Here is a 72,089-nt window from a genome sequence, read left to right as displayed (position 1 = left end):
TCGGATTCAGGAGGAGCTATTAGCCTACTTCTTAAATCTTTTTGTTGTCTGTCAAAAAGGGAGAGACTTGGATGGTTTAAGTTAGATATCATTTATGCTTCATGTTATATACTTCATGGATATTATCATGCCTTATGGTATATGTTGTATGCTTATGCCTCATTTATGCTTCGTGTTATATGCTTCATGTCATATGCTTCATGCTTCATGGATATTATCATGCCTTATAGTTATGGTACATTTGAAGACCTAACTTAAACGAATTTTGCCAAACATCAAAAAGGGGAAGATTGTTGGAGCAATCTTGCTCAAGACATTACTCATTGTTGATGTTTGATTAAATTAGTTTAAGTTAGGCATTAATTGTGATCTAACATAAGTATTGAGTAAGCAGATATGAAGAGAAGACCAAGTATAAAGACTTGGCAAGGAAAGTTCCGGAGGTACGATCTATTGGCAAAATAGAGACTTAGCATGACAAAGCCAACGGTAGCCCTTGAAGGCAAGCGCAAGGATGAGGAGTCATGGAGACGAAAGCATCCTAAAGGCGCAAGGCTGAGGGAAGGTGCTTGGAGGCATGAAGTCTAAGCTAAGGAAGTATTTCAGATGTGTAAAATAAATGTACATCTTAGATTGAATGTTTGCTGTAAACTTCAATGATATAAGGTATCAGTCGACTGGTACCCACACCAGTCGACTGATACCAAGATACAGAATGGACAGAAGGTCGGCAGACAGGTTGGAGACGAGCACCAGTCGACTGATGCTAGTACCAGTCGACTGGTAGACGACCGTTACAAAATGGCGGCTCAAAATCTTATCAAATCTTTAGTGTCGTTGAAGCCCATCAGTCGACTGACAGGTATACCAGTCGACTGATGTCGGGAAAACTATAAAAGCTACTGTAAGAGCTTGAAGACCAACAACTGTTCCAAAACTGAAAAAAGTGCTCATTAAGTGATCTTCAAGTCTACAGATATTCACTCTCTTCCTCTTAATTCTACTCTCCATTCTTGTAAAGAGGAAGAGAAAATTATGCAAGGGTTTCTCCACCTTCGATTGTGATTCGTGAAGGAGAAGTTTATAGTGAAGCTTGATTGTGTGGGTGTGTGTCTTGGATTAGTCACCTCAAGGAGGTGGAGACCAAGTAAACTAAGGAGTTAGCATTGTTCTCTTGTTTTTGTGCATTTTCTTTATTTCTATTTGCTTCCGCTAACAAGATTGTAGGAAAAATCGAAGAAAGACTATTCACCCCCCTCTAGCCAATAGTAAAGGTCCTATCACAATCTACTTGCGATTTATTCTCGTAATAGATGAAAATATGTTGCGGGTTAGGGCTCTTCCCAATCCCCTCAGCCACCTACAGATTCACAATTTCCCAATGCATCATTACAACACAAATTTCACACCCAAAAGTTCAAGCTTATTTCTTCTCGCTCCATAGATCAGAAGTTCTTTCATGATCATTGCTCCAATGTAGTGAGCGTTCTATGCCACTATTAATTGGAAAAAATTAGTATATCTTGAGAGTGAGATCCATGAGGATTATGTATCCCAATTTTATAATAACCTCCATCCTCATGGTGATGAATACCACTATCGAACTCGTGTTGCTAAACGCACTCTATACTTTTCTCCTTCTATATTACGGTCATTCTTAAAGTGTCGGCCATCCACTGATACATTTATTTTCTACCCTACAGTGCCAGAGCTTCTACCTCCACAATTTGATCACATTTCTCTTGATAGCATGCATCAGCATTTTTATGGACGGTCACGTCCTGATGGACCCCTAGCTTCCATCACCACATACTCTACTATAGAGCTCTCTCCCGTTGACTATGCCTTGTTTAAGGTCATAGTCAACTGCATTTTACCCATTGTCACTTGGGCCCTTACATCTATCAAACCTATGCACATGTTCATGTTATATGCTCTTAGTTAGTCTCTTAATGTCAACATTGCATTGAACATGTTCCAATGCATCATCCATTTCACTCGGCCAGCACATGGGAAGATACACATGCTGTTTAGCCATGTCATTATTGAGTGGCTGGAGTCTGGGGGGGGGGGGTTGATGTGACACGTGGTCGTTAGCTTCTAATGTCACGGAAGTATTCGCGGATCTCTGCACGCTCCTTCTCCTTGGCTCACATTATGCCCGAGGGTGATTATCTCCATTGGGACACGCAAAGGACGAGGTGGCAGGTGGCCGAGGCAGTAGGAGCTGATGCTGAGGCAGAGGCTAGATTTGACACATCTGAGTCTGAGGAGGACGTCCGAGCTTATCTTCTTTGGTTTGAGGAGACCATGGACACTAGATTTGAGGAGTTACGGTTGGAGTGCTATCTGGAGATGGTGCATCTGTGGGCAGGTCACTAGTCTTGCACTGGGGTCTGACAAACATTCGATCTGATATTGCCTCACTCCATGAGTTGGTCTGTTCCTGGACTGTCGGGCCATCATTTCCACCTCCTCCTTTAGCTGATGGTGGCACTACTGATGTTGGCACCTCCGGAGTGGTCGTTCCTCCTGCAGCTAGCGGTGATGCTACTGGTGCTGATGACATGATGGAGTTTTATATATCCTTCCCCAGGGACTAGAGGATATCTACAGTGCACTTAGCTATTCTCTTTTGAGTCATGACTATTTGTATGAACCTTTTAACTTATCTATGAATTTTTGGAAAGGGGTGTCCCTATTCTATCTATCTATTTATATGTTTATATTTTTCGTATATTGCATATGTTAGGGGGAGTGTCGCTACTATGTTTATATTCCTTATATTTATTTAAATGGAGCACACATGCTTTTGTGATATGAATTATATGCATAGCTTAGGGGGGAGTTTTGCTTCCTTCTTTAGTTTCTACTCTTGTGTATCATTCTTTTTGATATTTGACAAGGGGGAGAAAATATTGTATTTAAATTTCATGTTATTGCATAACATCTTTTGCTAGTTTGCAAATATAGTTTACATAGTTGTATGCTATTGCAAAAGCTTATTATCCTACATGGTATTGTTTGTGCTTATGTTATGCTATAAATTACTCTAAACTTAAATACATTATCAAACATCAAAAAGGAGGAGATTGTTAATGCAATCATGTCCTAAGGAAGAAATTTTGATGATTGACAATTATTTAAATTTAGGATAATACATTGGATCTAATATGAGTTTGAGTTTATAGGACCAAGAAGGTTGAAGGTCAGATTCCTGGCAAGAGAAGCCCTTGCAAGTTGGAAGATCAGATGCAAGGCAAAAGATGTCCAAGGAGGTCAGGGGACCAAATCTTTGGCACAAGAGAAGTTCTTGCTAGTTGAAAGATCGGATGTAAGGCAAAAGAAGTCCAGGGAGGTCGAGAACAAGATTCTTGGCAAGACAATTGATAATCAGCTGAAGCAAAGTGTGTTAATCGATTAAGAGAAACACTTAATCGATTAAGAAGATGTTAAGCAATTGAGTCAATCTCTTAACAGACATTTTGTTTGAAACAGAAGGTTTCCTAATCGATTATAGTAATCAATTAGGAAATTGTAAGCGATTGAATTAATCGCTTACAGTGTCATTTTGCTTCGAACAGAATGCTTCTGTTCGAAGCTTAAGAGACTAGCTTAGTCAATTAAGAGAGACTCTGTTTAAAGGCAGAATAATTCCTAATCGCTTAAGCTAGTCGATTACCCTAATCTTAATCGATTAGGGTAAGCAATTTGGAGGAGTCGTGTAAATGAAACACACACTAAATCGACTACTTTAATCGATTAACGCCTGGTAATCAACTAAGATCACTTCTTAATCGATTAAGACTCACAAAATGACAAGAAAAATGGCTCATTCTCTACAGTTTAAGAAGATCTGAAGTCGCCTGTTTGAATGCAACTATTCCATTGCGATCAAGTGTTCTCCATTGCTCTCCAGTGCTCAAGCTTAATCTCCAGTTCAATCTCAAGTGCTCAAGCTCTCACTAGTGCTACAATCTTAAGCCACTCAAAGAAGAAGTAGGTGTACTCAAAACCCTAATCTCTTAACTTCTTCTTCCTTGTGAGGTATTCTATTGAGAGGGAGAGTTGTAGATCATTGTGTAAGGTTTCTCCACCTTCAGTGTTGATTCGAGAATGAGAAGTTTCATAGTGCAAAGTGTAACTGTGGTGTGGAACCTTGGATTAGTTACCTCAAGGAGGTGGATACCAAGTAAATACAAGGAGTTAGCATTGCTTTCAAGTTTCTGTTGTGCAAAGTCAAGTTAATCAAGAAATCGAAGTGAGTCATTCACCCCCCCCCCCCTTCTAGTTCAACTCGACCTAACAAGTGGTATCAGAGCGAGGTTGGCTTTTGAGAATTCACCTCCAAGGAAGCACAAGTTTAGAGCTACAGGATGTTGTTGAAAGAGGGACACATCACTTCATGACCACCATTCAATGAAGGCAACAACTTTGCTTACTAGAAGAGTCGTATGGAGCACTATCTCATGACTGAAATTAACATGTTGTTCTCAATCATGGAGGGATTTATGACACCAACCGAGGATGGAAAAGTGTTTGGATCATCAAATTGAACAAAAGATGAAGGCTCAAGCAAATGCTAAGACAATTGTGACTCTTCAATGTGGGTTGAGCTTGGAATAACTCAACAAGATTAGACCCTTCAAGAGTGCCAAGGATTTGTGGGATAACCTCATTGAGCTAAACGAAGGCACCAAGGATTCGAGAATTGCAAAGAGAGATCTCATAATAAATTAACTTCAGAATTTCACAATGAAGGACGGAGAAACGATAAGTCACTACATGGGAGATTTAAGGACCTCCTAAACAGTCTCCATTTAGTTGGAGAAAGTGTGGAGAATTGGGATCTCATAAGGTATGCACTAAAATCCTTCCCAAAAAATTCATTGTGGTCATCCATGGTAGATGTCTATAAGGTGTCAAGGGATTTGTCAATAATGACGTTGGATGAATTATTTTGTGAACTTGAATTGCATGAACAAGCTAACACAAGTCATAAACAGAAAGGTATAGCATTGGTTGTAGGTAAAAAGAGTAAGACGAAGCATAAAGAAAAGAAGGAGGAGTCGTCTTCAGAATTAGAGAAAGATAGTGATAGTGATAGTAATGAAGAGCTATCATCAAGTGAAATGGTAAATTTTGTTCGAAGAATGATGAGACGCTCAAGGAAGTTTGACAAGAAGGATGTCAAAAAGATCTTCAATGATGATAGAAGAAAAGGTAAATCTTTTATGGATTCAAAGTCTAAAACTGATATAATTTGCTATGAATACAAGAAAAAGGAGTACTACAAAATGGAGTATCCAAAATTGAAGAAGCAAGAAGAAAAGATTAAGAAGAAGAAGAAGGTCTTAAAAGCCACATGGGATGAATCATTTTCATGCTCTCAGAAGAAGATGAAAGGAAGAGTTCAAGGCACGTGACACTCATGAGCTTAGGTCATGTGGAAGATAGTAGAGGTGAAGAGAGTCATGGGGAGAATAAGGAATCTTCAAGTGAGTCATCATCTAGTGATGACGAGATAATTTCTCCCAAGCTTGATAAGATGTATGCTATCATTGCATGTTTAACTAATGCTCTAGCAAAATCAAAAGATAACGTAAAAAAGTTACAAAATGAATTAAGATCATTTAAAGATAAATTGTGTCATGTGAAGGTTGCATGTATCATGAAAATGACATGATTGAATTAGATGACCTTAGGAATGAGAATGCATCTTTGAAATTTCAAGTTGATGATCTTAGAGGTGCTTTAGAAAAGTTTACTTCAAGTTCTAAATATTTGGACATGATTCTAAGAGCTCAAATGAGTGTTTACAACAAAGTGGGTTTATGTTTTAAATCACAACATAAAGAAATCAAATTCATGCCTTTAGTTAGTAGAATTCATGTTTCAAGGGTTAAGATTGTGCAAGTTTGGGTACCCAAGCACTTTATTGTTGATACTACCGGACCTAAAATTTCGGTATCAAACCATTTGGTTTATCGTGTTTGAATAAGCATGCGCCGAGGGAGAGCATCCAACAACATGGTTTATAAATAGTGGATGCTCTAGACATATGATAAGAGACTCATCAAAATTCTCATCATTTAGGCACAAAAGTAAAGGTACCATTTCTTTTAGAAATAGTGGTGAATTAAAAATAATAGGAATTGGAGATATTATAATTTCTAAAAAATTTGTGATAAAAAATATTTTATTAGTGAAAGGCATGACTTTTAATCTTCCAAGTGTTAGTCAACTATGTGATTCAGATTATAGAGTTGAGTTTACCTCATCTCAATGCCTAATCAAGTATAGTGGACTAAACACCATTATGCTCATAGGCCAAAGAAAAGAAAATATTGATCAAGTTGAATTATTTAGTGCTACTAATGGGTTTGCTAAGTGTCTTATGTCTAAAGAAGAAGAGACTTGCTCACACCAACATGAGGAACATCTAAAGGCTCTTAAAGAAAGAGTTGGTGCAAGGATTGCTAAAGTTGAAGTTTTAAAAGGACAAAATATGTGACGCATGTCAAATAGGTAAGCAAATCAAAGCCACCCATAAAGGTAAAAATGTTGCAAGTACTTCAAATGCATTAGAACTCATTCACATGGATTTGTTTGATAGTAGTAGATATGTTTCTTTAAATGGTAGTAGGTATTACTTTGTGATTATAGATGATTGCACTAGATATACATGGGTATTTTTCTTGAAACATAAGGATCAAACTTTAGATACCTTGATAGATTTTTTGTAAAAGGGTAGAAAATGAAAAGAATCACAAGATAAACAAAATAAGAAGTGATCATAGAGGTAATTTATATTACATTGAATGCTTCAAGTGCAAACAGATGAGTCTCTACAAAAGTCAATGCCTAAAAAAAAGACCCAAGAATTCAGGGGGAGAAATCAATGTTAATAATTTTATATTACATGAAAATTTAATTTTTGCAACACATGTCGATAACCTAGCTAATCATTGTTGCTCTTGTTTAGATTTCCCTCAAAAACTAGATATGCATGCTAATAATAATATAATCAATAAAGATGATTCAAATATGAATAGGAATAACTCAAAATTATTTAATAAAAATAAGAAAATAATTTTTTGAAAATTATAAAAATAAAATATTTTAAAAAATAAAATTTATAAATTAGAAAAGATTATTAATAATTTAACCAAATCATAAAATCAAGACTTAGGTTACAAGTCTAAGGTAAATATAAATAAAAAACTTAAACTCTACAAATCAAGTTATAATCCAGTTCCTTTTAATTATGAATCTAATCAATAGCTTAAAACTTAAAACTCAAATTAAAATTTAACTTAAACTTATAACTCAAATTAAAATTTAACTTAAACTTAAAAATTAAAACTCAAATTACTTAAAACTCAACTCAAAAAGTTAACTTAGACTTGAAATCTAATCTTAAAATTAACTATAAGATACCTTATAAGTATGGAACAAATTAATTAATAATTGCTTGACTTGGTTGATCCATACATAATTGCCATAAACATGCATATGCTTAATTAATCTAAATTGATAAATGTCATGTCATTCATGTTTACTAATTGCTTAATCTAGCATGGTTAGATAAGGACCTAGGCTTGATTGAGACTTGTTCAGCCTAATACTAGGGTGGGGCAAGGTGATAGTACATTAGAAAAGCTTGATCTAGGGAATCAAGTTGGGTAAGGTGTACCTTGCTTGATCTACTTAGTTAAGTGGAACTAATTGAAGTTACTCTACCACATCCTAGACTAATTTGACTAGGCTTTTTCATTAAAAAGGTTAAATATATAATTTCATAAAAAGACTTTGTCTAGAAGTGATCGTTACTCCAATACCTAAGAAGATTTTTGTGCCTTGTCATAGCCAGGAAGCTAATTTTTAAAATAGATATTTAACTAACTAAAAGTTGTCAATCAATCCTTAGATTACAAATTAACTTAATCAAGATTAAATTGATAACTATCTCACATATCCTATAAGGTTTCATGTTTGAAAATCCAGAAAAAAGTGAGATGATTTATGTCAAACTCAACTTGTTATCAAACTAAATTAATCAGTCAAACTCAACCCAATTAATTAATTCATTTAATTAATACTTAATTAATTCAAACATAATTATGAAATCTAATTTAATTAATTAATTCAATTAAACTTAATTAACTAAATTCAATTAATTACTAATTAATTTATCTACTTAATTAAATCAAACTTAATCAAAATTAAATTAATTTCAAAACCACAAATAATTTTTCAAAACGTTAATTAATTTCTAAATATTATTTGATTTTAAAATTTTAATTAATTTTAAAATCATAATTAATTTCAAAATCTTAACTAACTTTCAAAACTTAATTGATTTTTAAACTTAATTTAATTTCAAAATCTTGATTAATTTCAAAATCTTAATTAAGTTTTAAATCTTAATCAATTTTAAAATTTAATATTTTTCAAACTTAAATTAATTTAAAAATCTTAATTAATTTCAAAATTTTAAGTAATTTTTAAATCTTAATTATTTTTCAAACTTAACACTTTTAAATTCATTATTTAAACTTAAATATATTTCAACCAAATTAATTGATTTTTCCATACTTAGACACTAGGGTCATAAATTGAAAACTTTTACTGTAGTTAACTTTCTCCTTAAAATTAAGACAATTCCTTAGAATAATTACTTGCTCAAATCATTAAAGTAATTACTTAATATTTTTTTGGCATTATTAATAAGGGGGAGAAAAGAGGTAGAAAAAGAGGGTTAAAAATTAAGTATTTTTTAAAAGTTAAGTATTTTCAAAAGTATTGATCTTTCAAAAGTATTATATTTTTTTTATAAAAACATTATTTCAAAATTAAGTGTTATTTTTAAAAAGTGAAGTATTTCAAAATCAAGTTCTTTTTCAAAAATTCAAAAGGTAAGTATTTCGCTAAGTTTTTTTAACTACTAAATATTTAGCTAATTAATTTTTCAAAAGTATAATTCCCTTTTAAAGCTAAGTGTTGTTTAAAATTTTTTTTTGAAAGCTCAAGTCTACAAATCTTTAGTTGTCAGTAACTTTTACACATTCACACTTACATTGTAATCAAGATATATTGTGTAATATTTTGAATTGATAGTAAATTGTCCAACAAAAATAATCAACAATCGTAAGCCTTGAAGTAAGAGTCATCACAAGATTCAAACCAAATAAAATCAACTTGTTAGCGATTCTTTATTTTTCGTCTCTTTCTTTCTGCTGCGTTTATTCTGATCGATTATTTTTAAAAAAAAATATGAAAAAGTCATGAACGTTATTCACCCCCTTCTAGCGCTTTCGATCCAACAGTTTAGTGCATGTTTTGAGGGGGAGATCTTCCTTAAAGACATGATTTTGATTTTTTTGGATAAGGAGATAATGAAATGTTGGGAACCTTCATAGTTATGGATAAAAGCTCAAGGTGAACATATGATAAATGCTCAAGGGTGAGTATATGATACAATGAAAAGTATAGGACTTTCATTGGGTTCCTTTAAACAAATTGACTCTTATTTAAGATGAAGAGTTTTTGATGTGTGTCAAAAGGGAAGAAAATGTAGGGTTTTAGTTAGAAACCCACGTTCATACTTTGACACAGGATGAAGAATGCATTTGGGCTAATATGGGTTAGCCTAACTTAAACATATTGTCAAATATCAAAAATGGGGAGATTGTTGGTGCAAGTGTCCTTGAGTCAATGTTGACTAGTTTGATTAAGCTCGAGTGGGTCCGAGCTTAAGTTTCGATGTTTGGACAATATATTTGAAAAATATCTGAAAGAGGTCAAGTAGGTTAAGGTTAACTAGATACTTGACGATATGTGAGAGGAAAGTTAAATAGGTCATGAAGGACCAGATACTTGACTAGGAAAGTCTTAACTCGAGGGTTAGGTAAGGATAAAGTCCAAATTGAAGGTTAGGCAAGACAAAGTCCTAACTTGAAGGTTAGACAAGGGTATAGTCCTAATTGGAGGTTAGGCAAGGTAAATCCAAGTGGGTCAAGGAGGACCGCACGCTGGCAAAGAAAAGTCCTAACTCGAAGGTTAGATAAAGGAAAGTCCAAGTGAGTCAAGGATGATTGTACATTGGCAAAAGGAAGTCTTAACTACGGTTAGAGAAAAGGAAAGTCAAGTGGGTCAAGGAGGACTGTACTTAGTGATCGAAAGTCCAACAGGAAGTTGGCAAAGTCCAAGTGGATCAAAAGTTGATCAGACACTTGATGAGAAAGTCTCAACATGTCATGATTGACTGGATGTTGGATAAGGAAATCCTAAACTCAGATTAAGTGAATTAAGGTTGAAGTAATCAATTAAATAATCGATTGACCCGAGTTTCAATCGATTAGTGGATTGATTGGGAGTGCTGCCACGAGGAGGCATGGTGAATTAATTAGGTAATCGATTCAGCCAAAAGTCAATCAATTGGGTAATTGATTGAGGTGAATTTCACGAAGAATAGAGAAGCACTGAATTGATTGATTAATTGGTTCAACCCTCTTCAATCGATTAAAGTGGGATTTTTTGTGAAGCACAGTTTTACTATGCTGAATCAATTAGGAAAATGCCCAATCAATTGGGAGAAGTTCACGACAAACAATGGGCTTCTAAATCAATCAGGTGATTGATTGAGCCACATGAATTAATCAGATGATCGATTGAGAGAAGTTTGCGAGTGAACAGAGGGCTTCTAAACCAATTAGGTGATCGATTAAGAAGCATCGTAATTGATTGACTAATGGATTGAGAGAAGAAGAAAAAAGTCCTTATGAGGTTTGGACGGCTAGATTTGCTCAGATTTAATGTGACAATTGTTGGGGGTAAGACCAATCAATTGGGAACCCTAATCCGTGAGATATAAGACATTTAAAGGATTCAAATCAACATCTCTTGTTCTCCACTCTTCACCGTCTGTTCTTGGAAGATTCAAGAGAAGTGTTGTTGTATTTTCGAGTCTACATAAGGTGTTTTCAAGCAAGAAGAAAACAACTTGGTTCTCATTGTATTTGTGTATTCATTTCCTTATTCTTGTTCTTGCTGTGAGCTTGTACGAGGTTTCTCCACCTTCAGATTATTTCCGAGAAGGAGTAATTTTTATAGTGGAGTGTATCCACTGTGTGGATCCTTGGATTAGTCACCTCAAAGAGGTGGATACTATTTAAATCCGAATGTTAGCATTGCTTCAAATTTTTTCACTACAACAAATCATCATCAACGAAGTGATTGGAGCTAATCACCCCTAGCTCCCAGAGTACCTAACAGAGGAGACGAGCGGACATTGGGAGATCGAGGCGATCACAAGCTCGAAAAAGATGAGGGAAGCGACTTGACGGGCTGTGAGTAGTGAGCTTAGGGCGAGCAAGGGCCGAGTTGGGTGGGATAGGATAGTGGAAGCATTTGGGGTCGAGGTGTCGGTGAGTACTGCGGGCTCGAGGTCTAGTTGGAGGAGAGAAAACGACCATAACTAGCACGGTAAATAAATCGAATGTTTGTGAATAAATTTATTATTCGGCTTGGTAAGAGATTTTTTTATGTTCATTTAATATATATAAGATCAATTAAATGAACAAACTTGAATAATTCATTTAACTAACGAACAAGTTTGAATACATATGTGTTTGACTTGTTAATGTTCTTCGTGAGCATGTTCATGAACAATGTTCAAAAATAATGTTCGTGAATAATATTCACTCATAAATAACGTTCATGAATAATATTCATTTGTGAATAATATTTATGAACAACGTTCATGAATAATATTCATGAACTATATTACTCAATAAAACTCTTATTAGCTAATTAAATAAATAAATTAATTAAAATAAATAAATAAATTTATATTATTAAACTTAATAATTAATTAAATAAGTTTAAAATATAAAAAAATTAAATAATTAAATAAACTTTAATTGAGAGCTGATATTTAAACAAATCAAGTTTAATTAAATTCAAATTCATAAAAAAATCAAGTTAAGATTAACAATCATTTTAATGATTTAATTTATTTTAGACTTGATTTAATTATTTTAAATAAGTTTGAATATTACAAAACTTATCTTGACTTAACTTGTTTCCAACCCTAGTTGCAATCGAGGTTGAGGATGTGACGGGTATTTTTATAATTTTTATAAAATTCATTATTTTTACTTTTTTAATAAAAGTTATAATATAGTTTTTAATGATAATTTTTAATATTATATTACAGTGTTGAAAAATGGATGACAAAATAAATATTTTATCGAATAAAAAATCAAATTAAAAGCTGAAAGAAAATATTAGACGACACACCGGCCAATGCTTTCTGACGACAGATGCCAATGGACTTCAGATCACGAGACCAAATATATATATATTTTTTATAAAAATAACATATTTTTGTCATGTTCATTTACAATGATTCGAAGCACATGAATGAAATAACGAAGTGACATAGCACCGACCATTTATTAAATTAGTGATGGACTCATTTATGTATTAAATTATGCGGTGATAGAGAAACGCCCACTCCGCGCATTATAGAAAATTTTCTCGCACGGAAAAAGCGGCCTACCGTGGTAAAAAATAGATTCACTCTTTCCAGCATCCCAGTTAAGTATCTAACTATACTTAGACGTCCTGAATTTCTATCCCAACATGTCATGTCATATAAGAATATCTCATACCTTAAGTATCTTATCATTCTAACAGAACCACGAAACAAATACTCTAAAAATAATAATAATTTCAATTAAGCTTATTGATTATTTCTGAAATGACTGACCTAATTTCATAAAATTTTTTTTTATTGATTATCAAGGTAAATCAAAAAACGTACGCGATGATCAACTTAGAAGTTCTGCATCCTTTGATTATGCCCCCTATTTGAAGAAAAAATTCCTATAAACACGTTACAGTTAAGGATCGAACTACGAATATCTGAATAACAATATGAATATTCTACCACAGTACCATAACTTCAAGACAGAAAAAAGTGATCTTAATAATCGATAGGAAATTTTATAGTATTAAATTAATCATCTTCCAAATTAATTGATAATAATAATAATAATATAATTTAATTTACCTTAAATTTTATTTTTTTTGTTAGAAAAAATCTTTACATTAGCTATTCTAATAATTTTGTAAATTAATTTAAATTTTATAAATAATATTTTTCTAAATTTAAGAAATAAAATTCATTACCTAAATATTAAAATATTATTTAATTTAGAAGAGAAAAAAATAGATTGGATTATGAAAAATAAATATTATATAGGGAGATAAAAAATAATAAAAATTAAAATAGAATAAATCATAGGGAAATTGACGTATTATATAGTGAAAAATGGATATTTAAATTTATAAAATAATTTCTCTATCTTAAATTTTAAATTTTGGATAGAGAATTTGATGAGAATGCTCTAAGAAATTTTAATTTATTATTTTTATAAAAAAAATGAATTTAGGATAAGTTACAAATGACTAATCAAAGAGAATGTAAATTATTTTTTTAGATTAAATTGCCCAATGAGCTTTTATGAGAGTGAGAACATTGTTAGAAGTGTAAATAGAAAATAAGTAGAAAAAAAATATTATGAATGAAATTTTACTTTCACATTGAAAATTTTAAGATAGTTTAGTTGTTTTATATTGATTTATAAATATGTATATTGTGAATAAATGTATACAGAACGATTTTTTTCCTATGTGTGGTCCACAAGAAATGTAAATTTGATGTTTAGATTGTATCGAACTACTTATATCAAAGTATGATCTGTGCACATCAAATTTCAGATCGGTCAAGATAATATTTATCAAATTAGATCAACTAACATTTTACCACATATTAGGTGTTCAATACAGATGAGAGGATGGTGTTTCTGTAAGGATTATTTCTCTAGTACTCGACAACTCTCTCTCGACTCGAGGACTTGGGAAGAGTATTCGGCTTAGCTTCCTTTCGAAGCACTCGACAAGTGTACTTGGCTTGACTCCTGCTCGAGGGCACTCTGCGACTCAAACTCGATTGACTCGGCTGACTTAGTAACTTGACTAATCGATCATACAAGACAATTTAATCTTTCAGACAGCCCGGTCTTTTCCTGTTAAACAACTCGAAGTTATCGAGTTAAGTTCTCATTCTAAAATTAATTTGGAGTAATTTTAATTCAGTAAAAGTAACATAACTTGGGACAAAATGAATTAACAACGCAACGAAGATGATGCCTCTTAATTGATGGCGATGGTCCATACAAAGCGAGTCGTCCGCACCGACTTGGCATCCTGTTCTTATCCTCGCAATTTTTAAAGAAACATGAAACATGCGTAATCACAACTCAACCAAACCACCGGTGATTGGCCGGGTCGTCTAACTCAACCGCATTAATGTAGATTTATCTGGAAAAAACACAATAAAAAAACACGTGAAAAAATAATTTTCTTGACGTGACGTCTCAGCAATTAATGAAATTCTGCTGGGCAGAGGTTTTGAAAAATTATCAAAGAGGCACACCGCCTTTTTGGTATTTACTTAAACCACACTCTTCTTTTCTAACGTATTTTTTATTAAAAAAATATTTTAAAAACCTCCTTAGTGTTATTAAGACCATCTCCACCCACAAAATCTATTTTAATGTTATTTCAACATCAATTTAATGTCACTTTAATACCAAATAATTTTCAACTCCAATCAATACATACCATTTTCTACACTAAAAAGAAATATTACTTAGAATATTCTATTTTTCCATCTTATAATTTATTATTCAATATACATATTAATTTATTAAATATTCTATTACTTATTTAAGTTAATAACTAATATAAATTTATAATATAAAAAATTTACATAATGAATTCAAATTAAATAATATTAATTTATAATATTTAAGAATATTTTAATATAAATTTAATATTATAATATATTATATTAAAAAAAACACTTTGCATCATCCTTGGTGTTGCACTGTTCACTTGCACTAAAATGATACAAATTTTAATATTGCATTGGAGAGTATTTGAGATTGTTTTTACATTAAAATGGTGTAAAAAGATATACGTTGGAGTTGGTCTAACGGCTGTAGCTGGTGATCGGCCTGGTTGCAACCTAGCTGCATGGCAAGGTCTGTCACAACCAATGTGACAACCAACTAGGTCGGTCGTTGTAGCGATCAGCAGAATTATTTTACCTTCCTCTGGATTCGAACTCTAGACCTCCAACCTAAGTACTAGAGTTTATGAATCCTGATAGCTAAGTGAGTGGCTCACTTGACTATTAGGATTTATAAACTCTAGTACTTCAGCTGGGCCGTCCAAAAGATCGAGAGATCGGGTCGTTATAGTTTTAAGATGGGCTCTTTGATAATTATCAAGATTTATGTGTGCCCTTATGAAAAGCTGAATTTTTTTTATAAATTAATTATTAAAAAAAACTGTATTAATTATTCGATGGGAAATTAATTATTTGTTATTATTATTATTTTTTTCACAATTCCTCCACTTCCACGAACACGCTTGGTGGAGTCCTTGTCACCGGTCTTATCCAATCGCGACCTCCCACACTCGATTTCACCGCATCCCACGGCCGGTGACAAATCAGAATCTTCTTCCATGGCCAAAAAGCAACGGCGGCGACACGTCTACTTGGAGTGGGGCCCACCGACCTGTCGAGATTTATTTAAAATAGTGGGGGGCGGCGATGGATGCCCCTTGGATCCTATTGGGCCACGTAGCGTCGTAGTTTGTGGGGGCGGAGATGTTTGGAAAATTATTGGCGTGACTGCGCCGTCAGTTTTGTCGCCGGTCGGTGTGCGTTGGCAGGGGCGTAGGCTTTTTGTCGGGTTGGGAATTATGAATTAGCGAACCGGTAGGTTCGCTTGTTTTTTCAAAAGAATTCGGCCAAAAAGAGAAGATTTTCAAGCTGGGGGCGGAAGTGATTCGGTTGGACGAGAAGGAACCAGCATCGTGAGGCTGGCCCGACCGTCCCTTATGCTATTTTAGTGTCGGAGAAAAAAATCTTACATGTATTTCATATGTTGTGAATTACTAAATTGAGAGGTTAAAATCCTTCTTTAACCTTGGATGTTGGTAAATGATATAGACTATCCCATCTGGTCTAGATTAGAAAGACTTGTCTATGTGGTCTCGCCCTGAGCTAATCCAGTCATCTTACTAAATCATTATTATCTGGATCACACTTGACTTTGATCTCGAACTAGTTGGAGCTGGTCCGTGTTAATGAGTTATCGAGGTTTGTATTTTTTTTTCCTTTTAGTTCATTCATTTTATCTATCTTTATTTAATGTATTTATTCAATTCATTTTCTCAATACAATTTTTTTTTATGAATATTATATATATTATTTTTGCCATAATTATCTATGAATATTATATATATTATTTTTTTTATGGCGAAACAAAATAAAACTTGAATGGAGTATAGGAAGAGTAGAACATCCCCAAAAGTTTTAAACAACCACGCTGACAAGCAACCAAAGTCAATGAAGCTAAATCTCTACGTCGGAACAAAAATAAAATCAAATAAAATAATTGGAGCCGTTCTAGAATTACAAATATTAAGAATTAAGTTACTTTATTGCTTGCATTTTTAAATATTTTTTTTCAAAAATCTTATACTTTCGTTTTTATCTATCTAAGGGGGTTTATTTTGCCTGGTTATTCTCCCTAAAATATTCTCTTCCTCAACTCCTATTAAATAAATAATTTATTTTTTTAAAATTAAGTGTTAAAAAATTTCTAAAACTATATAATAGATTTCGATACTTAACAATAATATAAGGCAAAAAGTTAATACTAAAATTACAAAAGCAATGTAATTTATTTATTAAAAGGTGAGTTTCTCTTAATTTCTGAAGAATGATTCATCTGTAAACTAATTTTATTTATTTATTTATTTATTTATTTATTATTTACTAATTTAATATGCAATAATAATAATAAATTAATTCCTCCCACCTCGCTTCTCTTTTTGGTTCGATTAATGATGTCACAGGTAGAGACAAAAAATACAGCTAATTTCGATGTGGACAGCCACAGACTTTAGACTGAAGCAATTAAACTCGTATTTTTTTTTAAAATTTTATAAGAAACAAATTATATTTATGTATATTTATTTATATTTATTAATTTTTTATTTATCTCTCATCCTCCTTTCCTTTACTTTTCTCTTCCTTTCCTCTCTTTCCATGGAAATCGCCTCAGAATAATACACAAATAGAGAAGACAAAGCTTCTCGATGGCCGCACTCCTTTTCCTCCCCTGGATTATGAAGACAAAGCCTCAATTGCTCGCCTTCTCCTGTCATCTGACTCTATAATTTCCAACTTTAACGTCCTCAGCGTCCTGATCTCGTCCGAGGTCTCGCCTTTCATCGCCGTCGGAGCCAGGTATCGGTCTTTGTATCCTGTCTTGCTGCTGAAGTTTAAGTTCTGTTTTTTTTTCTTGTTTGTTGACACAGTTCTGCAATTTTTGTTTGTTGATAAGGTAAAATATTGTTTCGACCCAAAGGCGACAGCTTTCTACCATGAGGTCTGATCCACTCGAAGCGTCGGCTTGGGTGGCCGAGTCGAAGCCCCAGAAGAGATTCTCCAATCTGCGGAGCGTCCGGTGGCGAATCGATCTTCGGGTGCTGCCAAGTTCGTCGTTGGCCACTATTGATGATCTCCGGCGGGCCGCCGCGGATGCCCGAAGGAGGTGAGATTAGATCCGATAGTAAATGCTAGGTTAAGATTATTGCCTGTAACACTAGGTAATTCATTCATTTTGCTTCTCTTCTATACGTTCTAATTTAATATACTATTTGTAGTATTATTTGCATTCTCAGTGGAAAAGGTGTATTTTTTTGTTGTTGTCTTTTGATCATGAAGAATTGATTTTTATTATTTGGTTCTTTGATTGATAATATCTTCAAAGAATTTCGGATCTTGCCATCTGAGTGCTGGATTGATAATTTGCCTTTTCTAGTAACATAACGATAGTTTATTATTTGGACTATCTTGAATCGTCTATATTCCTTCTTGTTTGTTCATCTTATCAGTTAATAGTTTAACTGAATGTGTGACGGTGCAATTGATGATTCACAGCAATAATTCTGTATTTGTTTAGCAATCCCTCTTTGATTTTTCCAAAATCTAACCTTTTTTTTTTCTCATGTACTCAATTTATTGATGCTGTTGGATCTAGTTCTAGGCTTTAGTTATGTTCAGGTAGCTATAGGAAGATTTGATTGTCACATTTTAAATTGTAAGTTTGCATGTCTATGACTTTAATCTAGCTGTTTTCTTTGCTCACAGATATGTAAATCTGAGACGCCGTCTTATGATAGGCCATCATGCCCAAAAAGATGGCAATGCATCTGCTAATCGTATCATCGATAATCCTCTTTCACAAAATCCAGGTATGCCTACGATTCAGGTTTTCCTAAAAATAACTTGAAAATTTTTGTTGCTAGAAACCTCGGGTAACATGGTTGTAGTAAATTTTGCTATATAGTTAAATATACCAATTGATTTATATAGTTGATTTTTGAATTTCAAATGGAATAGTTTCTATTTGTTAATCTGAAGTTATATGCAACTTGTTGCTTCATATGCTTTCTTTTCTTCACATGTTAGCTTCCATAGTCATGATATTATCAGACAATAACCCAACAAGAATGAACTTTTAGTAAGATCTTGTAGACGAATTATCTTCTAAATTTGTGACTATTAATGCACCATCATAATGGTTTCTTGGTCAAAATTGTTGGATCTTATGTGACTTGATTTTTTAGTCACTATGCTTGCTACTTTCTGAATGAAATCAAGAAAGTATATGATCAGTGAAGGCCATGGTTGAGAATCTTCGGTTTGATCCTAATGAACTATTGACTTGTATAACATCTTAATAATTTACTGCATACAGATAGCACATGGGGCCGCTTCTTCAGTTATGCAGAGTTAGGGAAGATGGTTGACCAAGATTTATGCAGGTTGTACCCTGAGAATGGCGACTACTTTCACTCGCCCAATTGCCAGGCTACACTAAGGAAAGTATTGGTATTATGGTGTCTGCAACACCCAGAGTATGGTTATAGACAAGGCAAGTTTATGTTTTTTTTGTGTTTCCTTTCTTTTGGAAAACATAGGGCAAGAGCAACAAAGCAAGTTTATGCTGTTCTTATGTCAGTTACAGCTTAATATCTGGACATGAAGGCAAATTATTCATTAGTATTTGCCGTTCTAAAAAGTTTATGGAAAACAACTATCACCTATTTTAGGTGGCAATTTATCATGTTTTTGTTCCTTTGGCATGCCATGAATACTGCAGATTGTACCTTTAAATTCTTAATGAGTAGAATTGAATTGAAGTATTTTCTTTTCTGGAATTGCTGAACTACTATGTAAGATTATGAAAAAGAATCAGAAGCTAACTTCGTAGTTTGTTCTTTTACTTTCTCAATATTTGTTGTTGCTTCTGCCTTTTTGTTGCAGGAATGCATGAGTTATTGGCTCCCCTCTTATACGTGCTTCATGTTGACTTGGAAAATTTGTCTCGAATAAAAAAACTCAATGAAGATTGCTTTAATGATGAATTCAATGGGATCTCACTGCCAGAAAGTGACTTGCTCTCTAATGACAGGATTCGAAGAGTCAGAAATTGGGACTCTGGTATTGAGGTAGAAAGTAATCTTCGCAAAAAGGTTACTGACAATACTTTGGATGCACTAGATCCCGATACAAAAGAAATGCTTTCACTGAGTGATTCTTATGGAGCAGAAGGGGAGTTGGGTGCTATCTTGTCTGAAAGATTTATGGAACATGATGCATATTGCATGTTTGATAATTTGATGGATGGAGCCCAAGGTGTGGTTGCCATCGCAAGTTTTTACTCGACTGTAGTAGGATCAAACACAACCATCTCTCCCACCATTGAAGCTTCGTTGGCATTATATCATTTGCTATCCATTGTGGATTCATCCCTCCATAGTCACCTTCTTGAGCTTGGGGTTGAACCACAATACTTTGCTCTCCGATGGTTGCGTGTTCTTTTTGGGAGAGAGTTTTGCCTCAATAATCTTCTGATCATTTGGGATGAACTATTCTCTTCTTCAAATGATAGTTGCGTAGAAAATGTTGATGAATGCAGATTTTATATTCTATGCTCCGCTCGGGGGGCATTTATTGCCGCTTTTGCAGTGTCAATGCTTCTTTATCTGAGATCTTCGCTTCTATCTGCAGAAATCACAACATCTTGCTTGCAACGGTTACTGAACTTTCCTGCACATCCTGACATGAAGAAGATCATAGAGAAGGCCAAATCGTTGCAGGTGCTTGCCCTTGAATCTACTTCAACTTTGTCTAAGACGTCGCCGTATCTGAGGCCAGATAATTATTGGGAAGAGCAGTGGAGAGTGTTGAATAAGGATGAAGAACTTAGTCGAAAAAATGGCATCTCAAGTGCAAGTGGAAGTATAAAGAAGATATTGACCGGCAAATTGAGTTTATCTAGAACAAAGTCTGAAGCATCTGCGAATGCCCATGCCGATGCCAAGTTTTCTGTTAGGCGGAGACTTTTTGATGACATGCCTAAATCCACTGAAGATGAAAAACATCAGGATATCTCCAACAGTTGCGAGGCTTCTACGATTTCATCTGACACAAACAGCGGGATGTCTTCTCTGGCAATTCTGGCAGACAATTGCATGGCTGAAGAAACACTTTCAAATGGGGATAGCTCTTTGGTTCTTTCTATATCTACTAATCCTCATGAAATGGATAACGACCATGAAAATGAATCGGTGAAGAGCAGTGTGACTTCAAATTCATTTTGCGGCGACAACAGCGAAGAAGCAATTTCCACAGAGGAGCCTTGTTATCCGAATAGCGAAGATGGGCAGGCAAATAATATGGAAGAACCTTGCAGCCAAAATCTTAATGAGCAGTTGACTCAAGGTTCTGAAGCCAATTCATCTGGTGTTATTGATGCTTCCTCGGAACAAATAGCCGCTGCAAAGGACCGGAAACCATCTCCTGGTAAGTTCAAGTGGCTTTGGAGCTTTGGTAGAGGCGGCCATCCCGAAGGAAATCAAGAGTCACAACACTCTTCCAGTCCTGAGCATATCGAAAAGGATAGCTCTGACATGTCTACTTGTGATGAAACCAGTACATACTGCGGGGCAACTAAGAGGCCTGAAGCCAGAGATAAAAAAGTAATAGACAGTTTGCGAAATCTTGGTCAGTCCATGCTCGACAATATTCAGGTAAGATACGTTTACTCCAACTTTCTGAATGAAAAAGTCTGTAATTTGCACTAAGACAATGATCGAAATACAGACATTGGATATCTCTCGGTTGTTCTAGGAATATCATCATCACAAAAGCTTGAATTTACTCATGCAGGTGATCGAGACAGTCTTTCAGCAAGACAAAGGCAAACTCGATTCGTTGGATAACTTGTCGAGCAACATTGTTAAAGGTCAGGGAAGAGCTATAGTAGCTTTAAAAGAACTGCGGAAAATTAGTAACTTGCTCCAAGAGATGTAAGAAAATTTTGTAATTAATATCCATTGTAATTACATTCTTCATTCTTCTATGCAAGTTATAGAAGTGTATGTATATTTAGTGTTTCGATTACTTGTAGCACAACTCTTGATGCTCGATCAGCCTATAATAGATTCGAATCAATTGAGGATTCAAAGCGGTTTACTATGCTTTTGCTATGTTTTTGGGCTCTTGGAGAATCGATTGAAATGCCATAGTATCAAATTGTCCTCCTATTCAAAGTGGTTTATAGTAGAGATTTGTCCTCGAGGTTACGGTGGCATAGTAGAATATTCAAATTGTCATCTAAGTATCTATAATTCGATCCTCCTATTTATAGGAATTTTTTTGCTAAATAGAACGCGTAACTAAAGGAAAGGGTTGTTGATGTGGCAGGGGTTAGGGGTGATGACGTGGTAGTAGGGGGTCAATCCCTGACAATATGAGGGGGTGTGCAACAAAACAACCTGTTTCATAGTAATATCAATTTTAGCAAATGACTAAAAGGATAATTCTATGAAATTTTCGTCAATGTAAGATCTTAAAAAAAGGTCGTACACAATTATATCCTATTTTATAAGAAATTATTTCTGAAACTCAAATCCATAACCAACAACGTCAATGCTCCATTGTCAAATGACATCTATCAATATTAATTAATAATGATAAATATTAATTAGATGATATTTTAAGAAGTCGTGATCAACATCTTTGTTATTTCATCCAAGTATTTTATTTATTTAAAAGTATTTTTTATAAATATTTTAGAAATTTCTTTCCATCTTTTTATCTAAGTAGGAAAATTTTCAAAATATTCAAATCACGTAGCTTAATTTTAAAATTATCGGGTAAAAATCGATTAATTTTTCCGCTTTAAAAAAATAATGACCGATTCATATTCAAAATAGAACTGACTTGATGTTATTCCGGATATTAATTCTTATGAATGATTTTTTAAAAAACGAATTAGTCATTTTTTTCAGGAGCTAAATATTTTGAGGCTTTGTGTTTATTGACTATGGTCATTTTCTCAAACATTTTGCCGTCTTTACCTCCGCGTATACTATTGTTTCCTCTCTCTCTCTCCCACTCTCTCCCCTGTTCCTACTTCGTTCCTAAATCCCATCAGCAGGCACGGCACCTTTAGATTCCCTTCAAGACGCGATTTTCTCAGCGGCGACGAGAGATCGTGATCGCACGGGGAAAGAATTTGCGGCGTCTTTCGAGTCTTTGAGCTAGAAGGGAGAAGTCCCAAGAAATTTCATTTGCTGAGATCGTTTTCTTGGAAGTTTAAAAGGAAGGATATGAGGGGATGATGCAGTGGCGGATAGAGAGGGGCTGCTCGGTCGGGTCTCCTAGAGGTACGAAGCCGCCTCCTTTGCAATCTAAACACGAATGATCGGCGTCCAATGTGCGTTCTTTGATTAAGACTAATTCGATCGGTTTTCTTCTCGTGTTGGACAATGACGAAGTTTTATCGGATTCCTGGATCCCGTGCTTTACTATTGATTAGAAAACGGATCTTTGTGTACGAATTAGGATGGTTTGATTTATTGGAAACTTGGTTCGGATATTTGTGCTCTGAAGTAGTATTTTGGGGCCATCTTGTTCTTACACCAAACTTTTCGTGCTTTTCTTCATTAAATCGTCTTTTGATAAATTCCATTTTCGGAGCGATTGCTCATGTTTTATGGTCTTTTTAACATGCTTGAGAATGTTCTATAATTTTTCTTATTGTCTGAACTGCTACAATGATGTATCGGGATTACGGCTTGCAATTATGAAGCATAGCAAAGACAGATTATTGAAATTATTACTTTATATTCACAATTGTTTTTATAGATTGAACATTGCTTTGAGAAACAAGATCCCATTGCTGTTCAGTCCGCTACTCAGATTCTGATCTTTCTTGTATTTTTATATGTATAGGGCTTTAATCAAGAGGATTTAGGGGAAGAAATGAAGACTCCTGAAAAGAAGCTGATTTGCTATCAATCTAGGAAGTCTGCCGTCCTTGAGAAGGAGGCCTATTCTAAGATGGACTCAGAATCCATAAAGACATTTTTTCACAGAGTTATCTACAATAAAAGATGCAGAACTAAGCCGAATATGATTTCTAAGCAAAGAAGAATAAGGAGGAAACAGTTGACCTGCAAATACCCAAAAACTATGCAGAGAATCACTCATCATATCTCTGGTTCCGACCAAGGTACCTCAAAACTGTCAACAGATGAATCTTTTTGTGCTCATAATAAAGGGAATCTGGAGGTTGCAGCTAACAAAGGAACAATTAAATTATGTAAAAGGAAGAGGCGTAAACGGAAGAGAAAAAATGTAGACCATGATGAAGCCTCTCGGCTCCAAAGAAGGACAAAGTATCTGCTAATTAAAATAAAACTAGAGCAGAATCTTATTGATGCATATTCTGGAGATGGTTGGAATGGCCAGAGGTATGTTGAATGTTGATGATGATATCTTATGTAAACGTACCATTAGATTTTCAGTTCTGTTATTGATTTTTTTTTGTCTCAAGCCATAGGGTTTTCCTTCATGACATCCGAATTAGACATTTTTTATAAAATAGTCATTGTCTTTCAAATTCTTGTCCTCATGAATGGCATGCCCCATGCAAACTTATGGATGACTCAAGCCGTATTCTACTTTCAACATGTTAGATGCTTATATGAGATAAATAGAACTGTTGAATTCAAGTTGGTTTTTTATTTATTAGGTTCGAACTTCCTGGTATTTAGTTATCTAAAAGAAAATTGCAGCTTCAATAGTATTCTATTTAAACCAGCTGAATACTTGTTAACTCCCCCTATCTTTGGAGTAGTAATTATTTTTTGAGCCTTTTGAATCAATAATGAATCTTCATCTGCTCTTTGCTTATGTTCCCTAGTCATGCAAAATGCATTCATGTCAAGGATCACGTTTGTACTTTGGATACCTATGGGTGTAGAAACATAGAGGGTCGCAGTATGCCATATTCTATAGTCCCTCTAAGCTTACCAATAAGAGTGTAGATTTATGAATTATTGAGCAACATTTTTTCTCTTAAAATATTTTCTATGAATATCCAAGTCACAGAAACTTAATTCTTCCTTGATTCCATGGTATAATTTTGCAGTCGAGAAAAAATTAAACCCAAAAAGGAATTGCAAAGAGCTCAGAAGCAGATAGTGAAGTGTAAACTTGGTATTCGTGATGCTATTCGCCAGCTGGATTCACTTAGCTGTGTAGGAAGCATTGCAAATTCTTTGATGCATCCAGATGGATCTGTTTTTCATGAACATGTATGTATTTTGCAAAAGTTGTATCAATTTGTTTTCGTATGCCTCAACAACATAATATATTGGTTACTGAATACATTCCAAGGTATTTTATATTGAAAGATTTGTGTTTTTCCACTAGATCTTCTGTGCAAAATGCAGATCAAGTGAAGCTTTTCGAGATAATGACATCGTTCTGTGTGATGGAACATGCAATTGCGGTTTTCACCAAAAATGTTTGGAGCCTCCTTTAGTAAAAAGTTTGTCTCTATCTCTTATCTTTATATCTCTTGTAATTTGTAAATATATTATCAGCCCATGCAAATAACTCAGACATATAATTTATGGTAGATTGTTACTTAGCATCACTTTTGTCCATATGTTTTCTTGCTTCTTCAGCCAGTTGTTAAATGTTATACTACATTTTCCACTTGTGAACTTTCTGAATTTGTTTACTATCTAAGCAATCAAATATGATTACATACGGCATAAACATCTCCCTTATTCAAGTTTGACAACTCAATTACTTCAATCTTCTTGTGCAGCCTAGCTCTAGACTGTGCCCTATTTTGGTCATGAAGTTATATCCTTAAATTTCTTCTCTCCAAGTTAATTTTGTTGATTATTTACAATATCTGTAATAACAAGAGATTTAATTTAACTCTATTACTAGGGATACAGTCTTGCATTGAGTTCAGTAAAAAAAAAAAAAAGGGGGAGTCTGGTGCACGAAGCTCCCGCTATGCGGGGTCCCAGGGAAGGATCCATTGTACGCAGCCTTACCCTGCTTTTTGCAAGAGGTTGTTTCTAGGATTCGAACCCGTGATCTTTTGGTCACAAAGCAACAATTTTACCATTGCGCCAAGGCTCCCCTTCTAGTCTTGCATTGAGTTCAATAGAGATATTAAATCCATGCCAACCCCAAAATGTTGGAACTTACACTGCTTAATGATAATGTCAATTTGCTTGTGAAATCTCAATTTTGTGTTGTCTCATGACAGTCACAGGTTTGAGAGTAAATATATATATTTGGTAGGAGAAAACAAATTTAACCATCTGGGATTGAAGTTAATACTATAATTTAGATCATGATTAGTTTAGCATGCCATTGATGTCAATTATTATGGTACTGACATTAGAGAGGGCTTATCAAGGTGTGCTCATTTTCAAGTTGGATTTATCTCACTGTAGGTTAAAGAAATGTGACAGAATTTGAGATGAGGCTTGGAGTTGTGTAAAAAATGATTTGAGTTATTGGTAATGACAGAAATGTAGGATATACGCTGAAGATGCTAGTTGTATGGAACTACTAATGTTGATTAATAAACTAAGATTCATTGTGTACTTTAAGAAAATTGAGTTAGGAGATGTTAATGTTCTCTCAAAGGTTTGCGTGCTTGACAATCTTGGATCATGCTTTTGCACTTATATAGGCATGACTTATACAATTGATACTTGATAGTAGTAGAAATCATAGAGGCCTTATGTCTCATTTATATCCTGTCTGATACAGGGTCACAGTTGACTGGTAGTATTGCTCAAATTCAACACATTTTTAACTATTTTTTGCACGGGTGCTATGGCCAATTATACTAGTGACATACTGATTTTTATTGATGTAGTCTTTCATGGTATAATTGAGAGTATTAATGTGTAATCCTCAAATTCCACATGTTGGGTTTAATTAAAAACAGTTGTAAAAATGGTTGTGCTTTTGCCAAAGGAATTGTTTCTTTCAGAAGATATTTTAACTAGAACTATGCCACTTGTTGGTTACACGTAGTGACTAGCTCACATGTTTTGTAGCAACTTCTTTTTCATTGTACACCAAGTTTCAATTTGATAGTTTAACTCACTTTACTTGCTTTCAGTTCCTCCTGGAGATCAAGCGTGGCTTTGCAAATTCTGTACGTGTAAACTGGAAATTCTAGAAGCTATTAATGCACATCTTGATACCTGCTTCAGTGTGAACAATAGCTGGGAGGTTGGTGCCTGGCAGTAATGATATTTTCAAGTTGTGTTCATGAAAAGCTACTTTAAGAAACTAAGAGCGCAGGGGTAATGTTTTGATTCTATAACAGGACATTTTCAAGGAAGCAGCAGCATACTCGGATGCTGAAAATATTTGTCCTAGTCCTGGCCATGAGTGGCCTTCAGATGATTCAGGAGATGAAGACTACAATCCTGACATAAATGAAAATAGTAACAGCAGATCAGGCATTGAAGAAAATGCTTCTGATGATTCTGATTCTCTTAGTAGCCTATTCTGTTCATCTGATAGAGCTATTTCACATTCTGATTTAGAATACTACAGTTGTCATGAAGAACCTTTTTATGCAATGAGAAGCAAGAGCAAGGCTGACCAACTTGATTCCTTGGACAACTTTGATTCTGGTCAAAGCAATGAGTGTGATATTATTGCCCACTATCGTCGGCAGCGGAGAGATGTTGACTACATAAAGCTTCATGATGTGAGTACCATAATTTCCAGTTGCCTATAGTAGTAATCTAGTGGACAATTATTTTGCAACATAACATTTTTGTTTGTAGAATGACCTAGTAGAATTCTATGTGAAGCACATTTCGTGTGATCTATCTTTCATTACTGGAACCAGGAAATTAAACAGCACTATAATGGGAAAATACTTGTATGCATGATTAATCACTAATAAACAGATACACCTATCAACTTTTAGATTGAGAACTTCAAGCATCAACAATTTTTTCTTGAATAAAATAATTGTTGCTTCTATTCTGCTATCATCTGATTCATTACTGCATCCTACTAATACAATGGACTTAGGAGTCAATTGCTTTATAAGATGTTATGTTCTATAACCTAACATTCAGAACTAATATGTGTTTTTCACTTGCTTACTGAAATATGCATCTATGATCTATCTAATGTTCTTTTCCTATAGACTGGAGCCATCTTGTCGATGAGGCATACAAATTTCTTGTTTTGATCTTTAGATTGCTTTAGAAATTACATTTGTAGGCAAGAAGTCATGGAATCCATATTGAAAATATATTTTACTGCTTTATAAGTTAAAAGTTTCTTTCAATAATTTGTAATATTTATTATTTATTTATTTTTTGCAAATTTACTGATTTTTATTAAACCAAATACATACAGGCACTTCCTCTGTGGCTATCTACTAAACATTTTTCCTTTATTGAATATCTTAGTTATAGCTTCTAGCGATGATATTTGAAGTTGCTGCACATCATTAGTCTGCCACTATTTGCAGGAAATGTTTGGGAGGGAACCACCTGAAGATGAGACACAAAGTGAAGACGAAGACTGGGGCCCTAAGATGAGAAAGAGAAGGGTTGACACATCAACTGACATCTGCATGACCAACTCTGTGAATGAGGATGTGTATTCACATCTAGGACCAATAAATAGGTTATCAAGCCATAAGAAGAGACAAATTTTCCGGATACCTCCTGAGGCAGTTGAGGTAATCAGCATTGCTTTTTTAAAAAATCTTTTGTTTTGTATTTTGTTCCTTTGTAAGTCTGGATCTTTTTGTTGCAGTTGGAAAGAAATGCTATTATACCAACATAATAATTATTTCTATAAAAAACCCTAAGAATTATTCCTTGTAGGTGTTATTGCCTCAAGTGATGAGATGAACCATGGACTCCAACATTATAGACAATGAGAGCTAAAACCAATAAAACAAATAAGGTGCAAATAAATATATATTTGTGTTTTTAAAGGAAGATTTTTCTTAGATATATGTTGCTATTCCAACTCTTGTTGCTCCACTGATGAAGATTGGTATTACTTGTCCCCAGCCCCGGTCCTAACAATCAGGAGGCCCGGGGCGAAACGATCAAAATAGGTCTTTAATTTTTTTATAAAGTAAAAATTATTTATAATGATTTCTTCTAATTTTTCTAGATGTAAAATCATCTATAATATTATTAATTTTAAAATTTTTAAAAATCTTTTTTTCAATAGATAAAATTACTAATCCATTTAAAAACGTGCTGGTGCTAGTGCAGCCGTGTAGAGAAGTGGCAAAGGCGCAGTCTCACTGTGATATCGTCGTGGAGTCGCCGATAAAAAGGAGAGCAAATAAAAATGAAAAGAGAAGGCTAAAGAAAAGTGATGTAATTATAAAAAAAATCTGAGAAGTAGAGAATATGAAAAAGGAGATAGCGCTGGCGGAGATTGCAATTTGCTCGAGCTTGTCTGCTTATGCCGTTGTGCGGCGGCGGAAGAGCAGGTGCAACGGACAAACAGTGCAAGTTTACAAAACCTAATTCTTAAAATAATTAATATATATATAAATTATATAAACATTTACAAGTTGTGGGCCCCTCCAAGAGCACGAGCTTGTGCAGTGGCGGAAGAGCAGGTGCACAGTGCAAGGTTTACAAAATTCTTAAAACAATTAATATATATATATATATATATATATATATATATATATATATATATAGATATATTATATAAACATTTAGAATTGTGGGCCCCTTTCAAACTTGGGGCCCTGGGCAATCGCCCAGGACGGCCCGGCCTCTGGGCCGGGGCTGCTTGTCCCAAGACAAAAGGTTCTATAGAGAAATATAAGCAAGGTGCTTCTGGTGTTCAACAGCGAAGATGTTTATTTGGTATAAGATTATCTTATTTTGTATACAGCAATTATGGACCCACTTCATCAATCTATGTGCATCTCATACCCAAGAATTTCAATTGGTTCATCATTCATGCACTATTGCATTTATGTGATCCTGTGGTTTCAGCATCATCCTTATCTGACTGAATCTTCATCAATCATGAAACAATCATCATTAAGGAGAACGTTGAGATTTTGAGACAAACATAAAACCTTAAAACCTATGTTATGCATTATAATGATGCATTTCCTGTTGCTTCTAACTATAATCACTTTTTTCCTATTATATTGTTATCTTATGTTTGATATGCACTTAAATGACGGTAACCTAAACAATTAGGTGCAAATAATTGTAGGTTGTTTGCTCTTGTCAGGAGCTGATGATTCCCATTATCATTAACCCTATCGTAGGATGAATCATCATGATCAAACTCTTCAATGCTTTACCCTAATATTGAAGTCTATGCCTCAGATCTGCCAACATGTCGTGTGTGCTTTTCTAATCCCACACAAGCACAACAGGGGGAGCATCTCAGTGAACTAGTTGGACTGATCACTCATGTAGGTGCAATTTGCACATTTTAATCCCCTGTTAATCTTCTTTATGGATTAAAATGACTTGCAATGAAAGGAAGATAGATGCTAAGGAAGAAAGGAACTAGTGGGGAAACATCTCTGTATACTGGTTTTAGAATGCTCATGCAGGTGCAATTTGCACACTTCAACACCCTATTAATATGCTTTAAGGATCAAAGTTTCTTACAATGGAAGGAAGATAGATGACTAAGGAAGAATGGAGCTATATATGACTGTAGAAACATAAATTTGGTTGTCAAGTGGCAATTAGCTTTAAGAGTCCAAGATGCATCAGTCATTGACTGAATTTTCTTGATTCAGGAAAATTAGAGTCCCACTCTGACAATACAAACACTGTTAAAGTCTATCCTTGTTTGACTGTCTTTTTTCCTTCACACTTCTGTTGGTACTTACTATTCATTTTACCTTGGCATTACGGTAGCCTCCTGTGTTTTATTAATTTTTGTCCTGTGATTTAAGTACGGAAACTACTCCCTGGTAGACATAGACTATCGATACTAGGTATAGTTTTGACCATACTATCCATGTCAATATTAGGTTCTAATTGTCTACTTGGATTAGCCTAGAGCCATGAACTAAAATTGGCAGCTTCAAAATAGTTTGTTGGAGAACGCCATAGTGTAGGACTGATAGGGGATTACAATTTGAGACTTCAAAAAAATTTTAAAAAAAAGGACAAGGGGAAAGGGCATCGGGAATGTGAAGACTGCTGCTGTGCCTTAGTGCCCATGTATTTCCAATTTATTTTCATCAGTAAATTTATTTCAATTTATGTTCATTGATAAATTTTTAAGATTTGCTCTAGAGTAGACTCTGTTTACATCATCCATGATTATTTTTCTATTTGCTATAACAGAAACTCCGCTTAGCTTTTTCCGAAAATGAACTTCCTTCAAGATCTGTGAAAGAGAGCCTGTCTAAACAATTGGGCATTTCGTCTGAAAAGGTACAGTATGTCATTGTCCTTATATATCTATCTTTTGAAGGGGGCAATCAAGTCATGCTATAATAAATATATCTCCAAGAATTGAGCATTGCTCCCAACGGATCCCTTTGAGAATATTTCTAATTCTTCATATCCATAGACTAAATTCTGTAAATTTATCTTTGCTCAAACTTTATATGGTATTCAGCCGTTCCTTTTCTAGGATCGTGATGCATGTCTTGGCATGCTGTTCAACTTATCTCTTGTTCAAAAAAGAGGAGAAAAGGGGCATGTTTAAGGTCCAGCCAAGTAATTTGGGATGTCACAGATGTGCTGAATTTTTGATTCACTGGCTGAATTTTTATTAAAAGTGGCATCTTTGTTAAAAACTAATTTGGGAAACCACAGCCCCTTACCATGCTCCTTAGATGGGTGTTCCCATGAGCATAAATTTTTTTGTATAGATATATATTGTATTTCTGTGTATTTAAATATTAATGCCTATATATATGCCCCGGGTGGATCCATGTTTGTGGCTTTTGTATATACATATTTGTGCTTCTATGTTTTTAAATGTGTGTCTATATCTATGGTCCTATGGATCTATGTTTGTGGTTTTGCAGTGATCATTTCCCACTGTTTACTCTCTTTTCTACTGCAAAAAGAATTTTTCTCTTTGCCAATCCTTTGACCTCATGTTATAGTTTCATGTCTTAAAAGGTCCGTGCAGAATTATTCCTTTTGATCTAAAATTATCCACACTGTCCACTGTCTCTTCTCACATCAAAACGAACATTGAATGAGGCCTAAGTTTTCTTTCAGAATGCCTCATCTTATTGTGGCACAAGAGCTTGTCACTGTCTTACACTAGATAAAGGTAAGTATAGAGTCCTATATTATACTACTTGCATGTCGTATATGAACTTGAAACTATGTTTTAGGAGACTTAGTATCTTGATTAATCTAACTTAACTTTTTAACTTCCATTTGCAGGTCAGCAAGTGGTTTAAGAATACAAGATATGCTGCTCTTAAAATGAGAAAGGTCACCTTGCTTTCTTTTTTTACTACATTACTTTTCTCGTCTCACTGCTAATTAAAAATTACTTCATTTAACCTAATTAGTGAAACCTTGTTCTTCTATGTGCTTGATTATTCATGGGATCGGGTTGGCCCACCTTGATTGTTCATGGGATGGTTCTTTATTGTTATTTTGGTAATTCTAGAAACTTTTTCTTACATTTTCATATGTATCCCTGTTGAACTTTTATGAAGTGCCCGCTCGGCACAAATGACAAATGCAAAGAACATCATTATGCAAGCTATTGGCTGCTTGCACAAATGATAACAACTATATATTCAATCTTTAGAGGATGCCCAGTGCCCCCAGGGCGTAACATAGACAGTGGGCGCATGATATCTCAGGCTTAATGGCTAGGGATCGATTCTCAGGAACTGACAACATGGGGTTTACCCCACCATGCGACCGACGCCTGTGTACCTGCATGTACCTCCCTCTATATCCGCGGGGCCAACACTAGGGGGCCGTTAATATAGCGGATCTACATTTAGAGGATGCCCGAGGGTGACAGATTTGCTACAATTTAGCTAATTAAATATGGATTTCCGGCTAAGTTTAGTATAGAAAGACAAACTGTTGGCGTCGAAGGATATTTCACTTGAATGGCTTCCATTGTGAATCCTTATGCTGTATTGGACCTTTCCTTCATATTGTATTGAATAAACTGAAGAGAACCATAGTATGGTGCCTACTTTTAATGGGAGAGCGAGAGATACAAGGACTAATACCATCAACTACGTTGTGTTCTGGTGTTGCTGCAGAATCTGATAAACAATCCTGTCGGGAATGAGTGTTCGTCTGAGTCCATGAATGAGAACCTGTCAAAGGCATTTGGCCTACCAGATCATCGGGTAAGACAAACTTTGCAGGATACAAGCGTAGCCTGACTGTCATTATCACATGGTTGTGACTGATTTCATGTCTCTCTTTTGAAGATGAGGAAATCATTAGCACAGTCGAGCTGTCAAAAAAGGGCGAGGCGAGAGAAGGCAGGCCGCAAGGGTGGAGCTGATCATAAGATTGGCAAGAAGAAGAACATTGAGCATCTGAACTTAACTGAGGTTGAGAGGCTATGCAGACTGCAGGATAAGCTTCAAGAGTTGAAGAAGGCATTGATGTCATACTTGGATGAGAAAGAAATGACCACCAAAACCTTTGTCCCAGAACAGAATGTGATCTATGTTCCAGTTGCTGAAGTAAGGGAGAAATCGTGACACGACCTTGATGGTGTGGTTAACACCTAAATCGTCTTATCGAGAAATCTGCATTTGTATGATTCTCAAGATTGTTACATGATGAAATATACGCGGAAAGATACAAGTCATTGAGAAGTAATGTGGCATTCTGCTGAAAAGAATTGATAAGGATTAAGATCTTACTGAAAGCAATAGACATAGATATCCAAATGATGAGCTTGATCGATGATGAGTCTGATCGACATGTATCGTATTTTGCTCAATTTTAAATAATAATAATCCATGTTTTTCAGTTTATTATGGCCATTTTTTTCTTTTTTCTTTTGCTTGTTTTTCCATACTTTTGTTCATTAGCATCTTAAAAGGGGTGATGATAATGAAATTCTCAAGTCCTCGTGTGTTTGACCATTTGATATGAGCAATTTTTAGGGTTAATGTTAAATTCCTTTTAAGATTTTTATTTTGTCGTCAAGTATCCTTCTTCATCAATAAATAAGTCAATTAAGTTGTAATTTAGAAACTTAGATGACAATTTAAAAGGGTAAAAATAGGTATTTTGATTTTAAATATGGGAGTTTTAACAGTAAAATAGGGGCATTTTAAAATGTGTTAAGGACGTTTTGAAAATTACTCTTATTTCAAAAGGATTAATTAATTAAATGCATTACGAACTTTAAAAGAATCATAATCAATTACGATTAAATCATAATTATAATCTGATTGTAATTAAAAATGGATCATCTCTTAATCCACTTTTTCATTCACTTTTTTATGGACAAAGAGATCTGGTCTCCTGAGATTGTGGCCTACCTGTAAATCACAGCTGAACGTCAAATGCTGAAAATTGAAGACAACAAATTGTATTAATTTTTTTTCACCAAAAAAAAAATCAAATGCTAGATAATTAATATTTTTTCAAGAAAAAAAAAACATTAAATAAGTTGTGAGAAGTCACAACCCAACTAAGGGAAAGGGCCATCGGAGGAAGAACTCACCAGGGCTATCGTTTTCACAGGTATAATTAAGTCGTTTCACATTTTCACCTTTTATTTTTAAGTCCCTCTACACGTCAATATTTATCAAAGCATAACTCTAAACTTATCCACTAATAATAACTGGATAAATCAAAGAGAAAAAAAAAAATTGTACGTAGATTCATCTCTAAACTTTCTTTTAATATATATATTTTTTGCTTATAAAAGAAAAATCGAGAACCAAATCTACACAATTACAGACACCCAACTTTGAAAGCAATAACAAAGGAAAAGAACAATCAAGCATTAGTCTTATGAAGGGTACAAAGTTCAAGTTGAAGCAAAGGCTTTAATCTTTGTTCCACCTCATTGCGTTGCATGTTGAGCTCTTCAATTAGTGCAGACTCGGCCGCTTTGCAAGCTTGCTCATCCCGGAAAGCTAATGTCCATCGCCCATCACTGAAGTCCTTCGCTTCGTAGAACATATCGAACTTGGAGGGATCAATGAACGGAAAAGTCGATGGGCGAATGCGTAAATGCAACCAAGTGGGTTGCTTTTCATCTATGAATGGCTGATCCAAGTAACACAAAGCATAGTTATTTACATTTTCTTCCCTCAAGTGTCGAGAATAAAGTATTTTTCAAGAAGTAGAAACCAGGTTGCTGAATTTGTAAATTAAACAGGTTTTGGCACGCGGTATGAATTAAAGAATTGAGCTGAAAGGGATTGTGTATACATACATTAGAAGCAGCCAATGGTGCGATGGCGAAAACGACTCCGTGTTGCTGCTCTTGCAGCAGTTCTTCAGCTAGAATGACCCACCCAGATGTGCCTCTAGATATTGCTAAAAAACTGTAATTGTTTTCCTTGCCGACTTCAAATGATATTCTACAAGGTATTGCATTGTCTGCGACAATCAAAAGGATAATGCTATAAGATTTGAAGCCACTTCACTGCAATATATTGAGTATTACAAATTAAATACATGTAATGATCAAAACCTTGAAGAAAAAGAGAAGTGGCCATGTCATACCTAAGCTAATTTTAGAACCAGGTTTTGGCATAGTAGCATCCAAGATGGAGGTTTTAGTTCTGGAGGCAACAGGAGAATTGACTGGAGTATAAAGATACGGTAGATCAGGTAAGTTTACTCCTAATGCCAAAAGTAGTTGGCGCTGAAGAACAAAAACCTAGAATAGCAATATGAATGGGTTAGGATGAGAAATAGATATGGAAAACCATTAATATAGCATGAACAGTTTGTACGATACTTTAGAATGCTTCAAAGTTTCAATAGTATCATGTTTCAGGTTTCAGAAAATTCTATCGCTAAGATTCTAGAGTGGTGCCTATTACCTTCTAAATCCCTTTACAACCAAACATTTAACAATGAATAACCATCACTAACAACGTAGTCTATTCACAAGGAAAACTAGATAGGATATCTGAGCAAAAGGTCATGGAATCGGCAAAAACAAAATAACTAATGTTTCCATAAAACAATTAAATCAGAGAAGAAAGCCCATTTCCTCAATTATTGAAGAAAACAGTGCCAAACAGAATATCTTATAACTTTTTTAGATAAATATTTTACCAATTACACTTTACTAGACTTGGAAAAAAACTCACAAGCGTTTAACACTGAAAAACTAATAATAGTAGCAAATAATTAATTATTTAGAGGCATGCATCTCATTATTATAATGTTTTCATTATTGGATTCTCACGTCACAAGGTTCACAACCAACAATCACATACTGCCTGATATTATTGATGAAAAAAAACAACCTTGATCGTCTCACACATTTTTCCTGCAGCAGCAAAAGAGGATTCACCTGGCATGTTACGTCGATATTAATAACTATAAATGATAATCTTTGTGAAGTAAACTTCAAAATGAACAAGAGGTTTGCTATTCATAATAGAATAGTATCTCTCTAAATAGAGTATTGAAAGGCATTCTTTGTAAATCTAACCTCCAGAAGAGAATGCATGAGAGGGAAATAAAATGGACTTGGAATCTTTTGCAGGTGATGAAGCCTCAATCACTGATTAGAACAATGATAAAGTGAAGCATCAAACTTGCAATTTGTAGCCTGAAAACAATGCCTAACAGTCAACATGATCCACAATTACCTTTCTTGCAGATATTCCATTTGTCTTTAAGAAGAGGTATCAGGACATCACACCAATATCCATTGATTTCCTCCAAGAGGTTGCCAGCAGACAACTTGTGTGAGTCCTATAGACAGGATATTGAATTTTATGATGATATAAATGAGTTGCACAACTACATGAGCACAGATCTGAAAGTCAGCTGCAGTAGAAAATGAATAAGATACTCTATTAATCTATCTTAACAAATTGATTAGGAATGGTGGATCTAGTCCTTGGAGAAAAGGCAACAACTTTATGTATGAAGAGATAAAGGAACAGACAGAACAAATAAGAAAAGAAATCTAGATTTTTTCTGACAAAAGGGAAAACAACTTTAGTTAGCATTCTAAGACAACTGTCCTAAAACACATTTCATGCAAAATTACGGATCTTAGACAGCAAATTGCAAAAGGACTTACACATACTCTTACATCTCAAGTCCAAAGCAGCAATATTTCAAATACCAACCTTATACAAAATAAACCAGTAGGTGAAAATGAAACATGAAACAAAGATGAATCATCTCATACCTTCACTGACTCTTATGCATCATGGTAAGATACTCATTTATACTACTTGTGATATATTGAAGCACAATTATGAAGGTTTAAAATATTGTTCCATGAAAGAGTTCTAGTCTCCGGCCTAAAGGGTATAATTTTAGTACCATATCATGTTGACACTCAACGCGTTTCGGGAATGCTTCAAAGCATTTTGTGATTAACTAGAATGAATTTTATCCTATAATGTCCATCTATTTATATAGTTTAGCCCAAATATATGTCTATAACAATTATAAAGTCTACCGAATTAAAATTTAACAGTAATAAATAACAAAAATATATAAAGCATCTCACCTAATGATACTACCTTGCCAATACCAAAATGAATAACATGCATCGAATGAGAGCATTGATTCTTGTAGCATCGTACTGACATTAAACAATAATCTTCCAAAGTAAATATTAAATAGTGCTCCCAAGATAATTAGCATTAGAATTAATTTCTCCACATCTTCAAGCAATACCAACCAAAACATGCCTTATCTCAGTCAATACTAAGGTTTGAATTCTCATTTTGAATGAGGGTTTCAGGCCCTCGTGCGAACTCTCTAGCACCAATGTTATTGCCACTGGTGCATGGAAACCTTGCACGAACTATTTGAAATCGTTGTTGTAGTTGCCAAAGTTGTGAACATCACAAAAGTTGATCTCATCGTGGTGTTCAGGCAGGTTCTCCTAACGTTGAGTGTATTTTGTCATCTCAGACAGATTTTGCTTGCCAGTAGGAGAATGATATTTTAATCCATTTTCAGGACCACTAAAATTGTGCTGATAGAGGTGACACAGTGGCATTTATGCATGCTGATATGATATCTATTTTGATCGGCAATCAAAACAATATGTTTTAATCGTGTTGAATGATAAGGATCAACACTTGAAACCATAACTAATACAACCTTCATGCAACCAGGACCTAGCAACAGCAACCAAGAAAGATGCAATAAATAAGTCAATTATACTTTCTAGTCACCAAGAAAATTTGAGAAGAGATCCTGTAAAAGTTCATGCATTATCTCAATAGACACTAAATCACTGTATTAAGATTTCATCTTGCAAAATGGAAATTTAAAAAAAAAATGACTCAAAGAAAAAACAAAAGATCAGTTGTACTTGTACCTCTAGTTGTTGAAGATCAAGTGGGGAACAATCTTCCTCATGATAAGGAAGGAGCTGTTTCATAACCCAACCACCAAGCCATAATATATCTGCAGATGTGTTGGTCCTGCAGAGAAGATGTAGCAATGCATTGAACACCTACAACAATGAGATCAACAAAATTAACAGTAATCATTCTTAATTAAACTAACTAAAATCATGTTTAAGGAACCAATTATAAACAGTAGTCAAAACAATATTGTCTGATTTCATTTTTTCAAAAGACAGAATTTGACTAAGAAAGTTCTTCAATTGGGTGATCCATACATCACCAGTTCTGAAATAATACTGCTAATTATCATCCTATCTCTTTGTGCACATCCGAAACTATAAATATGCAGTATACATACTGTGGTATAATTATTTCTAGCAATACATTAGCAAGTAGATTTCCAAATTCTACCCTCCCTTCCCTTAATTAAATGAAAAGTGTTTGCATCCATTGGCCTTGTTAAATCATTCAACTTTCATTCTCAATCCAAACTAGAATAGTTATTGCTAGATGGCTGATCCTGGAAGTTTATTAGTTGTACATTGCACAGTTACTTCAATAAATATCTTTAGACACGAAATTAGTAAATAATCAAAGAATTATAGTTATACAAAAAAAGGCAGCAGGAAAGGTAAGTAATAACTAATAAGTATGACCCAATGAAACATAAGAGGAAAGCAGAAGGAAAACAAGAGATATAGTATACCTGATATGTATGTATTTTTGAATTTATTTCACTTTTGGGATGACAACCATATTTATCCTGAGAAGCTAAACAAATAAAATATCACAAATTCTGCAAGTAGTTTAAAGCCTTAATAAATGATGCAGCAGAGTGCATATTAACTTCATCCTGATGGTTCAAGATGCTCTTCTCAAAGACCTGGTATAAAAAAAGAAGAAAGAAGATGATCATCTCAAAGCAAGCTAAAGCCAATACAATCAATATATCGTATAGTTGCATAGGAGGAATATTGTAGGTGCTTAATTATTGCAATGTGTGTGCATGTGCTCGTGTGTGTGAGAGAGAGAAAGTAATAGGGTATGTGGATTTGAAAACTCAACCAAATATTTGCCTTCACATCTTATAACACCTGGTGGATAAAAAGGAACCTGATACAACAAATGTTTGGATAGGGCAATATGGAGGATTGAGAACTTACTCAAAAGATATCTAGTGGGATTACAAAGCAGTCCTATAACACAAGCACAAAGTCTATCAAACAGAAAAGAGAAAAAGGACAAAAACAATGTAAATATGTCAAATGCATTGCAAACCATAGAAGTACAGATCCTTCAAAGAGTTCATTCAATACAGTTCCACCTGTGCTTCTTTAGCTAGGTGTTCTCTAAAGTAGGATTCAAGTCTAATACAGCTATCATGAATAAAAAATCTATTAAATTGTTTCCACATATTGAAGCAGGAATAGAACTACTAAGCATTGAATGACTGCTCCACCAGACCGGAGTTGACACCCATCTAATCCTAACATTTTTCATAAGAAACAACCCCCAGAGGAATAGAAATATAAAATACCATCAGCAAAGAATGAAATATATCATGGTACCAAGTACCAACTAGTGACACTGAGAAGCATATAAGTACACAAACCAGAAGAAATTAATAACTAAACAAATCTTAAAAATTACTAAGGTCCACTAAATCAGAAGGTCCAAGTTGAGATGACATCACCTCGAGCTTTTGCAGGTATCCACTAAGTTCAGTGCTTATATTATCCTTTGACATTCTAACCTTAGAAATTAGCTTTTCCTCGCTGGTTTCTTCACCCGCCAAAGCTTGCTGCAGGAACACAGGAAGCAGTATTACCATTTTTTTAAACTTATACCAATAAAAAAGAAAAATCCAAAGCATGCTCCTTGCTGTGTATGCAAATTTTGCCACATCACACCTACACTAGTAAAAATATTCAACCCTTCTACAAGAGTAGTAATGAGAAGTTCAAAGCAGCAGATTTATTGGCCATCAAATATAAGGACCATCCACCAAAATGAGGAAACCAATCTCCTTCAAACCACTCTGAAACATTTATTCACTCTCTTCATACTCACTCTTTTTAAAGATAAATAGAAAAAAGGTGACAAGTATTTTTTATTTTAAATAAATGATTGTTTATAATTATAATGAAGGTGTTAGAATTTTTAAGATAAATAAGTCCTAGAACAATTTTTATTTTGAATGTATAAAAGATATTAGGATCTCATGTATTGAGATATCTTCAACTTAATAACTTTTTCCACTTGGTGAGTTGTGATTAAATTTAAATCCAAAAGCACCGATGATTTAGTGCCCCTATGCCACTTATCGCAATATGCAATCTAATGACTGGAGATGTCTGCAGGGATGAAGAATGCATTGCTACTGCAGGAAGGAGGTTACTTGCTGTAAACTCCTAATTGAATTTGAATGAGTTTGTCAAGCCTACTCTTGTCCCTTATATAAACCAGCGTGGCCCCTCTGGTTACATCACGCTAGTACCCAAAATCATTGCGTTGCACCATTTTGACCAAACCTCAATCATTGGTAGGTAATCCAATGGACCAATCATCACACACGCTAGTTCAGTGAAGCATGTTATCATAATAAATTAAATACACATCTCAACACGCATGTGCGTGAAGTTCGCCAATGAAGTGCCTCACTTATGCCACATAAACTTTGTTTGTCCTATGGGTGGCCATGTCAACACCTATTTATTTATACTTGTCATGTGCGAATTGTGATGTGCTGACTCATCATGTACCTGCTTCCACCATATTGTCTCCACCAAAATTTCTTTTTTACATGACCTTACTTTATGGGCATAGTTACATGTAAATGCCTCCAACTTTTTTTAGTTAAATTAGATGTGCAACTAAAGTTCCCATATGAGCTTCCAATGAGCTCTTCTTCCTTCTCCATGTTTTTAGAAATAATTTGGGAAACTTTTATTTTGAAAACATGCCCAAATTTTCCAAATAAGAAGATCAAGATGATCAAACTATAAATCGTTTATACTTGAAAAGAAGTCCAATAGCAAAATAACATCCAGTGTATTAGTTTATTTGATGTAGCACAATGGACGAACATTTCTCACTAGAGAAAAGTTACCTTCTTACTCAAAGAAAAGAAAATTGAAGATTGTATTGACTCAAAATTGTATAATACATGGGATCATAATGCTTTCTATAAATTGATAACACGAGTTAATCTTCATAAAATAAGTTCTCAGTTTATCCCAATAAAAACTCTAATAATTTTTTCTAAAATCCCTAACCTTATTTATAAAATATAAAAATATAAACAAACTTTTAAAAGTTCAAACAATTAATGACTTGGATACCTCTAAATAATTTTAATAGAATTAAATTTTTTGACCACGTTAATATTTCAAATATTTAGGGTCTTCTTCCTTTGTTATGGTTGTTCTCACCTTCTACACGTACTCATCCACAACACGTGATAAATAAGATTACAAAAAAAGGTTTTTGCAGTTAATACTATCATTGAAAGATTTTAATCCTTCAAAAGATAAAGGGGAAAACAATGCCTGATAAGAAGAATAAACATAACAGGTGTGATAAAATTAAGGAGATGATCCAGACTTACAAGAAACAGGTCCTTATGTTGCTTTCTTTGTGAAAGAATCCCAAGACCAGCTAACACTGATTCATCCAGATCTGTTATATACAATATACACTTCAATGTGGATGCATGACAACAATAAGCAATTGAAAATTCAGCCATGTTCTGACCATTTGTTTGTAGCAATGTAGCAAGCAAACTCAAGGAACCCATAATTTGTAACTCATCCCCACCAATGATATATGCTAGCAATAACTCTCTGGAATGCAAAAAATATACAATATAAAATAAAATAAAAATCTTGCAGTAAATTAATTGACTAGAGAAATGATGACACTGATAACCTAAAATAGAATGGCAACAAGCACAAAGAGACTAATTGTCTAAAATAATCAGGTATACATATATACTGAAAGTGATAGACTTACTCCTGCATTTGACACTAGATTCTAATGGAAGTATATTTTCAAGAAGTGGGCAAGGACAAAACAGAGAAGCTAGGATTTATGCTACTCTTGCCCCAATACCAAAGCCCAACATTGGCATAACAATTATAAAGGGCAATTATCAAACCATACTATAACACACCTTAGACCAGCATTTAATTAACCAAAGAAAAAAATAGGGTTACAGGATCCTACTTCAAACTAACAGTCACCGTAATGCTGATGGAAGAAACACACATGGTGCTAATGTCATAATCAAATTCTATCATAAGTAGCAAGTGAAGCAAAGGCTAATAGTCTATAGTTTCTCAAGTGTGATTTCCTATGAATTCAAAAGTTTTTCTTGACTAATCCACTTTTGTCTATTTGACTAACAATGTTACTAGGTGGAATATAACAATCGTCCAGCCTTTAATTAGTAAAGAAGGGTGCATCACAGTTGCACTTAAAGGTGAGATCCATGTCCAACAAATGAACTGCATAATTATTTCAAAAGAAAAGGCTGAAATATAAGAAGCTACCTCAAAAAAATATGTGGCCACAATTTTCATTTTGTAAAGAAAGAGAATTTGAAATTACCTCAAAGTAATATGCAGGCCACAATTTTCATTTTGCAAAGAAACAGGATTTGAATGAGACATAGGAGATTTTTTGTCTTTAATATTTTCTTGAGTGGAAAAATCAGATAAAGAAAAATCCTGGGGAGAGACATTCACATAGCCATATGTTGTGGCTTTAGATCTTGGAGAAAAAAACTCTGATGAACAGAGAAGAGCTGCAGCAATAATATTAACCAAATCCTTGCTATTGTAAATGTTTAGCACACTGCAGAGTAGATGCAAGGAGGTCGTGATGCCTACTTGTGTTCCCTAGATCAGCAAATAATGAATTACTAATAAAGCATTAGCCAACATATGATGCAATTCAAAGTCTATGAGTAACCATCAAAGAATCAATGCTTCCAGATAAAAAAATAAAAAAAAAACACTTACGCAACTTTGCTTCTTCAGTGAAGGCAGAAGCAATACAAAAACTATAAGTTCTAATATGTAGTCAGTAAGCAATCTTCCAAGGCCAGGAACACCAACAGATAGAATATCACTCAAGTAATACAAAATATCTTCAATTTCATTTATAGCACAGCGAATTGAAGAATCTGAGACAGATGCATCTAGTTTCCTGTACAAAATTTAAATGTGTCTAGTTAAGGAATAAAGGGTGCTAGTTGAAGAGAAAAATGATTGTGCTCAAAGCTCATTTCTTCAAATATCATTTTGTAGGAAAGAACTCACAGATGAACAATCATATTTTTTTTCTCTATGAGTGGATCTCAGACCCATTGTGCAGCATATGCAGCTATAGAGACCCTATTTATAAATTAGGTTACCCCTCCTTGGGCATATCCAAGATGTGCAAAACAGAAGACTCCTAGAGAACATGAGTTCAAGGTCCAATAATATTTAAAATGAAATGCAATATTATACTCTAGTAAGACGCTGTAAGGTATGTACAAGGGCAGCCTTTATCTATGTGTAGAAATCAGTAGAGATAATTTTTTTAAAAGAAAAGCAGTTGCTGTTTCAGAGAATTGGGAAGAAAAATGCAAGGAAGGCCTTGGAGAACCCATTCAAAAAAAAAATTACTTTTTTTTATTATAATTTTCTAGTATGTAAGAAACATGTGCTAAAATGGGAAACTGCAAGAGAGATAAGTTGGTAACTCTCACCTAGCACTTTGAGCTATCAATTTGTCTAGGTAGATGCATCGCTTATAAAAATCTCTAATTATATTTGAAAAATAATCAGATTGTGGGGTGCATTTTACATATTTGTTCACCTGTTCATCCCCAACTGCAATTAAAAGAATAAGGAAATTAGCGACAATTTTGTAGAAACAACAAACAATCAAGGAAAACTTACCAACTTACCATTGTAGACATTGAGCGTTAGAGCGCGGACTGCAACTCGGACCATATTGTCTTCATGGAAAGCAAACTGTATTGCTTGAAAGTATAGTGGAAAGGAAACTACTTCCTCCTAAACAGAAGGAAGGAAGACCACTTTAAGTAAGGAAGACCACTTTAAGTAATAAGTAAAAAGAAACAAAATTCTAAAAAAAAAAGGCAGACGGGTGCACGAAGCTCCCGCCATGCTAAAAAAGGTACAAGTAAAACATTAATAAATTGTTTTCTTAATCAAAGACTAAATGCCTATGGCCTGCCGACTTATCATTACTTATGTTTCCATCAAGCAAAGGTTTATATGTTGACATCATCTAAGCAGTGTATTACATCAAACTGTAGCAGCTTGCTATGACATCCTAATTTAGTCCCACATGATGAACTTTGATTAATAAAAAAGGTGGTTTATATTATTTATTGTTGATTTAGGTTTATACATTTATGTCAGTATTTATATATATATTAGATAGAAGGCCTTCCCCTGGTTTGCCTGTCGCACAATTCCTGAGCACAACTTATGTATACTCAAAAGCCGACCTCTAGAAAATTCATCCTTAGTGGGCATTTATGTCAGTAGTTGCACCTAGGGTTAGTTGACTTGTCACATTATAAATCTCTAATAAGCATTTCCTGGGCAATCTTTAGCACTAGAATTTCATGAACGAGAATTGGACAAACAAGGAGTTGCTGATCTTTTTCCTCTGAGAAAAGGTAATACCAATTCACCTAGAAAATCATACATAAAGCTGCCTGGCCTGACTGTTTCGCCACGAAATCTATATGTAAACGCATGGAAATAGATTACCATGTTATTGTCTTTTGCATTATTAAGAATCTAAAACTAATATAGGTAGTAAAAATTAAAAAGAATGCATGATGCTGCTTTCTTATAAACAACATATAAGCAACTAGACAGAAAAATAACAAGAAGAATATCAAGTGTGTATATAGAGGACACTAGGTCATACCTTCTCAGTCTTCACAAGCAGTGAGATTGTATTCTTGTTCAGCTTTCTACTGATTGCCCTTCAAACAGAAAACTGATTAATTAAAAAAATCAGGAAAGATGCAAGTGAAATAGTATAAATCATAAATAATACACTTACCTTAAGAAGGATATATAATATGGCAAAATCTCTTCATTTTGAAAGTCATAGGAATATGTAATGAGCTGATTAATGTGTCCATTACTGAATAAGTAGTCTGCAATTGCAATGGTAGTCATATCACATAGTAAAAAGGAATATCCTAGATAGATTATAACTTGCTACCAGTCTATTAATTGGCTTACAAATTGAATTTTTGTCTGCTAAATTCTCGATCATGATGCTCATTGTCTGCAGCAACTGCAACGAAACATTCGTCGGCTTACTAATCCTTAAGATTCTTACAAATTCAGAAATAATCTGCTTCTCCATGAAGAACCTAAAACAAATAGCAGGATACTAAAATGCCAACATAAGAGAAAGGACTGAATGACTTAAGCAGTGTAACATACTCAAAATAGGAAGGATCGTGTTGGCCACCATATGTCATCAGTTCGGCAATTGATCTCAGCATTTCAATTACTAAGTCCTTCATTGTGTAAAATTGTAACGTGAATATTGAGAAGCTAATCGTTGATGCATGGAATATATCTTGTGTAAAAAAACATACATTTTTGAGAAGAAAAGACTGATAACAAGAAAATTGCATTTCAAAAGAATTGACATGGTATAAACAGAATAAAATATAAGTAGGAACATCAGCATTTTTTACCTCATTGATATCATTCACAATTTCAATCTTTTGCAGCTCTTCGGTAAGGTATCTATACCAAGTGCCATGATGTTAAAAACTTAAAGTAGTGGGATGACACAAAACAATATAACATATTTAACTTTAAAATGTTAAAAAAATACATATAGGAAAAGAAAGACATAATTAGGAAGGGGAGAAAACATGCATATAGAAAGAGATTAACTTTGACTTCTGCACTGAAAACTACCAGCAAAGCCAAGAGAAAAGACAATGTTCCATTTTGATGCAGCAAAAGCGAATAATACTATATACTCAAATCTCGCCTACCATCATCTTGAGGATCCATGCAAGAGATTTTTCATAATAGAAACTTACATAACTAGCAAGTTCTTTCCCCAATCGTATCAAGTTTTTCCCCAAAGCTAACCAAACATTATTTATAATAAATATGTGATCAACTAAAAAATCCAAGGTGGGACTATTAGTAAAACAAAACTCTGAACTCGGAAAATCAGCGAGAATAGGATAATACAAGGACAATGATGAAGGTACCATTCCATAAAATATTTTGTCTATCATATGAGAGAAACCTAAGGAGGTGATAAAAATAACTAAGTTTCCATTGACCGCCAAGAAAAATACTACCTCTACTCCTAACATCCTCCTGGATCGCTTCAAATATGTTAATTTATACTCGACCCTTGTTCTACTTATCCCAACGATTCGAGAAATGCATTGATACACAACATTGAAGTTTATTGTATATATTTCAATTGCCCAAAAATTCATGTAATTCAAAGACAACCAAACTCTAACAAGGAGGGGAAATAAGAAGGACATAGCGCACCTAAGCTCTTCCAGGGAGAAGCGATTCCTTGGTCGCCAGAACGGGAACCAACTCGTCGTGGTGAGCGCCATTCGGGATCCGAAGAGGCTGCGCGAAGCCACACTCCTAGCTTCCAACCACAGTTCGGACGGAGAAGGAACTCTTTGCTTGGCGTGTCGGTCTCGTAGCTCCTCCTCCTACTCCTCCTCCTCCTCGGTTTCGGCGTTGCGGTCGCGGGGAAGACGAGGGTCAGATTTCGAATGCATCAAAATAAATTAATTAATCCAACAGTTATACATTAAATTTGCATATTCCCCCTCAAAAGTTCAAAATATCATACATATAATATAGTCATCGAACAACTTTCATAAAAAAAAAAAAAGAGATTGTATTCTATCATAATTTTTCATATAATAATATTATAATAATTTTAACTCAAATTAATTCAATATTGAACTCTTTTCAAAATTATTAAAAATACTAGTTAAAATTATTTTAATTTAGTTGAGAAGTGCATAATTAATTTTCATTTAATTAATAAATAAATTTTATTAAGCAAAAGAATTTAATGTTCATATGGTATTTTTTTAATGAATTTTGTGTGCATAATTTATGTACGGATGATGGTTTAGCAAAGTAAACGTTGGTCGTTAGACAGGGCCATCAATGGATAGGAGTTGCTGAATGATTAATTAACAGTTCAACTACCAGTCTAATTATATTAAAATATATGAGCTGTTCAACTATATATTTATTATAATAGGATGGAGATTAATTTTTGATGATCTATATTATTAGAGAAAAACTTTTCAGATACCTTAGTTATAAATTGAACTAATGATTTATCTTTCTTCATTCTAACTAAGTTAGAGACGAGATGAATATAATCTTATGTTACATCACTATAATATTAAAATATAAGGGGTTTATTAAGATATAATAAGTTGGATAATTATTAATATGTCACTTATACCATGAATCAAATAATATTAAATCTAAGATAATTGATTTGAAATTATAAAAAAATTTTACTAACTGTGAAAGTAAATCATGAAGTATTTACAGACGGAGGATGATCCAAAAACTTAATATCCCATGATTATACATTTTATTTGAAGAAAAAAAAATCTTATAAATATATTATAATTAAAGATTGAACCACATGACTATCCTGGGCCTATTAATATGTCACTCGTATTATCACATAATGATGTTACATTATTATAATTACACATGTATTATGAGATAAAACTAGCTAGTAAACTCGGATTATATAAGTGTTAACAAATGGAGTCAAATTGAAATAATTTGATACTAAATAATTTAATTTTAAAAAAAGAATTACTTTTATATTTTAAAATAAAAAACAATTAAAATCTAAATATATTAAATATTCACATGCTTAATTTGCTATGAATCACAAATTAAACAAATTAAAGCCGACAGGGTATTTCGGTAAACAAAATTAAAGGGGCTTTCTATTTTTGATATTTTTTTCGGTAAATTAATATACAAGGAGTGTTTTTTTATAACATGCCCCTGAGTTGACTGTCGGTTAAGAAAAGTATTGGGCTTTGGTGGGCCGGTATATGGCTTGGAACATTCTGGACCGGTCTGGATCCCTGGTTTCGGGCCCCCGATTCTTATCCCTCTCTGCGGACTTCCTCTCAATCCGTACCGGTTCCGCCGTCGACGATCGACGCTATTCCCTCCGTCGACGGCCGTCTCTCCCTCCTCGATTGCAGACATCTACTCTCCTCTCCGGCTCTGCCTGTGTCCCCGTATCCGTAACCGACGTCGAGGCTGCTTTTCTGTTAATCTTCCCAGGTCCTTGCATCCAGCGTGAGAGGAGGAGCTTCTAGGGCTGTAGCGTGCTAGTGGGCGAGATCGACTATAATCTGTAAACTTGCAAAGGCTCTCCTTTTGTTTGCCTTCTCGTTGACCTAATCGTCCGTTGTTCTACTATGGCGCACCGTTTGCTGAGGGACGCGCAGGCTGACGGGTGGGAGCGCTCCGATTTCCCCATCCTATGCGAGTCCTGCCTCGGCGACAACCCTTACATTCGAATGGTACCTTTTCATCTCTATCTATCTCTGTGTAGGAATTCAGATTATTTGGTCGGAACCATCGAAACTGAAATTACAGATAGAGTGGTGTAATTATTTATGATTTTTTTTTTTTTGTTGCTACGTTGGATTTAAATGTAATAATGAAGACACGAGCTGGCAAAAATCTGCGTTTGAGACTTAATTTAGTTCCACTAGGCATGCTATTGGGTTTTATATGGCCGCATGATCTTAAAGTTGACGCCTTGATATGTTGGACCGGGACCATACTGTCTAAGTTTTCATTTAGGCACACTTGTGATTTTGTTTCTTCGGATTAGTGTTTAGATCTGTCAATTGCTTCTTGGGTCATGGTTTATAATTTATTTTAGGATTTTAGTTTGGATCATGTTACACAGCAATGCTTTTAGTCACTGATAAGGTTTAGTAACTGAATTTGCTTTCCTAAATCAAAATTTTGCAATGTTTGCTATGTCTGGATATTTTTTTTTAGCCAAACCAATGTTTCTTGGGTTTTAATTGGATATAAGTGTTTATCAGGAAAAATCAATAGCCTTTGCAGTTTGTATAATAGCTTGTTTATTTATAAAGGAGATAACCAATGCAGGCTGGACTAGCATGTATTAGGATTCACATTTTGGATCCGTCATAAATATATTGCTGATTGGGCATCCTAACATTGTGCAGCTGATATTGAATTTCATGTTCTAGTTCTAGTATCCATTAGATGACTTGGAAGTAACGCAATCATTGTTTGTTTCATCATAATTTGCAGGCAAAGGCTGATTATGACAAGGAATGTAAGATCTGTAAACGCCCGTTTACTGTCTTCAGATGGAGGCCAGGACGTGATGCAAGGTACAAGAAAAGTGAAATTTGTCAGGCGTGCTGTAAGCTGAAGTATGTCTGTCAGGTGTGCATCCTTGATCTTGAATATGGGTTGCCTGTACAAGTTCGGGACACTGCGCTTGCTATCAACTCTAATGATGCCATCCCAAAGAGTGATGTGAATAGGGAGTACTTTGCTGAAGAACATGACCGCAAGGGTATGCTACATTAGATTCTTGCTGGGGGTTTTCGTTCATGTGTTCTTTTTCTATTTCTTTGGTTAAATTCTAGATTTGTTGTTAGACACTATATAGTTTGGGTCATGAATGCACCTTGTCAAAATTGCTTACTTGCCTTTAATGGTTTTCTTACTATTTGTTTTCCTTTAGCATACCCTATATTTGGTTTGAAGGGGAGTTTTGGCGCAATGGTAAAGTTGCTACCGTGTGACCTAGAGGTCATGGGTTCGAGTCTAAGAAACAACCTCTTGCAAAGTAGGATAAGGCTGCGTACAATAGATTCTTCCCCGGGACCCCGTATTGACGGGAGCTTCGTGCACCGGGTTGCCCTTTTTATACACTATATTTGGCTTGTTCAACAGTAAAGTTAACTGGGTTACTGATACAATTGACTTGCTACTTGTTTGGGCACAAAAGGAAATTTGAGTTTGATCTTTTATATTTAATTTATAGACAAACCTAGCTGTATAAGAAATCTGGCACTTACTCAAGAAAGTATATTTTCATAACTGAAATAGATATTAAATAATTGATCGAACTGATTGTATCTCAGGACTCTTATAATGTCCCTTTATATCATTCACATACCAGCAGGATTTTTTTTCCTGCAGAAAGCATTCTCAGATATTTGTCCTATGCATTGTCTTGTAACACCCATATCAATTCAGAACATTGTTGATCAATAATATTCAAAACATATTAATCTATTAGTCATTCCATTTTTCTTTCACATGAATGGCAGATACATTTATTTGTTATTCAGTTCAAAGTCAATTGATCTGAATTAAATCAAAATTGGCCACTTTTGCATCTGCTCGAAATTGAGTATAGGGTATTTAGGGGACAAAAAATAATCCAAAAAACCTTCACTCATGTTCAATGTCCATGCTGTCCTTTAGCAAGAATACTCACTTCCTTGTGCTTCTTTGGTAGCTCTCTCATGAGCTCAAGGTGTGAGATGATTGGGCAGAGGCAACAGTGAAGGTTCAGTGGGCAGGATAACAAAGGTCATCTTGAGGTGCAACACAACATTGACACAAGATCTGATGCATCCGAGGTCAGGCGAAGGTCAGGAGGAGAAGTCAAGGGAGTTCACAGACGTTTTAGCAAAGGGGCTCAGCATTGACTTGAGCTACGCATTTGAGGTGAGGGCGAAGGTCCCTTGGTGATGGTGGTGGAGGTTGGGGCAACCAGATAAAATGAAATGCAATATTGGGTAGGGAAAGGTAGAGGGTGATTTTGTTAATTTTTTAGTTCCCGTCCTTTTCCTTTTTTTTTTTTCAGGTAAACAGGGTTTGAATGCTGAATCAATCAGGGTTTGAATGTTATAAGCAAATTGATATGTAGTGGTTGCTTGTTCATATCATAATATTCAACTTCCTTTTTATAGTATTATGTAAACTTTGCTATTCTAGATCGTTAATCTCCCAAAGTAGATATTCTAAACCTCAGAAGCCTACTCGCTCACCTTCCTACGCATCAATCTTGTATATTTTCTTTGTCAGTTCATTCTGTGACCATTAAAGATTATTGTTTGTGTAATTGAGTTTAGCTTTTGCTCTTTTTTTCTTTCTATTTGTTCTTGCAATATTGATCCAGCATGAGTTTTTCGCCCTTTGTATTTTTGGTTTTCATGTCTTGACACTTACAAAACCTCCTTTTTTCAGGCCAGAGCTGGCATAGATTATGAATCTTCATATGGAAAAGTGCATCCAAATGATACTATTCTAAAACTTCGAAGGACCACTCCTTATTACAAAAGAAATCGGGCCCATGTTTGTAGCTTCTATATGCGTGGAGAATGTACGCGTGGTGCTGAATGTCCTTACCGACATGAAATGCCTGAAACTGGTGAATTATCTCAACAAAATATAAAAGACAGATATTATGGGTATGTATGCTAAATTTCCATTTGTAGTCTACGCTATACTTTGTGAATGAAAAGGGAGAATTTTTTTTTAAAGTTGAATTAAAATTAGTTAACTGATTCAAGTGTAGATAACATGGCATACTGGAAAATCTGTTTCTTGGTAGCCAACATGGATATAGATCCAGGTGTTTGACATCTCAATTTCAGAAAGTTCGTATGTGCATATTGGTATTGGTATTCAAATCATCATGCATATTAAATACCATAATCAAACCTTTTTTCTATCTGTCATGCACGACATAAGCAGACGTGCTAGTCCCAGTGAAGCCCGTATTTAGTTCCTTTGATTTCTTTGCTTCTGCATTATTAAGAGTTCATTTCACTAGTTTGCTCTAATTAGGAGCGCGCGTTATAATAACTGTTGTCTATGTCATTTTAACCGATGCTTTCAAAACCTAACCAAATCTTCTGGTTCAACTGGTTAGCTCGAGAACTAGAGGCCAAACCAATTGGGTTTAGCAGATGCATCATGGTTGAACTCGGTTTGCACATGCATCCGGAGAAAACAAGTTCTCTGGTTGCTTTTATTTTTCATCACCTTTATTAAGATCTTATTCGAATACTTGCACCATTTTTTAAAATGTCTAATCTAGAACTATAAGATATAAATGTTGTTTACTTATGGCTTTTTTTAAGGAAAAGATGGTTTTGAATTTTAATTTTTTTAATTTAAGAACAAACCAGGAACATAGTATTTGGAGTTTTGTGTGATGGAAAATTATTTTATATATATATATATATATATATATATATATATATATATATATATATATATTTATTTATTTATTTCAACTTGCTTGCTATAATGTCTAGAATTCTAGTTATTTGGCTATTTTTCTTCTATATAGAGTGAATGAACCTGTTGAATTGAGACTATCGACTAAAGATGATCTTTTCTTTCACATGCAGAATGAATGACCCTGTTGCTATGAAACTTCTAAGCAAGGCTGGGGAAATGCCCTCTCTAAATTTTCCAGATGATGAGAGTATAAAGATCCTTTATGTTGGCGGACTTGATGCACGAATCTCGGAACAGGATCTGAGAGTCACTTCTATGTCCATGGTGAGATAAATCCATCAGAATGGTGCTTCAGTGGGCATGTGCATTGTGACTTTCACCACAAGATAGCCAGCTGAAAGAGCTGCAGAGGAGCTCTCTAACAAGCTGGTCATAAAGGAAATTCAATTGAAGCTGATGTGGGGGCGGCCTCAGGCCTCAAAACCAGAGGGAGAGGTGCTGGACGATGATGCTGCTAGGCAAGGAGCTGTGTTTCACGCAGGTATGCTTCCAAGGTCAGTCATATCTCAGCAGCAGAGCAACCATCAGCCTCTTCCACTTGGAACTGAGAACCACGCTCAGCCGCCACTTAACTATTTCAACATTCCCGCGCCACCACAAACTGGACGAACATTCTACCCCTACATGGATCGTCAAAGGATGGGTGCTGTAATCCCCTCACAGGAGGGAGGTGATAACAAGTGTGGATCAGAGAAGCAACCGGAGCAGCAACTGCCAAACCATCAAGGGCACAATTATCTCATGGTTCCTTCGCATTTGCAGAGGCAGTTTCCATCATATGGGTACATGGCGCCGCCACCACTTTGCCAGCAACAGCAGTATGCCCCTTACCCACCAATGATGGCGTCACATCCTCCAACACTGCCACCGCCATCTTCAGGGCATCAGTATCCTCAAGGCCCACCTGGACCATCTTAGTTTGAAATCCTCTACAAAAGTGAAAGCATGGGTGCCCTAGTAAACTGATTTTGGCTGCCAGGGGGTGCCACATCGAATTTGTATTGAGCTAATGCCTTCTGTGCTTCCTATATAGTTTGGTATGTAGTTATGAACTGTGAAGCACACAAATGGCTGTTTTATTTGTGTTGTAATCTTTCAGTAGCAATCATATTCATGCGTGTAGTAGTAATTCCTTCCATCATCAATTGTTATCCTTTCATATTTTAATAACAAAGTGCTAATGCAATAAATATGTTTTTCATATCAAAGTGAAGTACACTTTTTAATCCCAAGTCATTGCAGATCATGTCAATATCATATATGCTTGTTTGCTGATCTTATTATCCTTGTTCGTTTACTACTATTAATGCCGTTGTTCCTGTTCCCGACAGCCAGTACATTATCATTAATCAAAGAGCAGAAAGCGAAGTCCATGGAGAAGGATGCCAATTCGACTCCACACACACACAAAGCCCAGCAGGTGTTGAAGGAAGAATTGAATCGAAGGAATAGAATGGAATTTGAACCCTACTCAAACCAAGCTTTGTCTCCTCCTCTTGTTTTCTTCTCTCTCCCTCCCTCTGCCGCACAATTGAAGGTCCATTAATGCAGTTTGGTGGAGTCACTGATTGAGCGTAATGGAGAAGAGAAGCATGCATCCATAGCACAAATATTGCCTCTCCGAGGAACCTCACTTATTGCTCTTCCTTGACTCCCTCAACTCATACTTTCTTCCTGTGTTCTTCAACAAGCTTGCTCTGCTTTAATCTGTAATTGGCAATGAGGAAGAGAGTCGCTGCTTTGGTCTCATTCTTATTGATTTTGGTTGTTCCTGGTTTGATTTCTTGTGCACTGAGTCGAGAGATTGAAGGACTGAAGCATAGGCATCAAGTGGAGGAAGAGAGAATGGTAACAAAGAAAAGAGTGGTGATGGAAGCTTGTGGGTTTCTTCACGGAGGAAGGAGTGTTAATGGAAGCTTGGTTATTGATGAGGAGGAGGAGAAGAGAGTTGTGACTACTGGTCCCAATCCACTGCACAATTGAAACAACTTTTGATGCAGCGGAGGACAAGAAGGATGATAATTCAATGTTTTCTTCTTCTACGTTTCTCTAGTTATTTGAAGTTTTGTTAGCCCAGTCAAATAACCTTTTTTCTTGTCGTTTCCTTGCTGTTGTGCATAATATTAATGATAATTTATCATATTTTCTTTCTTCTTTTTCTCTTTCTCTAGGTTTTTTGAAACTTAATTTACCATTGTTTTTTTGACGTTTTTTTTAAAACTAATTGCTCAAGCTCGAACAACTTAGACAACCCACTTGGTCTAACTAATCTAAATAGCTCGATCAGTGTTCTCCTAATGGGTTGGCTCAACTGACTCTCCGAACGGATGACTCAACTGAGATCGTTTTATCTATTGCTTGTCAAATTATTTAGCTCACGTAATTATTTAGCTCATCCAACTTAGCTCAATTTACTCATTCAACTAGCTCAACAGTTTCTATCAATTTGAATAGTTCGTCTGATGTGATTTCTAATATATATGTAAAAATTATTTTGCTCATTTTTAAGGGTTTGAAAATTTATAAAATTAAACAAATAAAAAATATTTTCTTTAAAAGAATGGGAAAAAAATATATGAAGGATTGATTATTAAGTAATCAACATTCTATAAGAACTAATATTTTAAATTTACTTCCTAACAAAATTAAAAAAAAAAATGATAACAAATTAAATTTGGAAGTTCGTTGCTTCTTATGGCCACAGTTAGTAGATGCCCACAGTTTTTTTCTTATTTAGACTCGCACAAAATTTGGAAGCTCGTTGCTTCTTATGCTATCAACTTTTTCCCTATATTTTGGCAGGTTACAAAGAGAGCATGAGAAGAACAAAAAAATGAGGAAAAAAAAAGTACGAGAAGAAAATTGCTACAGATGCTGGCCACTGCTTGCAGTTCTAACTCATACTTGACTGTTCACTTCCTCCCAATAGCAAACAAAAAGAGTGACTCCATATTAACATTTTTGTGTTTCTTTTCAATATTTTTACTGAACGCCTGTGTTTGCTTCAGAAAATAAGCTAAAGCCATTCACTTTTTGTGAGGAAAAGAAAAAGAGTGCATTAATCGCCACACAGAATAAATGCTGGATCATGTTGTAGCAAAAAGGCACCGTCAACAATGGTTTAAAGCTCTCACCCTTTTTCCAGGACAAATGAATCCGCCATTAATTCAACTGTGCAGCCTCCTTCGCCCACACCAGTCATCGTTCTTTCTTCCCCTTTAATTTGAAGATTATTGCAAAATAAACATTGAGAAAATGAAGGAGATGCGGTTGATGGGAGAGAGGTGAAGGAGGCATAGGCTGTAGCAATTATAAAGCATGAAATACATGATCAAATGTAAACATTTATATCTATTGATGATAGATCTTGTTTTTCTTACTTGTTGTCGGAAAAACAATCACAGAATTGAACGACCCTTCAATGATTCATAAATCAAATCCCTTGTTCTTGGATGAAGGAATCTCTTCTTCATCTGATTGCCTTGGATGAATTTACAGGAAGAGAAATGGTGACTTGTGCTCTAATATGTAAACTATAAATGCTTACGGTGGATCGGCAACGATGAATCCTTTTCCCCATGCCTGCCTTGCAAATGATTCTTGTGCTTGTCATTGGAAGAGTGACCACAAATTGAATCACTCTGAGGTTTCACAAACCAAATCCCTTAATGTTCCTCTCCCGCACCTTCTTAGACTAATTTATAAGAGAAGAAGATCTCTTCCACTTCCTTCTAGACGGAGGAAGATAAGAGGTATGTAACACTCACTTTTTCGTATGCTGTAACTCTTCACACGTCTAACAGAGGACTCTTGGCATTTGTGCTGAGAAGTAAAATGGAGACGTGAGCTTGGGAGTTTGGATGCGGAGAGGGAGGAGATGGAATGATTTCGCCATGATTCTGGGATGTTGTGTGATTGCTTGAAGGCAATTGCTCGTTTTGAACCTTCTCTCTTCGCAAAAGTTTTTTTTTCCAGGGTAAGATATCATGAGTATATCCTCTATGATAGACCAGACACCTAATTGATTGTGATGTATCATGATAGACCAACCTTCTTATCAACTTAGTATTAGAGCACGTTCATTTCATCATCACCTTATAGTATCAAGTACAACTTCTTCAACACCTCAAACCCGCATCCACCAACAAGCGCATGATCTTAACTCGACTTCAAGAGAAGAAAATCCACTCTGACATGACGACTGGGGGATCTCAACCTGACGCCAAATGGGCTCTGGAATTTGAAACTCAGCGCGAGACAAGGATGGATAGACTCGAAAAAACTGTGGCATCGTTTGCCACAATAGTACAAGAATTGAAGGATCGTTTAGAGACAGATTCCAGCTCAAACATACTAATCAAAAGGAGAACAAATCATCAGTCTTGACAACAATAATATGACCATAAAGCCAACTCAAATGAAGATCGAGAGCACAACTTTTCACGTATGAAGGTGGAATTTTCTCGCTGGGAGAACAATGATCCGAGTGGATGGATTTCAAAGGCTGAAAAATATTTTCGCTTCCATAGCACATCGGACAAGGCAAGGTAGAACTAGCATCTATAAACCTCGAAGGCGATGCCATCCAATGGTATGACTGGCTTGAAGCATGCTATGGATCTCCAAATTGGGGGGAATTCAAAGAAGAACTCCTCAATCGATTTGGTCCTTCCGGTTATGAGAATGTGGATGGAGAATTGGCCAAAATTCCATAGACTACAATCGTACTAGAGTACCAAGGACTAGAATTGTAGCCAAGTCCGGTTTTATTGTAGACAGTTTTTTGACTATTTAAAATAAGATCTAAATTTTTAGATCTTGTTGTAAATTTTTCTAAAAGTCATTTTAATTTATTAATTTCTGTTTTTAATGTTGAATTTTCCTCCTCAAGTGTTAGGTCTTGAGTTGGATTAGAATTAATGATTTGTTCCTTGAGGTTCTGGTTTCCCTCAAGGAGCAATTTATTTTTATTTTCAGTTACAATTAGCTTCTTATCTAAACAAGCAATACTTTTAAAAAATTTCTTATTTAAATTAAGATATACCTCTTTGGGCCCTTCGGAAATGAGTACGGACTCGTGACTCAATTCGGGTTCGGACCCGTCTTCTGATTCCGATTCTTCTTCGCGAGCCATCAATGCGAGGTGGCTTTGATGCTTCTGATCTTCGGCCTCCGATTCTTCTGAGGATGAGTCATCCCAGGTTGCTTTGAGAGCCTTCTTCTTGGTTGTTTTTGACTTGTCGCTATTCAATTTCGGATACTCGTTCTTGTAGTGACTTTTCTTATTGCACCCGAAGCAAGTCACGTTCCTTGGTTCAGTCGGGGAGTTGATCTTCTGCAGGTCCCTTTTGCTGAAGTTCTTCTTCCTCCTGGTGAACATCTTCCTTACCAGGTTCACCAGGTACTCTTCATTTTCAGAATCTTGGTCAGACTCATCTTCAGGTTTAGGCTTAGTTTTTATCCTTTCCTTGGAAGAACCTACAAACAAAGTGATACTTTTCTCGGTTCTGGCGTTAGTCTGCTCATGTAACTCTAGTTTGCAAAATAACTCATCTAATTTCAATTTAGAAAGATTCTTCGAAATCTTGTAGGCATCCACGATGGATGCCCATAATGTATTTCGAGGAAAGGCATTTAAGGCGTATCTGATTAAGTCCCGATTCTCCATTTGGTGGGCTATCACGTGAAGTTCGTTGAGAATGTCTTTGATCCTCGCATGAAGTTGGTTTGTCATTTCTCCTTCCTGTATTTTAATATTAAATAATTTATGTAACGCCCGAAAATTCTCAAATTGATTTTAGAAATATTCTATTATTTTTCTGGAATTTTAGAATATTTTTATGGAATTTTAAGAATAGCTGAAGTAGCAAAAATAAAAAAAAACACAAAACAGCTTAGGCGGGAATCGAACTCGAGACCTATGGACTCCATGACATATAGGGTGATTCTAGTAACCAAGGGGCCCCAGCAGGGGTGTGCTGAAAGAAGAGGAGAACAATTATATTTAAAGTTTAGTTGGGGTGAATTAATCACTTAATATAAATAGGAAAATTAAGTGGATAATTATTACTTTGGATCGGAAACTTTTCCTCTCCCTCAACCCTCACGCTGACCCTCTCTTCTCCCTCACCTCTCGGCGCCAAGCCAAGAAGACCTAGGGTTTCACCCTAGGGCCATAGGAGCACCTTCCGGCGACAATACCGGCAAGAGGACGTTCCTCTCTGCGAGAAGAACACATAGACGCAAGAAGATCGTCGAGGAGATCTCTTCTTCGGAAAACCTAGTGATTGGATTGTAAGGAAAATTAGCGCAGGAAGTGAGTAACCCCTCACCTGCAGTATAAGTAGCTATTTGTATGTTTCTATGCTTTAGTTTTGTCAGATGCAAATCCATCGGTACGTAGGGTGTGAATTAGTGCACACCAAGTGCTCGATGAAATGGTTAGCACAACTAAATGCCACAGTAGGCATTTTAATAGTTTAGTTAAATGCTGTAGATGCATTTAAATAGTATACTTAGCCTTGCTTCAGCTTATATGGGACTACGGTCCAATGGGTGGGCTCTCACTGTCGCCTCTAGGTTCAGATAACCTAGTTCTAGGTTCAGATAACCTAGTAAAAGCAAGTTAAGATAAATCAGTTTATAAACAGTATTTTACTTTATCAGAGGCTCTGTACTGGACTTCAGTTGTCCTTGGGTTGGGCTCTCATAGTCGTCCCTAGGTTTAGATAATCTAGTAACCCTACTAGATTCGGGACTTGCTACCTCGGGCCTAGCTAGGGATGCGTGCACAGCAAGTACAGTTGCTGGGCCCATCAGCAGCATGTTTAGTATTTTTATCTATTTATGAAAAATAGTTTTCAAACTTCACAAAACAGATAAATGAATTCAGCTTATCTTCAGTTCAATTTTCTATAGAAATAGCAGATAACTTTATGTTTAGTTCTTGATTGCCATGATTTATATGCTCATGTGCCATGTTCTAGTATTTCTAGTATGATTCTTAGCTTGCATATCAGCATAGCATCTTTTAAAAAGCATGATTTCTCAAATGCATGTTTTTGTGAGGTAGATGGTTTCTTACTAAGCTCCCAAGCTTATAGTTGCATTTTAATTATACTGCAGATAAAGGTAAAGGAAAGACGGATTAACGGAGGCTGGAGGGCAATGCGTCAAGATGTGTGTGGAAGAGGGAACTTGGAATGAAGATTTTTGGGAACTAGCCACCTTAAAACTTAGCATTTTCTTTATGTTGTTACTTTTCTGCATCTAGTTATTTAAGTGTCTTGAATTATGAAAGTTACGCTTAGATTGTTAGTTTTCATGATCCTAGATAGCTAACCATGTGTGATGAGATACCTAGTAGTGATATTATGCTCTTAGTTTATTTCTGAAAGGTCCTGTACGAGTTCGGGTGAGATTTCTGCTGAAATCAGAAACCCAATCAATCAGTGGATCAATTGAGCAGTCCTCAATCGATCAACTGATCGATTGGAGGAAGTCCCCGCATACAGAATACTATGGGATCGATCAGCTGATCGATTGGGAAGCGATCTGTCGCGAACAGAAAGCTGACGGATCGATCAGCCGATCGATCGGGGAATTAGCTCCCGCGAATAGAGAGCTTCTGAATAGATCATCGGATTGATTGGCCAGGGTGGATCGATCAGCCGATCGATCCAGAAATTCTTCCGTGCACAATAGCACGCTGAATCGATCAGTGGATCGATCATATGACTCCAATCGATCAGCTGATCGATTGGGGTGTCTGATTTCAGCTGGAAGGGTTTCATTTCAGTTTTGATTAAATAAAAAGTGTAGATTCCCTTCCTTAGTATATGTACAACTTCATAAGTGTATAGTGGATAGCTGAGAGTTTTAATTAGTACAGTTTTTTCGCAACTTTATAGTTCAGTTCAGCATAATGTAACCCCCGGCCTCGCAACTTAGTCAGTAGGAGGCGGGTCGTTACAGAGTGGTATCAGAGCAAGTTCCATACTTCCTTCACACACACATCAGCATTAAACCTGCAGCTTCCAAGTAAGAATACCTCTCACTGTATTATGTTCTTGCTTTCATGTTTATGGATAACAGTAGCATGTTTATATATGATAGCATCTAACGTGATAGTAGTAATTATATAAACATGATTGTATTAGTTATGTATGTCCTCTATCTCTCTAGAAAATGGTACGAGGACGCCCAGCTAGAAAGACATCAGCTACTGAGTCCCAGCATGAGGCAGACAGTTCAGTGCCTCCCCCAGACCTTGCAGCAGTAGTGGCCCAGTTACAGAAGCAGCTAGCTGAACAGCAACAGGAGATAGCCACCCTAAGGGCTAACCAGCAGAACACTCCCACTGTCACCCCAGAACCTAACTTAGCAACCCCAGTGGTGATAGAGGTTCCACCAGTCCAACCTGCAGCACCAGTAGCTCCAACAGCAGGGGCAAGAAGAGAAGTCTATCTGATCCAGTGGCAGAAAATCAAGCCAGATAATTTCTCAGGCACTAGTGAACCATGGGATGCCCAAGCCTGGTTCAAAACACTAGAAAGTACGATGGAGCTTCTGGACTGGCCAGAGTATGAAAAGGTGAAGTGCGCCTCCTTCTGCCTGACAGGAGATGCACGTATGTGGTGGGAGAGAATTAAAGCGAAGCGCCCGGTGAACCAGATGACATGGGCCGACTTCGAGAGAGAATTCTTTGAAGAGTTCTTTCACATGCGGGTCACAAACCGTCACTACGACGAGTTCACTGAATTTTGTCAGGGCAACCTTACAGTTGAGGAAGCCGTGAAGAAATTCAATAGACTGGCTCGTTTATGCCCTGAACTAGTCAACACTGAAAGAGAACGAGTTTGGTTGATGCTCAAAATGCTAAGGCCAGAGATAGCAATGAATATGGCCAGCGACGTACATAGGCCGCAAACTACAGAAGAACTAGTAAGCAGTGCTCTGACCACCGAGCATTACCAGAACACCATCAAACAACAGAAGCAAGCCATTTCAGAGTTTAAGGGTCAAGGAGGCTCAGGTACTCAAAAACACCAGGGCCACAACTCTAACTGGAAAGGGAACCCCAGCCATAAACGTAAGCCAGGGAGCTACCCAAAAAGAGGACCAACTAGTAAACAGCCTAGTTATCCCAAATGTTCCACCTGTGGGAAATTCCACCCCAGAATTTGTCACAAGGGCACATGAGGTGTTTCGAATGTGGCCAGGAAGGGCATATGGCTAAGTAATGCCCAAACAAAACCAGCAATCCTCCATCACAGTCGATTCAGTATGGAGATAAACCAGCATAGCTACACTGGATGCAGGCTGCTATAGATGGTCCACACATCAGCCAAGGCAGACTAGAAGCTCCCTCAGCCACAACGAACGCGAGGATCTACTCACTCACCAGGGAGGATGTAGCGAATGCCTCAACAGTTGTTACAGGTCAGATTAGTATTTTACAGCAAAGTGCAACTGTCTTATTCGATACTGGGGCAACCCATTCTTATATATACAAGGCATTTGCCGAAAAGTTAGCACTAACTCCAGATGCACTTAGTGGTCAGTTTTTGACAACATTACCTTCAGGAGAGATCATGACATCTACGCACTGGCTCCGAGCAGTGCCAGTCATTATAGCAGACAGAGAGCTTTTTGGTGATATGATAGTGCTAGATATGGCTGACTACGATGTCATTTTGGGAATAGATTTTCTGATCAAGTACGGTGCCTCCATAGAGTGTCGTAAATAGAAAGTTGTATTCCAACCTAAAGCAGGAGTGCAGTTTGGTTACATCGGAGAACCAAAGAGAAAAGCCAAGCAGTTTCTCTCAGCTCTGAAAGCACAGAAACTACTTGATACTGGATGTACGGGATTCTTAGCACATGTATTCAATACCAGTCAAGACAAGGACCAAAAGCTAGAGGAGGTCCGAGTTGTACGTGACTACCCAGCAGTCTTCCCTGAGGAGTTACCAGTCTAGCACCAGACAGGGAGATTGAATTTGAGATAGAGCTCATCCCCGGTACGAATCACATCTCCAAAGCACCCTACCGCGTGGCTCCAGCAGAACTGAAGGAACTTCAGGAGCAACTACAGGAGCTGATTGACAAGAGCTTCATACGCTCTAGTCACTCACCATGGGGAGCACCTGTATTGTTCGTGAAGAAGAAGGACGGGAGCATGCACCTATGTATAGACTACCGGTCACTAAACCAAATCATGATTAAGAACATGTATCCTCTTCCTAGGATAGATGACCTATTCGATCAGCTAGAGGGAGCAGCAGTGTTCTCTAAAATAGATCTTAGATCGGGATATCACCAGGTCAGAGTTAAAGAAGGTGATATACCCAAGACAGCCTTCAGGACCAGATACGGATATTATGAGTTCGTAGTCATGCCCTTTGGCGTGACGAATGCTCCAGCTACCTTCATGGACCTCATGAACCGAGTATTTAAAGAATACTTAGATAAGTTTGTTATCGTGTTCATCGACGACATTCTTATCTATTCCAAAACTCAGGAAGAACACGCAGAACATCTGAACTTAGTACCGCAGACCCTTCAGCAGAACCAATTGTACGTCAAGTTCACGAAATGTGAATTCTGGCTCGATTAAGTATCCTTTCTGGGTCACATCATCTCCAAGGATGGTATCATGGTAGACCCCAGTAAGATAGAAGCTGTGAGCAACTGGAAAAGACCTAAGAACGCCAGTGAAATCAGAAGCTTTTTAGGACTAGCAGGCTACTACAGAAAATTTGTAGAGGATTTCTCCAGGATAGTCTCCCCACTGACAGCTCTTACTAAGAAGAACAGAAAATTTCAGTGGACCGAGGACTGTGAGAACAACTTCACCGAGCTCAAAAGAAGATTGACCAGTGCACCTATTCTGACTCTGCCAGAAAACACAGATAGCTTTGATATTTATAGTGACGCCTCTAAATTGGGATTATGAGCAGTACTGATGCAAGAAGGTAAGGTGATCGCCTATGCCTCCAGACAACTTAAGGATTATGAGAGGAACTACCCTACTCATGACCTCGAGCTTGCAGCAGTTGTGTTCACCCTCAAAATTTGGAGACATTACTTGTATGGAGCACATTGTAGAGTGTATACAGATCATCAGAGTCTGAAGTACTTCTTCACTCAGAAGGATCTAAATATGTGACAGCGCAGATGGCTCGAGCTGGTCAAAGACTATGACATAGACATCCTCTACCATCCAGGAAAGGCCAATAAGGTGGCAGACGCCCTTAGCAGGAAATCCAGTGCTACCTTACCATCCCTAGCAGCCATGTCACCGCCCCTACAGAAGGAGATTGTAGATTTCGGTCTCGAACTCATAGTAGGACAGCTCTCTACTATGACCTTAGCATCTACCCTGCTTGGTGACATCCAGACAGCTCAGGATCAGGACCCTGAAATTCAGAAAATCAAGCAAGGGTTAGCAGAATCAGAAAGTGGAGAGTTCAGAGTATCTGATAGTGACAGACTATGCGTTCCGAATCAGGAGGAACTACGGAGAAAGATTCTAGACGAGGCTCACAGGACTCCTTATGCGATGCATCCTGGTTCCACCAAGATGTACCAGGATCTAAAGAAACGCTTTTGGTGGCCTGGGATGAAAAGAGACGTCGCTAGATATATCAGTACCTGTCAGAGGGTCAAGGCAGAACACCAGAGACCAGGAGGAGTTCTGCAGCCTATTCAGATTCCAGAATGGAAGTGGAAGGATATTTCCATGGATTTCATAGTGGGATTACCCAAAATCACGAATGGTTTTGATGCCATCTGGGTAATAGTCGACAGATTGACTAAATCAGCCCACTTCTTAGCTATCAGGATATCCTACTCCATGGAGCAGCTAGCTCAGTTGTATCCCAAGGAGATCGTCAGACTGCATGGAGTCCCACAGACCATCATTTCGGACAGAGACAGTAGATTCACATCACACTTCTGGGAGTGTGTACAGTCAGCATTGGGTACTAAGTTAAAATTTAGCACAACTTTCCATCCTCAGACAGATGGTCAGACGGAGCGAGTAAATCAGGTACTCGAAGATATGCTCCGAGCATGTGCCCTAGACTTCAAGGGAAGTTGGTGCAAATATCTGAGTTTAGCAGAATTTGCATACAACAATAGCTATCAGGCCACTATCGGCATGGCACCTTACGAGGCTCTCTACCGGTGGAGGTGTAGATCTCCAATCTGTTGGTATGAAAGTGGTGAACAGAAAGAACTAGAACTTCAGACAGAGACAGCGCAGAGCCGCCAGAAAAGCTATGCTGATACACGGCGCCGATCCTTAGAGTTTTCAGTTGGGGATACATTATTTCTTTGAGTGGCTCCCATGAAGGGAGTAATGTGTTTTGGGAAGAAGGGCAAATTAAGTCCCAGATATGTGGGACCATACCTTATCACTAGAAGAGTTGGCAAGGTAGCATATGAGCTAGAGCTACCTCAAGAAATGTCAGCTATCCATAACGTATTTCATATCTCTATGCTGAAGAAGCATATCCCAGATGCCACCCAGGTGATTGAGCCCCAGTCGGTACAAGTCCGCGAAGACCTCAGCTATGACAGTCGGCCTATTCAGATAATAGACCGAGTAGTTAAGAAATTACAGAACAAGGAGGTACCATTAGTAAAAATCATTTGGCAAAATCACACAACAGAAGAGGCAACTTGGGAGACAGAAGCTAGTATGAGGCAAAAGTACCCAGAGTTATTCTAAGTTCGAGGACGAACTTTTTATAAGGTATGGGAGATTGTAACGCCCGAAAATTCTCAAATTGATTTTAGAAATATTCTATTATTTTTCTGAAATTTTAGAATATTTTTATGAAATTTTTAGAATAGCCGAAGTAGCAAAAAAAAAAAAAACACAAAACAGCTTAGGTGGGAATCAAACCCGAGACCTATGGACTCCATGACATATAGGGTGATTCTAGTAACCAAGGGGCCCCAGCAGGGGTGTGCTGAAAGAAGAGGAGAACAATTATATTTAAAGTTTAGTTGGGGTGAATTAATCACTTAATATAAATAGGGAAATTAAGTGGATAATTATTATTTTGGATCGGAAACTTTTCCTCTCCCTCAACCCTCACGCCGACCCTCTCTCCTCCCTCACCTCTCGGCGCCAAGCCAAGAAGACTTAGGGTTTCACCCTAGGGCCATAGGAGCACCTTCCGACGACAATACCGGCAAAAGGACGTTCCTCTCCGCGAGAAGAACGTATAGACTCAAGAAGATCGTCGAGGAGATCTCTTCTTCGGAAAACCTAGCGATTGGATTGTAAGGAAAATTAGCGCAGGAAGTGAGTAACCCCTCACCTATAGTATAAGTAGCTCTTTGTATGTTTCTATGCTTTAGTTTTGTCAGATGCAAATCCATCGGTACGTAGGTGTTGGTTGCTACTCGGAAAACCTAATGGTTCCACTGTACAAAAATTTTGTACAAAGGTCTGAACCTTTTTCTAGCTACCATGTGTTCTTTTAAATTAAACTTGGATCGCCTGCGGAACTTAACACGTTTGATCCAAAGTTTAATCTATTTGTTCTTTTAGGTTTTGACTTGGATCTCCTGCGGAACTTAACACGTTCGATCCAAATCACCTAAGTTATTAATTCCATTAACTATTAATTTCCATAATTGGTTCCCAGTACTGACGTGGCGAGACACATGACCTTCTTGGATATGAGAGCAACCACCACCGACTAGACAAAACCTTTTAAGGAAAGCTAATATTTAATTTCCTAAAATAACTTTAGGTTAACCAAAAAGAACAATCAAATCACAAGGAAAAGAAAAACAAAAAACACAATATCGAAAACAAGTTCGAAATACTAGAATCGTATGCCTCTTGTATTTGGTATTTATTTCCAAAAATAACTAGTATGATGAGGAAAAGAAAAATACTAGTTATACCTTTTAGAAAGACCTCTTGATCTTCTACCGTATTCCTCTTCTAACCTCAGACGTTGTGTGGGAAACGATCTTCCAAGATGAGAAACCACCAAAGCACCTTCTTCTCCTCCTTGCTAGGTTCGGCCAAATCAAAAGCTTCACCAAGGATGAAGAAAAAACACCAACCAAACTCCAAGGGATGAAAGCTTTCTCTCCTCCTCCTTCTTCTTCTCCAAGTAGTATCCGGCCACCACAAGAGCTCCAAGCAAGAGAGGGTTTCGGCCACCACAAAGAGGAAGAGATGGAGAGAAATGGCCGGCCACAACACCAAGGAAAAGAGGGAGAGAATAATAAAAGTTGTATCTCATGAAGGCACCCCAACCCCTTCTTTTATATTCCTTGGCTTTGACAAATAAGGAAATTTAATTACAATAAAATTTCCTTAACTTTCTTTGATAACAATTAATTAAGAAAAATTAAACAAAATTTCCTAATCAATTGTATATGGTCGGCCACATCAACAAGACCAAACAAAGCAATTTCAATCACCAATTAAAATTCCTTATTTGTCTTCAGAAATTTTAAAAAATAAAACTTCCTTTTAAAATCCCTTCATGATTGATAAAAAGAAATTTTTATAATTTTAATTATTCTACATGTGAATAATTTATAAAGAAGAAAAATAAAATATCTTTCCAATCTACAAATAAGGAAAGAGATCTAATCTCTTTCTTTAATCTTTTGTAGATCCTTTTAAAAGAGATATTTTAATTTTTAATCTCTCCAATAAATTATATCTTTCACATAAGAAATATTTAAAATTAAAATTCTTTTTAATTTAATGGGGGCCGCCCACCTAAGCTTGGGTTCAAGCTAGGGCCGGCCACCCATGAATCAAGGCTTGGCCTCCACAAGTTAGCTTGGCCGGCCCCTATATCATGGGTACGAAGGTGAGTATAGGTGGGTATAGTACTCTATAAATAAGAGGCTACGATAGGGACCGAGAGGAGGAATTTGTTTTGGTCTCCCGATAAAATTAAGCATCCCGTGTTCGCCCCGAACACACAACTTAATTTTATCAATAATAATTCATTCCACTAGAGAACTATTATTGAACTACCGCACCAATCCCAAATTACATTTTTGGGCTCCTTTTTATTATGAGTGTGTTAGTCTCCCTGTGTTTAAGATGTCGAATGCCCACTAATTAAGTGAGTTACTGCCAACTCATTTAATTAATATGTCACGCCCCAGAGGAGTCTCTGTCTGAAGAAATTTCGGCAGCATCTCCCCTGTACGGCGGACAATCTGAAACTTTTCTACAAGCACTATATACCTCAGCCACATGCGGCTGGAATAATACAATAAAAGAAAGCAAACACCACGCAGTTAATAATAAAGCAGCCCACTCGGCTGTACCAAAAACCAAAACACAAAACTGCTAGCCGGCTAGGCTTACATAACCAATAACAAATGCAAAACACCACATAACAACATCAACTCTCCAAAAATAAACCAGAGTACAGAGCTAAACAAACTGATACATAAAACAAGCAAAACATACGTGAAACCGATAAGTCTTCTGATGTGACGTGGGGACCAGCAGACAGGATACTCCAAGCGACACCAAAACCAACCTGGTACCTGAAAAAGATAGTATCAACGGGGGTGAGTTCAACAACTCAGCGAATACCAATGGACATGAGTAGTAAGATATATCTAACAGCAGCAAACATGGAATACAGCTTCCTAATCATATATATAGGGAATATGCAAAACTGAAAGGCAACTGAGGAAGCTGTACTCACCAGGAACTCCTATCCAGACAAAAGTGTCAATAATCCTGTATGCAGGTCAAAAGTATGCATCCAACCAAAATGCAGCAACCAAATGCAGCAAACACAATCACAATAATATAAATACATCAATGCATATGATGCTAATGATGCGTCCTGGTCACCCCTGACGCCAGTCAGTCCTCTCACACACAAATGGTGAGACCGAGTGGGTAGGGCTGTGACAACCGTACACTCTGTCGTCACTGCTCCTGATGAGTGACCGAGTGGACGGGATGCTGTCGGAGTACTCCTGTCCTGTGACCCCAAATCATAAATGGGGGAGCTCAATGCTCTCAACTCCCGGTACACGATGACGGGGAGGATATCTCTGCCGGCTACCACGCTGAGTCTCCTGACCAACGGAGCCAAACAGAGTCCACCGTCTGCCGGCTACTACGCTGCTACACTACATGCCAGCGGAGCCAAACAGAGCGGAACTGTCTGCCGGCTACTACGCTAAGTCATATGACCAACGGAGCCAAACAGCAGAACTGCCACACACCTGCCTGATATACCACTAAACCATGAGTGGGGGTGTGTGCAGTACATGTAACTGGCGATGGGCTCAACCATAGTGGAGCCGACAATCGCACAGCATGCAATCATGATGCATGTCACTATGCATAACAAAAACTGATCAACATAACCATATCCATATATACAAAATGGGTACTGTAAAAGCGATGGTCAATCCACGGATCTAGGGCATACAAGTCCTCTATGATATAGCAATCTAGATCCCAAACATATCTCCTTCTATAACATATGTACCAACAATATGCACATATCAAGAATCAAGGTCTAGGTACACGAATCATATATGATATACAAATAGAGGTACACAAGCCAGTCATGGCATAAAACCTAAGTATCAGACAGTCTCGATACACATGACTGAAACCAAAAGTCCAGAACCTAATCCTAACCTCAGTAAAACATGGTATGTCACTCTAGAACCTAAGATACTCATGGTAATAAAGTACTCATGGCAAATAAGATACTCATGGTAACAAATCACGAGATATCAGCACGGATACATAACAAGCGACAAACCTAACATGCTATGGATATCAAACAGTGACATACTAAAGACAAACATGTTCATTGCTTGCAGCTATAAAGTACTATGCATATCCAAAGACAATATCATAAAAGATAAGTCAAGAGGTACCCGCCTCCAATAGCAGGTTCAATCCAGTCAAATCCAACATCGAGATGCTCGTCTCGTGTCAAAGTCCTTAATTCACAGCCACCGGTTTGTACTGAAACCAAAGAATTGCTGGCTGGAACTTGCTGCCATTAAGGGACGTTGGCTGCTGAAAATTCTTCACTGTCAGGATCATATGAAGAATCAAGATCGATAACCAATCAAGCAAAAATCCTAATCAACAACCGAAGCTTACCTCCAAGATCCGGCTACGGCATAGCTCTGTGTCGTCTTCGGCACTGTCGAGCAGAAACACAATAAAGGATTTGGCACTATTTTCTCCAGTCCGAAACCAAACCCATGATGAATCTATCCTCCATCCACCATTAACACCTCACCTGAACGAAATCAATCCAATGCAACCAAACAAACAATGGATTTAATTCAATATTTATATACATCTTACCCCAAACAGCAGTCACCGAAAGGGCTGTTGAGGTCGGCAAACAAGGCTCACCAGTGATGGTCGTGCTGCCAAATTGCAGCAGAGGGGCGGCGGTCATGAATTAAGGCACGACGGTTGGCGCTAGGGCTCAGGAGACTGGTGACACTGCTCGGCCGGAAGAGAGGAAGGGACAGGGAGAAGCTTCGGCAGAGGGATCCGGCAAGGGCACACCTTCGGCGACAGCAAACGAAGAGGCAAGGCAATGCAAGGAGTCGCCGCGAGGTGGTGAAGGAGAAGGTAAAACCTAGGGCTCCGGTGCCGGTGGTGTCTCGTCGGACCAAAGGAAAGGAGGGGAAGTCGCCGGTCGGCCGGGGCTGGCTAGGGCACGGAAACTTCGCGCCGAGAGGGTGGAGACCGAAAGAAGGGAAAGCCCTTGGCCAAGAGATTTTGTACGCGGAGAGGGAGAGGGAGTTCGGCGCCGGTTAGGGCTCGGGGTCGGGGGAAATCGGGAGAGGGAAGCAACGTGGGAGAGGAGAAGAAAATAAAAAAAAAATATATATATATATAAAAGAAAAAGGAAATGATTTAAAGAAAATAAACATTTCCTCTTTAAAATAGGGTAGCCCAAACAGGCCTTCCCGGGCCCTATTTTTATCCCCGTAAACTCGTCCATACGGTCTCCGAAAAATTCCCGAAAAATCTCCAAAAATTCCGAAAAATTTTCCTATTAAAATTTGCCTATTTTCGGTATTTTACATAATATCTTAATCCAAGAATAGTACCACTCAACCTTATCGTCATGTCGGACTAAGTCCACCTGCATGGTTTAACATGACAATCTTTATGAGCTCATCTTGGGGACATTATCAACCTAGATTACTAGGACACAGTTTCCTTCTATAATCAACAACACACACTATAAGTGATATCATTTCCCAACTTATCGGGCTTATTGATTTATCGAACTAAATCTCACCCATTGATAAATTAAAGAAATAAATATCAAATATATGTGCTTGTTATTATATTAGGATTAAGAGCACACACTTCCATAATAACTGAGGTATTTGTTTCTTTATAAAGTCAGTATAAAATAAACAACCTCAAATGGTCCTACTCAATACACTCTAAGTGTACTAGTGTAATTATATAGTTAAGATAAACTAATTCTTAATTACACTACGACCTTCCAATGGTTTGTTCCTTTCCATTTTGGTCGTGAGCTGCTGTTTATAATTTATAAGGTACTGATAACATCATCTTCTGTATGTGACACCACATACTATGTTATCTACAATATAAATTAATTGAACAACTACAAACAAATGTAGATAATTTGACCAAATGTGATTCTTTATTTAAAATAAATATTTACAAAAGCTTAGGTTTTCAGTATACACTCTAACAATCTCCCACTTATACTAATGACTAAGCTGTCATATCTTCTGCCATACATCTGATTCCCATTCCCTCCACATGCCGATCAAAAGCTTTTGCCGGAAGGGCCTTAGTGAAAGGATCTGCCAGGTTATCCGCTGATGCAATCTTGGCGATGACAACTTCTCCTCGCTTCACGATATCTCGTATCAGGTGGTACTTGCGCTCTATATGTTTACTTGCCTTATGGGCTCGTGGTTCCTTCGAGTTTGCAACTGCACCGCTATTATCACAATAAATTGTGATGATTTTGGGTAAACCAGGAATCACACCTAAGTCCATTAGAAAGTTCCTGAGCTATACTGCTTCTTTAGCTGCCTCAGAGGCTGCTACATACTCTGCTTCCATGGTTGAGTCCGAAACACATTTCTGCTTAACACTCCTCCATGCAATGACTCCACCTCCTAAAGTAAACACATAGCCTGATGTAGACTTACTGTTGTCCCTATCTGATTGGAAATCTGAATCCGTGTAACCCACAGGGAGCAAATCGTCTGCTTGGTAAACTAGCATATAATCTCTAGTCCTTCTCAGGTACTTTAATATATGATTTACCGCAGTCCAATGTCCTTGTCCAGGATTACTCTGATATCTGCTAACCATGCCCACGGTAAAACAGATATCAGGTCTCGTACATAGCATTGCATACATTAGGCTTCCTACAGCCGAAGCATAAGGAACTGCTTTCATGTCCTCTATCTCCTTTGATGTCTTCGGAGACATCTCTTTAGATAGAGCTACTCCATGCCTAAAAGGTAAGAAACCTTTCTTGGAATCATGTATGCTAAAACGAGCAAGGATTGTATCTATATATGAAGCTTG

General features: G+C 36.4%; 3 protein-coding genes and 1 pseudogene across 5 annotated transcripts; 3 read left to right on the top strand and 1 right to left on the bottom strand.

The window, feature by feature from the left end:
* The first annotated feature begins 17,163 nt into the window (after positions 1-17,163).
* On the top strand, positions 17,164-21,618 carry LOC122056291 (TBC1 domain family member 5-like). The gene is made up of 6 exons (XM_042618181.1): positions 17,164-17,398; positions 17,496-17,705; positions 18,305-18,408; positions 18,915-19,091; positions 19,484-21,252; positions 21,392-21,618. Exons 2-6 carry the CDS (start codon positions 17,536-17,538, stop codon positions 21,533-21,535), a joined length of 2,364 nt encoding a protein of 787 aa, XP_042474115.1. The 5' UTR covers positions 17,164-17,398; positions 17,496-17,535; the 3' UTR covers positions 21,536-21,618.
* A 934-nt stretch (positions 21,619-22,552) lies between these two features.
* Positions 22,553-33,530, top strand: LOC122056290 (pathogenesis-related homeodomain protein-like). Of its 2 annotated transcripts, none has more exons than XM_042618179.1 (11): positions 22,553-22,893; positions 23,462-23,982; positions 24,663-24,828; positions 24,947-25,064; positions 26,685-26,788; positions 26,886-27,275; positions 28,056-28,268; positions 30,889-30,978; positions 31,951-32,001; positions 32,799-32,888; positions 32,973-33,530. In XM_042618179.1, the coding sequence occupies exons 2-11, from the start codon at positions 23,492-23,494 to the stop codon at positions 33,249-33,251; spliced, it is 1,992 nt and encodes a 663-aa protein (XP_042474113.1). In that variant the 5' UTR covers positions 22,553-22,893; positions 23,462-23,491; the 3' UTR covers positions 33,252-33,530. The 2 variants fall into 2 exon arrangements, with proteins under 2 accessions (XP_042474113.1, XP_042474112.1); XM_042618178.1 differs by having other exon boundaries at positions 26,676-26,788.
* Positions 33,531-34,400: 870 nt separating this feature from the next.
* Positions 34,401-46,883, bottom strand: LOC122056289 (protein TRANSPARENT TESTA 9-like). 2 transcript variants are annotated; one of them, XM_042618176.1, is made up of 22 exons: positions 46,652-46,883; positions 45,823-45,874; positions 45,563-45,639; positions 45,356-45,489; positions 45,171-45,267; positions 45,033-45,090; positions 44,032-44,140; positions 43,831-43,954; positions 43,097-43,283; positions 42,684-42,973; positions 41,829-41,917; positions 41,683-41,753; positions 39,769-39,876; positions 38,923-38,958; positions 38,782-38,838; positions 38,045-38,182; positions 36,345-36,450; positions 36,185-36,256; positions 35,997-36,043; positions 35,242-35,398; positions 34,949-35,115; positions 34,401-34,779 (listed from the first exon to the last, which is right to left on the bottom strand). In XM_042618176.1, exons 1-22 carry the CDS (start codon positions 46,720-46,722, stop codon positions 34,507-34,509), a joined length of 2,520 nt encoding a protein of 839 aa, XP_042474110.1. In that variant the 5' UTR covers positions 46,723-46,883; the 3' UTR covers positions 34,401-34,506. The 2 variants fall into 2 exon arrangements, with proteins under 2 accessions (XP_042474110.1, XP_042474111.1); XM_042618177.1 differs by lacking the exon at positions 38,923-38,958.
* Positions 46,884-48,159: 1,276 nt separating this feature from the next.
* LOC122056288 lies at positions 48,160-53,671 on the top strand (annotated as a pseudogene).
* The last annotated feature ends 18,418 nt before the right edge of the window (positions 53,672-72,089 follow it).

Source organism: Zingiber officinale, chromosome 3B (genome assembly GCF_018446385.1).
Source record: "Zingiber officinale cultivar Zhangliang chromosome 3B, Zo_v1.1, whole genome shotgun sequence".
Lineage (NCBI taxonomy): Eukaryota > Viridiplantae > Streptophyta > Magnoliopsida > Zingiberales > Zingiberaceae > Zingiber > Zingiber officinale.
Note: the sequence above shows the minus strand (reverse complement) of the source record. Positions and strands in the feature narration are given on the sequence as shown.

Coding starts and splice junctions, on each gene's coding strand:
- LOC122056291 (XM_042618181.1), top strand. CDS start 17,536: ATGAGGTCTGATCCACTCGAAGCGTCGGCTTGGGTGGCCGAGTCGAAG. Junction 17,706..18,304: donor GCCGCGGATGCCCGAAGGAG/GTGAGATTAGAT, acceptor CTTTGCTCACAG/ATATGTAAATCTGAGACGCC. Junction 18,409..18,914: donor TCCTCTTTCACAAAATCCAG/GTATGCCTACGA, acceptor TACTGCATACAG/ATAGCACATGGGGCCGCTTC.
- LOC122056290 (XM_042618178.1), top strand. CDS start 23,492: ATGAAGACTCCTGAAAAGAAGCTGATTTGCTATCAATCTAGGAAGTCT. Junction 26,789..26,885: donor GTGTGAACAATAGCTGGGAG/GTTGGTGCCTGG, acceptor ATTCTATAACAG/GACATTTTCAAGGAAGCAGC. Junction 28,269..30,888: donor TACCTCCTGAGGCAGTTGAG/GTAATCAGCATT, acceptor TTGCTATAACAG/AAACTCCGCTTAGCTTTTTC.
- LOC122056289 (XM_042618176.1), bottom strand. CDS start 46,722: ATGGCGCTCACCACGACGAGTTGGTTCCCGTTCTGGCGACCAAGGAAT. Junction 45,091..45,170: donor TATTATATATCCTTCTTAAG/GTAAGTGTATTA, acceptor TTCTGTTTGAAG/GGCAATCAGTAGAAAGCTGA. Junction 35,116..35,241: donor TGGTTCTAAAATTAGCTTAG/GTATGACATGGC, acceptor TGATTGTCGCAG/ACAATGCAATACCTTGTAGA.